This window comes from Nomascus leucogenys, chromosome 22a (assembly GCF_006542625.1).
Source record: "Nomascus leucogenys isolate Asia chromosome 22a, Asia_NLE_v1, whole genome shotgun sequence".
In the NCBI taxonomy this organism is placed as follows: domain Eukaryota; kingdom Metazoa; phylum Chordata; class Mammalia; order Primates; family Hylobatidae; genus Nomascus; species Nomascus leucogenys.
The window spans coordinates 50,898,383-50,969,770 of record NC_044402.1 but is presented as its reverse complement, the minus strand read 5'-3'; the positions used below and the strand labels follow the sequence as shown (position 1 = coordinate 50,969,770).

Below are 71,388 nucleotides of genomic sequence, written 5' to 3'. Positions count from 1 at the left end.
GAAAAGGAAGGGGAAGAAAAGGGGAGTGAGAAGGAGGGAGAGTGAGAGATTGAATGGAAATAGAGAAGAAAGGGAGGGAGGGAGAGAAGGAAGGAGAAAGGGAAGGAACAAAGGAGAGAAGAAACTAAAATAAAGAAAAGAATAGGTGTTGAGAAACTAGAAATCCTATGTATGGCTAATATTATGAAAATGGGAGAAATAAAACAGATGTAGTTAACCTCTATAGAATAATGGAAATGTAAGAGGGCTTCATTAGTTATCCAATGCTGTGTAACAAACTACCCCCAAATTTAGTCACTTAAAGCCACAAACGTTGACAAACTCAAAAGCATAATACAAATACCAGCAAAATGGTGCCAATGCAGATAGAAGTTCCCCACCACTGGCCCCACCAGCACCAGGGGGTCTGAGGGATGGTGGCTGCTTGCACCACAGCCTGGATCTGCTGCAGGGTCCTTTCCTGTGTGGGCCCCACATGAAGGTGGCCTCCTCCTATGTCACCTAGAGTGTTGGCCAAAGCAACATACCTAGATGTGGAATGTGGTGTCGTCAGAACTCTAAGAGGCTCATCAGGCAGTGTGCTTCCTGCCTTCAGGTGAGGATGCAGGATGAAACAGTTTGTCTTTTACCTTGGAGGGGACACACCTGCATTCCCCTAAACACTTGGCACTTGTTCACCCATAAAACTTCACTTCAGTGGCCACTCTTGAAACTCTGTAACGTTTACCTTCACCTTCTGGAGTGCATGTGTTTTGCCAAGGACTCCAGTTCACTTTCTACCTGCTGCTCATCGACCCCAGTCAACATGAAATTGTCAATGAAATGAGCTGATTTAATATCCTACAGGATATCCAGTATGTCTAGTGTAGTCTTTATACTATAGCAGGCAGGGGAGTTACAATAGCCCTGAGGCAAACGATAAATAAATATATTGTGTATCCCACATGAATGTGAATCACTCCATATCCCCTTTCTAATTGCAGAGAAAAGCAATGCACTCACCAAATCCACAGCTGCACGCTGTGTGCCCAAGCTTTTATTAATCTGCTCTACCAGTGATATCCAGACAACATAAAATCTGCAATTATTACTCCTATTTGGCCAGAACTGGAGTAATCCCATTCATTCTTTAGTCCTCATCAGGCTTCCTCAGGGACAGGTTGCTGGATTGTGTAGAGACAATAGACAGCCCCAACACCACCCCGCCTCCTTCAGCTCTCCAACGGTGGTGCGACTCCCACAATACTTTCAGTGTCTTCCACAAGACCCACCCTGGGACACACTATGATTTCTGATTTGGCCAGGATGTGGGCAGTTTCAGAGGTTTCCCTTTGGCTTTCAGCACAATGAGAGCCCTTACTCCACAGACTAGGGGTCCAGTGTGGGGGTGGCTCCACCTAACAGTGGATCAGTGTCAATTCCCAACTCAGGGAATTGGAAGATAACCAGGGCTGGGTCTATGGATCCAATGGTCCCATTGTGGGCCATAATATGTCCAGGTTTACTCCCTGGCCCCATAAGCCCCACTGTAATGGGAGACATGATAGTGCTGTGGGCATCTGGGCGTCACTGTCAGCTCACACCCAGTATCAATAATCCCCCCAGTTCTGCCAGTTTTCTTTCCCCAGTGTACAATCTCCTGAGTAAATGGCTATGGGTTCCTTTGCTGAAGGACTGAGGGAATTGTGCCAGCATATACTTCCACGGGGTTGCAGGGTCTTCCTTCTAGGGATATGGACTCCTCCTCTGTCACTGAAATCTGAATCTGAATCTTGGTTGAGGTCTAGGCATTGAGGATGGGATCATGACTTTGTATTGGGTCAAAAAACTTTACCCTCCTGCTCCTCAATTCTTGCTTTCTTATCATAAATATCAACCAGCACCCTTGTTGGTTGCATGTCCTAACCCTGGGACACCACCCTCTATTAACCTTACACACATTAGCTGCAGCTTGAGTCCTATTGGCTGCTCCTCTGAAGCTGCCATAGTAATGGTGCTCTGTGGCTTTTGCAGGTCACTGCCACCACTTGGTCTTTGTCTCTTCAGGGCCACACACTCCCCAGCGATATAAATAAATGCAACTCTGGGACCATCTTTATTACCATCACACCCAGCCTGCAGAGGGCAACACCCCAACACTTCTTAGTGATGAAGGTCCCTCTCACCATCACGTTCCAGGCTCTGGTGGAAGGTGTGCCGTCTCCGTCCTCTTGTGGAGCATGGTCTTGGTGGGCCTTCACCATGCCCAACTCGCTCAGCCTCATTATTCCATCCTCTACATGTTCTCCGGCAACTAAGACATGTATACCTTGTTGATATTTGGGAATCATTTTTTCTAGATTCACCCCAGCAGTGGGTTTATCCTCATTCATCAAAGTTCTGGGGTGTTTGATAAACCCATGCCCTGAGAAAGTGCCTCCAATCCAAAGGATTTTCATTCATCCAGCCTGACATTCTGACCCCTTGATCAAACACCCTCAAGTTTCAATCCCAGAAGTGCTCTCTGTGCTCCTGTTGGGACATGCTGGCTGGTTCCTGCAAAGCTCCTGAGTGGGATTCCTGCTGCATCATAGGGATGAGGCTTCTGCAGCATCTTCCAGCATAGAAATTGGGAACCACTACTAGAGAAGGGTGAGCCTCCTCTGCATGCCCAGAGGATCCTGGCAGCACCCATTGGATGATCTTTTTCCAGTTTTCAGAATCTCAGTTTTCCCCACAATGGCCCTGAGTTTCCTATAACAGGACTGCGATGGCTGAGTGTCAAACATCTCTGGAGCACTGTGGCCCTCATAATGATGTCTTCAGCTACCATTCCGTGGTATCTATCCTTTCGCTACAGGAGATAAAGTCTTCTCCATGAGACACTGCAGAGGCTCTCACATGTAGCCACTGACAGCTGTTAACAATCTGCAGATTCTCATTATCCTTTTATAGGGCATCAACACAGCTGGAAAGCAACCAGCCAATTCCACTGTCTTTGTAGGTTTCCCCCTAGTTCCGTCATTATTGTGCAGGGCATCCTATCACCCCACCTGCCATAGCTTCTTTTAACCAGGATATCTTCTCAGGTTTGCACTGGTGACACCCACAGCAGCTCAGCTGCACCTTGTGCCACGGACTATCTGTGTCCCCCACTAACCCAGATGGCATCCTCTTGGCCTGCTAGGCAGTGGGAAAGCTTATTTCAAATGCCCATTTTTGCCCATTTTCACCCTTGATACCACTTTGTGGTATCTATGGTCTCCTGAGGAGCAGACCCCAATACAGTATTAAATGTGCAAGGACTTATTAAGGGAAATGCTTGTGACAGAAATTCAGGAGAGAGACAGAAAACGCTGGGGAGGCCATCAGACCACACTGCAAATCTGAGCCCCAATGAAGGAGAGAGGGCAGGAAGGTCAGCTGGAAGCATCCTAGACCCTGTGCAGCCTAAGGAAAATTCAGCAAGTGTGGCAGGGAGCTCTGGAGCCTCAGTCAGCCTTCAGAGTAGAAATATTCCTGCCTTAGCTTCCCTGCTTTCCTTAATCAGGAAAAAGCCGAGGCAGGTGTGTTCTCAGAACAAACGTGACAATAGACTTCAGGCTGTGACAGCTGGGGCATCATCAATTATTCTTCCTCTACCTGATGGCCTGGTATGTGTATCCTCATGAGTGCCACAATGATCCACTGGAGTAAGAGGAAAAGGGATGATGATAGAGGGGAAAAAGGTATTAATTGATGAACTAACACCTTTAAGTAGAGGAGAAGGGATGATGTTCAGGGCGCCAGCAGGGGAACTGGCTCTGGCTGGGAGCAGGATGGTTAACACACAGCAATCCCCCACGTGGTAAAATGCCTGACATGTGGTGCAGCTGCAAATGCATGAGCAGACGGTGGTGGAATCTCTGAAAGCTGTCTTCTAATGTGTTCAGTTCTCTCAGTGAAGTGGGAAGCAAGGTCATCAGATGAAGTAAGAATGAGGAAGAAGGTTGGATGTGTGAGCACAGAGAGAAGGTGTGTAAGAGTCACCCAGGCCAGGAGGAGGCTGAGGGTGAGCCACGCAGGGAGAGGGTGATTGCTGGCCATGGTGGGGGCTCCCCATGAGGTTTGGGTCATGAAGGTAGAGACAGCAGTCTGTGTGCTGTGTGCTGCTCTCTGCAGCTCATGGGCGCAGGTGCCGTGTAGGCAGAGGTGGAATCCACCAGCTGTGTAGTTTTGCCAGACAAGTGTGAATGCAAGGGAGAGGCAAGGGAGGGATGGAAATTATTTACCACAGAATCCAAAATGGGTGAGGAGGTGAATCCAAGCACTGAGGGCGAGGGAGTATATGGCAGGGTCACTGGACTAGGAATCCCAAGGGGGTGAAGAGATTGTTGGAATTGATGTACCACAGAATGGACTCCATGCTGGAAAGCAGGCACATAAGCAATGAATGGTTCACTGATATTACATCACAGCATATGATAAAATAATAGTATTAGTGTCCTCAGAGCCTGTGGCTACCCTGCAAGGGGATGAGTGGAAAGATGGTCAGAGAGTGGGAAGTGTGAAATTGAAAGTATGGAAGGGCTGGGGTTCTTTGCCATGATGAGGCCTAGGGGATAAGAAGGGCATGAGATTCCGGCAGAGAGAGGAGATGGTAATGAAGGAAAGGAGTTCCAGGATCTGAGAGGCCAGGGAGCGAGGGCATCTTCTCTGCTGTACATGTGTCTATTGCTGCCATAAAAATTACCACAAACCAAGCAGATTTAAACAGCACCTAATTATCATGCCACAGTCTTGTGGGATGCAAGTCCACACAGTCTCATGGGGCTAAGATCAAGGTATGGGCAGGTCTATCTTCCTTCCTGGAGATTCTGGGGAAGAGTCCACATCCAAGCTCATTCAGGTTCTTGTTTGAATTCACCTCCTTGCAGATAGAACAGAGCTTCCCACTTTCTTGCTGGGAGCCACCGTAGCTCCTAGAGACTTCTCTCTGGTACTCATGTGTGGTGCCTAAAGCACATCCAATCCTCCTGCTTGGAACCTCTGATCTCCCCTTTGCTGTGTCTCCTTTGCCTTCCTCCTCTGCAGCATCTGACTCCATCCAAAGCAGATCCTCTACTTTTAATGGCTCATGTGATTTGATCGGGCCCACACAGAGAGTCCAGGATAATCTCCCTATTTTAAAGTCCTTTATCTTCATTACATGAGTAAGGTCCCTTTTGCCATGTAATGCAACCTGTTCACAGGTTCCAAGGGCTAAGACTGGATCTCTTTGGGGACTAGTACTCAGCCCACCACATCTGCATATGTCAAAGTCACAAAGAATCCAGGAGACAGCACTGCTGAAGAGGCTGACGGTGATCCAGGAGCTACAAGAGTCAGGATTGACAGGAACGGCCTGGGGCCCACAGGGAATGGCTACAATGAGGGCAATAGGGCCCTAGTCTGATGACACCCTAGGGGTTTTAGGGAAGAGGGAGGCAGAAATGTCTAAGAACCACAGTGAGGAGCAAGGACCCCACCTCACCTCTGATCCCAGGGGTACAAGTTCCTGGGAAACTCCCCCATGTGGCAGAACTTCAGAGGGGGTCACATTCTCAGGAAGAGCCAGATTCTTGCTAGAGCTTGGAGGTGAGGAAACATCCTGAGAGAGAATGAGATTTTGCTGATCATGGTCTGTGGATTCTAGGGGGTGCAGTGAGAAGATTTCTGGAGTTAGGTAGGGGACATGGTATGGGGACAGAATAAGAGTGTGCAGAGCCTTGTGGGGATGTGAGTGCAGGGTGTTTGGGGGATCCAGTGTGACTGACACAAACAGGGAAATGGCACGAGGAGCTCAGTCCTGGTGACCTCCTTGTGGACTGACTCTGTGGGAGATGAGGGAGGAGGAGCAGGGGTGGCTGTCACCTGGTCTCTGTCCATGGCAGTGAGGACAGTGAGGTGACTGGGTCTCAGTGCTGTGTGGGCCTTCTGATGACTTGTGGAGTGTCTGAGGGAGGAGGGGTCTGAGAGGATTCACTCGGGACCCTGAGGGAGGGTGTGAGTTTACTCCAGGTCTCAGGTCTTCCCTGACACCTTTCTTTGTGGCTTAGGGCTCCCTACTGTGAATTATTTAGGGTTAGTCCATTTTGGAGTTTATAACCTAAAGCCAAAACTAAGACGGTCAAAATGTCATTTTCATGAAGCTTTGTTATTAGCATATCATATAGACTGTCTTGCAAAAGTCTCATTTGTCGTTTTGTTTTTTTCTAAATGGCTGTCGATCTTGTTTTAAATTTACAAATGGAGTTAATTTATCTCCACTGTTAATTGGTTGTGGGTTGTTTAATTTTGTGCTGTGTAGTTTTACAAATCTATAACAACAGTAGTTTGGGCCTCTTATATTCTAATAATTAAGTCTTTAAGCTGTGTACACATTGCAATTCAAGTATGAGTCAGGCATAACCCTAGCACTACAAGACAATAGGGAAAGTTTCTCTCTCCTAAAATTTTGCAAAGATTCTGGGTTCTTTTTCCACTGAGTGGGAATAAGTCAGCTAGTGAGGAACATGAGGTGTTTGGCCTCATCGAAAGGTGATTCAGCTCCCAACTGTGAGAAGCACTGACCACTAGGAAGACCTCCCTGCCTGGTTCCTGGACCCCTACACCATGGCAGAGGCCATCTTCCCTCCTACTGCAGAGTGATGTCCCAGATAGCAAACGGTTAGCCGCTACCAGTTTTGTGGCAATGTTGCCTTCTAAGGCATGGGTTTTTATCTGAGAATCTTCCTATTCCCAGATGACCAAAACTGGGTTCATCCACTCTTTTCTGAGCCACCTCTGCCCAGAGACCTGTGGCTATGCCCTCCAGTCACAACAGAACACCCTTTTAGGACACCCTGCAGGAAGCTGACATCTCTACACAGACTCACACGAATGGTGTGTGCACAGAGCTTTGGTTCTAGTTCAGGAGGTGTAGAGGGAGGCTCACTAGTCCAACAGAGCTGGAGGCTAGTAGCAGTGTCATATGCCAGGAGCCAAGGTTACAAGGGATACAAAGTGTCCAGACCTACCAGAGAAAGCAAACCCGTACATCATGCAGGGCTAGACAGGGACAAGAGACAAGGTCATTCTGGGCCAGCAAGAAGGTGGAAAGGGAAATTACAGACATACCTCAGAGTTACTGTGGATTTGGTTTCAGACCATGCCAGCAAAACAAGTCACAGAATTTTTTTTTGTTTTGCAATGCATATAAAAGTTATATTTATACTGTATTATGGACTGTTAGTTGTACAATAACGTTATGTATAAACTAGGTATGTACCTGCCTTAATTTATAATTATGCTACTGCTAAAAATGCTAACAGTCATCTGAGGCTTCAGCTAATACTAATCTTTTTGCTGCGGGAGAGTCTTGCCTCTGTGTTGATGACTGCTGACTGATCACAAGCGGGGCTGCTGAAGGCTGCTGTGGCAACTTCTTAAGATAAGACAATAAAGTTTGTGGCGTGGATTGTAAAGTGGGAATCAGTACTTAGGTAAGCTCAATTTGAGTGTTCAGTCCAGTGAACCTGAACATGAACACTCCAGGCCTTTCCACCACCTAGCTGTAGAGCCGTGGCCACATCTGGCCCACAGTTGGCCCTGACAGACACTTTTACAGTGAGTGAGTGCTGAATGAACCCATATGAGTCAATTTCCTCATCTGCAAGCCAGTGATGTAATTCCTGCCTTGCTGATTCAGAAGAATAAGTGAGAAGAAACACAGTGCCAAGAAAAACAGACACAAGACCTGTGGAAGGCTGGGCACCAGTGCTCTAAAGCAAGCTCTGCCTAAACTGGCAGGAACATTTTTCACATCAGAAACAGGAGTTGGTCTGGATTCTGTCTGGGGCCAGGCTGAGAGGGAGGTGGGGGCAGTGGAGCAGGGCAGGGCTGGGGCCTCTGCAGTGCCAGGCACTGAAGCAAAGCCAAGGCCTGGAGAGAGCCGGCTCCTGGTGTCTTCTGGGCAACTCAGACTGCTCCCCGCCTCACCCACCATGGTTTTCCCTCTTCAAGGCTCTCTCGGTGCTATTGTGTTCACCTCCTCCTACCCTCCTGGTCCCTAGCACTCCAGGACTCACAAAGATGCTACTCTGAAGACCCCAATGCAAGCATGGAAGAGCAGAACAGCTCCAGGGGCAGTGGGAAGATGAGGGCACCCCCGCATGTTGACGGACACCAAGGGTGGGGGTGGAGGAGATGAAGGGGATCAGCACAGGAGTCTGGGGGAAAGCCTCTAAATCCCACCCTGCACTAACCTCACCCCTGCAGCTCCTTGCCTAGTTACAGCTCTCAGCTCCTTCCCAACCACACCCCAGTCCAGATCTCAGGGCTCCCTCTCCCCACCCCCTCCAGAGCAGTACAGTCCACAGAGCCCTTGAACAGGAATTGCCCCTCATCTAAAAGTTAATTATTTCTTAGTGGGGAGGGACAGCCGGTCCTCTCTTTCCAGTGACCCCATATCTTTGTTCAAGGCATCCAGTTATACTCCCTGAGCCAGGGATCTCTATCTGCCCCCCAGACACCTATGCCCAAGACAAGGAGCTCCTGGGCTTCGCAGTACAGGGGGCCTTAAGCTAATGGACTAGAAAAAGAGGTCGAATTCCTCATTTATAGCCAGACCCTGCAACACAGGTTCCAAGGGCCTCAGCCCCCTACCCTGGCTGATGCTCCCTCCACCACTGCCCCTCAACAGGGCCGTGAGCCCCCCACACAGCTGAGCTGGCCCAAGCTGAGGAGTTGCTGGAGCAGCAGGTGGAGCTGGATCAGGCACTGCTGGAAGGGCAGGAGGGGGTCAGGGGCCCAGGCCCTGGTGCTCAAGGTCTAGAAGCTGAAGAAACAGATGAGGAGGCACCAAGAGAACCTGGGAGGAGACACCCAAGCTTCCCATCAGTGCCCACAGCACCCTCTATCCATGGAAATACTGCGCACCATCCCCCAGTTGCCATGGGATCAGAAACATCCCAGTCTCTTTCAGGCCAGATAAAGCAGAAGAGACCCCCACAAAGGGCCGGCAATTGGCAGGTAGTGGGGGAGCCAGGGCTCTGCAGTCTTAGTCCCATCCCCCTTTGACCTCACAGCAGGGCACCCAGGCCTTACAGGAATTTACCCTGGACCATGCCCTAAAATAACCTCACCCCAAATACAATAAAGGGAGACAGCACCCACACATAATGCAGATGCACTTGTGTTTCATGTTTAGTTGTGTTAAAAATTCTGACAATCAGGAATCGGCGTTCAGGAGTGGTGCTGATGCAGAAGAGGGAAACCTTGGGGTGGGGTGGAGGCTGTCAGGGGTGGGCACAGCAGGGTCTCCTTCACCCCCACCCTGCTGTCCTCTGCTGAAGAGCAGATGGTCACATTCCAGAATGAGCGAGTCTCCTATCGCGTCTGTTCAACTGAGGAGGAAACATGGCACAGCGAGAATAAGGCATGAAAAGGACAAAGCAAGGCAGAAACACACGGCACACATGTGGATGCTGGTGTACTGCCTGGGTTCAGAGGATGGACTTGGGGGTGGGGGAAGAGATGTAATATGATGAAAGAAAACAGAGACCCCACATAGAGGCCGAGAAAATATCCCAACACAGTATTAAAGACTGGGGGCATGAACCAGTCAAGTATCCATTATGCATCAGGCGCCCATGACCTACATGATGGGATTGAAGACAAACACACTAAGGAACAGAGAGGACCTAAGGGTTTCTTGACATCAGCACTCACTGTGGAGGAGAGTCTGTCTCATCAGGCAGCTCACTAACATTGACCTCAAAGTGATGCTGCCCATCACTGTAGATCCTGGCATCATTCTCATCCAACACAAACTTGATGGCCAAGCCCTGTTCCAAACCAGTCTGCTCTAGTCACCTGGAAGGAGACAGATGGTAGAACTAGAAGACCCCAAAGTAGGAAGACACCCAGAGAGAGGGATGAGGATGTGAAGTGTGAAAAGATACAGAAAATAAGCAGGTAGGAGAGTGGGTGTTCCACTGCTTGTGGGGCTCACCTGATGCAGGTAGGTCTCAGAATCCTCAGGTATGTCATAGGTAAAGGCATAGGTAAAGGCAGGCATAGGTAAAGGTATGTCCAAGTCAGGACATAGCTGCTGCATGTCCATGACTTGGCCAAATAGGTTGGTAGCCAAAGAATTGGTCTTTAAAAATCTTTTGTGGTCCTTCTCAGACAAGTGCAGAACAACAAAAAATGCTAGTCACCTGAGGTGCATTCTCCTTCTCAGGTTCGGAAATGAACCATATGTAAGAGAAACCAAAGGCTGTAATTCTCATGGCACCCAGAAAACTGGACTAGGGACCTGGAGAGCCATGTGCCTATCATTGCTCCACCACTCACGTGCTGTGTGACCTCAGGAGAATCTCTCTACTCCTAGGGCCTCTTTGATTCACCTGTGAATCATGGACAAACACCTCCGTTCTAGCAACCTTACTGAAATGCAGGGAGAATGAAGTGATCAATGCGGAGGAAAAAAGCAAAATGATGACATTTACTACTAGACAAGACTCTTTAGGAAGATGTACCTTAAAAGGAGGAGAAAACGCAGTATACCTGCAATCCCCTGCCAAAACGCCTCTTTAGTTTAGTAATTATGATTGTTCATCATCTTTCTGTAAAATAAGGGCAAAACTATTTCACTCAATGTCTCAAATAAATTAAATACGGTTTGTGATTCTATGTCAGCTTATGTCCACAACTTTTGCTCTGTGTGAAACTGAAAAGAAATGGGGACACATCCATGTTTGTGTGGTGGCCAGGAGACCCACAAAAGCTTGGAGATGACCCTGTATCATCCATTTTCCATTGACTCACTCAGTGTTTTGGAATCCCAGGTAATTCTTATTCTTAAAAAAAATCACATGTTGATACATAGGACAGAGTAGAAAAGGTAATATTTCTGTTTTAATTTGCTAGGGCTGCCATAACAAAGTACCACAGGCTGGGTGAGTTAAATAATAAATACCTATTGTCTCACAGTTCTGGAGGCTACAGGTGCAGGTCAAGGTGCTGCAGGGTTGCTTTTTTCTGAGGCCTCTCCTTGGCTTGTAGATGGTCACTTCTGTCTTCTCCACATAGGGCTTCAACATATGCATTTTGGTTGGGGAGGGACACAATTCATCTCATAATAACATGGATCATCCTTGGTAGTGGATATTCTAAAAAATAAAAGAAAGTACATCCCCTTAGCTTGGTGCTTTATCTTGGTTTTCTGAAATTTTGGTCTTGCCATAAGAACAAAAGAGGACAAGAACCAAAGTTTAGTTTTTCCCAGAAGGTGAACCCTGCCTAAGTCTGGGTAATCCCAGACACCAAGAAGAGGTGCTGTGCAGTTCTCCAAAGTCTTACTTTCTCCAGGAATTCTGTTTCTGCCTTTCTAACTGGGAAGAAGATTCTCTCAGGACAGCCACCTCTTCTGATCCTGTGTGGGCTTCATTCTCCTTGGACTTACAAAAGATAAAAGTTGATCTTAATAAAAAGAAAATATTTGCCAAATTTTTATCATGCTCATAATTTTTGTACCATTTAAAATATCCCATGTTGTGTTGAGTTTATTTTTAAATAATACATAATATTTGCGCATGTTTATGGGGCACATGTGATCATTTGACACATGCACAGAATGTGGAATAATCAGGTCAGGGTGTTTAGGGAATCCATCACCTCAAGCATTTATCATTTCCTTGTGTTGGGAACATTTAAAATCCACTCTTCTAGCTATTTTGAAATATACATTTTTGTTAGATTTGGTTGGCCTACTGTGCTTTAGAACATTGGAACTTATTTTTTCTATATAACTGAATGTTTGTACCCATTAATCTACCTCTCTACATCTTCCCACCCCTACCTTCTTCTCAACCTCTGGTAACTGTCATTCTACTCTCTACCCCCATGAGATTAACATTTTTAGCTCGCACATATGAATAAAAACAGGTGATATTTGTCTCTCCTTGCATGGCTTATTTCACCCAGCATGAACTCTGGTTCTATTCATGTTGCTGCAACTGACAGGATTTCATTCTTTTTTTAATGGCTGAATTGCATTCCACTGTGTATATATACTACAGTTACTTTATTCATTCACCCATTGATAAATTCACCCACTGATTTCACATCTTTGCTATTGTGAATAGTCCTTCAATAAACATGGGCATGCAGGTACTCTTTTGATATATTGATTTCATTTCATTTGGATAAATACCCAGAATTAGAACTGTTGCATCGGATAGTAGTTCTATTAATAGTTTCAGTTTTTTGAGAAATCACTCTACTGTTTCCCATAATGGCTGCACTAATTTACATGACCACCAACAGTGAATAACAGTTCCCCTTTCTCCACATGCTCACCAGCATCTATTATTTTTTATTTTTTAATAAGAGCCATTCTAACTAGGGAAGATATATCTCATTGTAGTTTGATTTTCATTTTCCTGGTATTTAGTGATGTTGGGTGTTTTTCATACACCTGTTGGCCACTTGTATGCCTCCTCTTGGGAAATGTCTATCAGATCCTTTGTCCACTTTTTAATTGGATTATTTGTAATTTTTACTGCTAAGTTTTGAGTTCCTTGTATATTCTAGGTATTAGTCTAGAATATACTAATTGGATGAATATACTAGTAATTTTTGTATTTTTTGTAGAGAGGGGTTTTGCCATGTTTCCCAGTTTGGTCTGGAACTCCTGAGCTCAAGTGATCCACCCACCATTACCTCCCAAAGTGCTAGGATTACAAGTGTACACCACCTTGCCTGGCTTTGCTTTTAGACTTCTTATAAATTATTTCTTGCTAATTTTATCGTTCATTTGCTTGCTTTTTCAGTTAACGGGGTCTATGAGATGAATCCATGTTCATACAAACAGTTAATTTGCTTTCATTGCTGGATAGTATTCCATGGGAGGAATATACTACAATTTATCTCTTTCCCTTTTCATTGACCTTTAGGTTGTCTCTATTGTAGACCTCACTGCAATGAACATCATGGTGTAGCAGGAGGAGCCACAGACAAAACCTCTCAGACACCTAGTTGTAGAAGGAAGGGCTTTATTCAGCTGGGAGCATCGGGAAGCTACTTCCTTAAAATCTGAGCTCCCTGAATGCACAATTTCTGTCCCTTTTAAGGGCTCACAACACTAAAGATTTCACATGAAAGGGTTGTGATTGATTTGAGCAAGCAAAGGGTACATGACAGGGGCTGCATGCACCGGTGGTCAGAGAGAAACAGAACAGGGCAGGGAATTTCACAGTGTTCTTCTATTCAGTGTCTGGAATCTATGAGTAACATCGGTTTCTAAGCCATGAGTTGATTTTTAAGTATTAGGTTTAGGCCAGGCAGGCCCAGGTCCGGTTTTGGGCCTGGCACCGGGCTGCCTGTCTTTGATTTTACTTCCTTGTTGTTTTTTCCTAAAAGAGGTACTGAGTATAAAACAATGTAAAACAATATGAGAGGATCTCTCCCTTCTCTCAATGGGACATTGCCTCCTGCTCTCAGAGATATGTGAGTTCCCGTAGGATATGCATCTAGGAGTGGGGTCATTACAGCTTTTCCACATGATGCTACATGATGCAAAATTGTTCTTTGAAAGAAAAAATCCAAATGCCTATCAAGAGGGGGGCTGGTTAAAAAGCACCGCACTCAAAAGGAGCAATCTCTATTTTTGTTTAAAAATTGCATATGTATACAATGGAGTATCATGAAAATTTTAAACAAAGATGTAGCAAAGCTCTTGGTATTTCTTCATGTGATGGTCTTTGTGATACAATGTGAAGGGAAAAGGCAAGGTACAGGAAAGCAGATGTAGTTTGCTAAAATTTGTGTGAAATGGAGAAAGATTATATACATATACATTTAGATTGACTTGCATATGCATAAAATGCCTTTGAAAGAATAAGCAAGAAATTGATATAAACGGCTGCCTGTCAAGATGGGGTAGCGTAAAAATTCAAAATTTTTGAATTTTGAGCGAAGTCAAAACATAAAATAAAAGATAATTCTAAGGCAGACAAAACAAACAAAATCAAATCCTTTGAAATAAAAAAACTTAAACAAAGCCTGACAGAATTAATTCTCTTACCTTCTTTAATTAAAGAAAAACTGTCTAAAAATTATATCACTCCTTAAAGAGGGATGTTTCCTGCCACTTTAATTCAGTATGTTGTTTTCTTTTTCATTGCACTATCTTTCTTTATGTGAGTGTCTTTCTTTCATTCATTAAAAGGCAAAATGAGGTCATGGTTAATTAACAAATGCAATTGGTTTGGTGAAGAAAATTTTGACTAAATCCTGATGTAAATGGTGAAGCCCAATCTACAAGGAATTCTACGGGGTCCAATGCACCAGTTGTGGCTTCAGCGAGCTCAGAACTCCCTCTACTGTCCATGTGCGCTCAAGTATGTGATATTTAGAAAAGTGAACACTTTGGTCATTGTCCTGGAAAACACATGATTGCATCCATTTGCCGAATTTGGAAGGTCCTCATTATGAGCCCATTCTGAGTATTTGTCATATGAGGTCACCCTGTATTTGGATCAGAAGGTACAGTCAGCTCACATCCCAGGCCCAAACAGCCCAGCACAGCAGAGCAAGGCCCGTAGGTCAGTATCATAAGGGGTGGGAAGGACTGGGGGTGTGGGGGCCAGTTGTGAAGTAGCAGGAGCCCCAGATGCTGTGTGAAGCTCAGCCTCTGGATTGCCCCGTAACCCCACATCTGATTCCTTCCTGGGTGTCTGCCATTCCCGGGATCCCAAGGAAATCAAACGCTGCAGCCTTGGGTGGGGTGCTCTCCAGGATGGGCCAGGCATGGTCTAGTTTATCCGATACCTCTGCCTCTCAGCCCTCTTCTGATATTAGAAATCAATATGGATTGCCTTAGGGTGGTGATTCTCAAAGTGTGGTCCTGGGACAAGCAGCATTGGCATTACCTGAGAACTTGTTAGAAATGCAATTTTCAGGCCCTGCCTTGGACCTACTGAATCAGAAACTGCATTTTAACAGCCCCCAACAGAATTCTGCTTTTTCAAATCAGGCGTCTCTCTCTCTGTCTCAAGAATCAATATTGAGCAGCTGTGACTTCTGGGTAGTCGTATATGGGACACACTTCCTTGCCAGGAAGCAACTGGCTCCTGAGTCCTGGCCTGGCTTAGGGGAGAAAAATTCATGTCCTGGGTTCTGAGCAATGCTCTCCTGTCCTGGATGCCTGTCGGGCTCCTATTTATACCTCAAAACACAGCTCAAATGTTGTCTCTTATGAAACTTCTGTGACTTCTTGGTCAGAGCAAATGGTCTACATGTGCATCTGCAAAGCAAGTTGTATGCTCTGCCAACTATTTGTGTAAGAATTTCCTTACTGGTGGCAGAGTGAGACTCTGTCTCAAAAAAAAAAAAAAAAAGAAAAAAAAAGAATTTCCTTACTGATCTCTGCCTGAGCAAGACCAGCTCAACCTTGAAGGCAAGGGGGGTTTGGTTCCTCTTACCTCAGCCCCAGCTCCTTTAACACAATGCCTGGCACATGGTAGGTGTTTGATAAATGTTTATCCACTGAAGGGATTCCCTGCAATGACCTGGGAGTCAAGAAGGTGGAATAAAACTCACAAGCCAAAAGTGGCTGGGAGAAGGTTTTTCAAATCCCAGTGCTGTGTGAGCACAGGGCCCACTGACGTTCACTTTTAGAAGCTTCCCGTCTGTCTTGTTCTCTTCTCATCAGAGACATCTATGCTTCCCCGCCAAGGTCCACCTAATCACACATTACCTTTCAGGACCACCTTTCAGATTAGCTGGGTACAAACTCCACAACTTCCTGCCTTAGCTCCAAATACTCAGCTGCAGGCCTGGTGTGGTGGTTCATGCCAATCCTAGCACTTTGGGAGGCTGGGGCAGCAGATCGCTTGAGCCCAGGCCTTAGAGACCAGCCTGGACAATATGGCACAACCTCATCTCTACAAAAAACAGATGTGGTGAGCACCTGTAGTGCCAGCTATTCAGGAGTCTGAGGTGGGAGGATTGATGGAGCCGAGGAGTTCGAGGCTGCAGTAAGCCGTGATTATGCCACTGCATTCCAGCCTGGATGACAGAGTGAGACCCCATCTCAAACAAACAAAAACTACAACTCTGAGGCTAATTTGGTGGGAGTTAAGAGCTTATCCTACTGCGGTGTCACTATGAGTGATATTGCATGGCTTTAAGATTAGGGGGTGTTACGGGGGGAGGGGGGAGGGATAGCATTAGGAGATATACCTAACGCTAAATGACGAATTAATGGGTGCAGCACACCAACATGGCACATGTATACATATGTAACAAACCTGCACGTTGTGCACATGTACCCTAAAACTTAAAGTATAATAATAAAATTTAAAAAAAAGATTGGAGGTGTTTACATTTCTAAAAAGAAAATTGCTCCACAAAGAATGTAAAGTTTTGGCGTGTGCAGGGGTGGGGTCTTCAGGAGAAAAAAGACAATTGTTCCAGTCATACTCAGTAGCTGACTGTCCCGCCCACCTGCCACCTACAGCCTAGGAAAGGGCTGGACTCTCACCTCAGCCCCTCCTCAGCGTACCCTGGATGTGGATGGTCCCTCAGTGTGAACCCACCTGGGCTCTGACCCTGGCTGCTCTTCCCACTGTTATGGAGCCTTAGTGGGTGTGGCGCAAGCAGGGGGCCTGCTCAGGAGACCAAGTGCCCTTTAAGTCTCAAGGCCTACATTTTTGAAGCACCCATGTCAGATGTTCAGGATGGAAGGTACTCAGATGCTCAAATCATAATAAAAGAAAGAATCCATCCCACTCTCTCAGGTGTGGTGGAATTAAAATTAAATGACAATCAGTAATCAAAATGATCATGTTCTCAGTGTTGACTTTATCATTCAGCCGACGCCTATAAACCAGGGATGGATCAGGCATTGAGGAGGGAGAGTTTATTTCTTCTTTCCGAAGGCTCCATCAGCTGGAGATTTTGTCCTGTGACGTTGAGAGGAGACTTTGCTTCAAGCTAAGTTAGGACTGAGCATAGTGGCTCACCCATGTCATCCTAGAACATTGGGGAAGCTAAGACAGGAGGATCACTTGATCCCAGGAGTTCAAGAACAGCCTGGGAAACAGTGAGATGTATTCTGTTCATTTTTTTTTAATTAGATGGTCATTTTGGTGTTTTCCTGTAGTCTTGGCTACTCTGGAGACTGAGGCAGCAGAATCACTTGAGCCCAGGAGCTCAAGGCGGCAGTGAACTATGATCAACTCACTGCACGCCAGCCTGGGTGACAGAGCAAGTCTCTATCTCTAAAAAAAGAGAAAGTGACCTATGTTGGGACAGGACATTTGGACTTTTTCATTAAAATTGTATTTCAAATGTTGTAAAACCTCATAATCAGTATTTTATCCTTTTAGAAAGTAGAATCTGGTCAATTACAGAAAACATAACAAATGAAGAGAAGCAGAAAGATGGAAAACACCTGCATCCCCACTGGAAGGATTAGGATGAACCACTGCCTGGCAGAGCCTCAAAGACATCAGTGAAAAGGGACCCTGGAGCTGTGCTTTGCAGCTGCCCCCTGAGTTTTCACCCCTGGTTTCTGTGCACGAGGTGTCTGTGCAGGATGACTTAGTGTAGTCACACTCTATGAGTTATTTTGAATCTTGCTTCTCAAACTTTATTATTATCGATAAGCAACTTTATATGTTATCACAAACTCTTCTTAAACGGTACTTTTCCTGGCTGTATACTATTTCCAAAAAATGACCTAGCTACTCTTCTTTTGCAAGGTCTTCCTTATTGTAAAGAATATCTGATTAATATCCTTATACCCAAAGATTCTTCTGTATTTTGGATTTCATTGTAGAATTATAGATTTCTCAAATATGAATTATTTGGTCAAAGTGCATGAACATTTTTGTTTTGTTTTTGAGATGGAGTCTCACTTGGTGACTGAGGCTGGAGTGCAGTGGCACAGCCTCAGCTCACTGCAACCTCCACCTCCCAGGGTCAAGTCATTCTTGTGTCTCAGCCTCCGGAGTAGCTAGGATTACAGGTGTGTACAACCACACCTGGCTAATTTTTTTATTTTTAGAAAAGACGGGGTTTTGCCATGTTTGTCAGGCTCTTCTCAAACTCCTGACCTCAGGTGATCCACCTGCCTGAGACACACATATTATAAAATTGCTTCTCAAAAGCAGCATACCAATTATATTCACCAATTGTTCACCTCTTATTTGTCAAGCGCCTCCTCTGTACTGGGATGTTCTAGATGCTGGGGATACAAGTGGTGACTGGACAAGGTCCTGGCCTCAAAGAATATGTTTCAGTGGTACAGATGACAACTTTCAAATTTATTCTAATACCAGTGATAATTGTTATGGAGAAAATATACCTGGGTTAGAAGATTGGTGGTGGTGAGGATAGCAGGAGATATACTTTGTCGGGTAAGAGGTTCCTGAGAACTTGACTAAGGGACATTTGAGCAGAGAACTGAATGGCATAAGAAGTGAGCCATGTGGATCCCTGGGGAGCAGTTGCATGTGGGAGTCCCAGCAGGGTCCAGTGGCAGAGACAGGACAGAGCAGTGACAAGAGACTGGTGTGAGTGGAGATGAGTGAGCTGGATTGAGAGTGGTGGGATGAGGCCAGAATGGCCAGAGCGGCCCTGTGATGAGGGGCTGATAGGAAATGGTGAGAGGAAGGGAAGAGGCTGGAGTGTCTCTGGGATGTGGTGTTGAGGATGTGCTCTAATTCCCATTTGAAAGATTCACTCTGCCTGTTGTGTGGGTGATGGACAGCTGCATGAGAGGCAGCAGGCAGCCCAGCTGGAAGGCCCTTCTGGTTTATTATCCTACAGAGGATGGTTCTGGGGAGGAGGCAGTAGAGGAGTGAGAAGTGATTGGATTTGGGGTTAATACATTTTTCAGATGGTCTTAGCAGTTATTTAATAGAGAACCACACATTTATTTACCAAACTTCATTCCACAATTGATTCCACATGGCTTACTGCAACAAACCAAATAATAAATACACATGAATTATTTATAAACAAACAGCTAGGTAAATAATAGACTTAAAATATTAAGGCTGGGGTAAAGCTAGAACATTACTAGGCAAGAAGGAACATCTGAAACATTTGCTGAAATGGAGTTTACTGTTTCCCTAGCCATGGATTTGTTGGCTCACAATTTTATTGCCTCAGGGAGCCACAGAGGGGGGTGACAGTGCAGGTCACTTGTCCCTTGCTTCCTGTTTCAGAAACATTTTCCTGTTTTACACTTAAAGTCAAAGCAAATTATGTAGCTGTAATTTGTTCAAAAATGAAGTCAACACCTAAAAAGTCAGAAAGTAAATGTACAAACCCCAGGGGTCTAAGGACAGTCTACATTTCTCCCCCAAAATGTCCTCACCCTGCACTATTGAATGGAGATGGTCCTTTCCAGGGGCCCTAAGATGCAGGGGCGATTGGGCTGCAGCCCTAGCTAGAGGTATCCTTCTTTATACTGGCAGTTTGCTTTATACCTGACAGCCAACTTCAGTGACCTCACCTGACCTAGGAATTTGTTTTTTTGATATTGGTTCTATTTGAGCCGTGGTGCAGCCTTAAAACTGTGACATGGAAATTTTGCTATACTGGTTTTTCTTTGATGGCATTTGACACACATGGTGGCTCTGGCCTACCTGTCAGTCCCAGGAGGGAATGGAGTGTCCTGCACTTTTTTTTTTCAAGATCCCTCTGTGTAAGAGTGATTAGGGGACTTGGAGTCAGCGACCACTCCAATCTCACCCTCCTCTGTAATGCTTTCCAGTGTGGGGGCCTTGGCTCTCTGCACATCTGGTTAATATAATTGTCCCAGCTCCTGAAATAAAAGCACAGGTGCACATAACCCTGACTCCTGCATGCAGTGACAAGGTGGGGGTTTCCTGGATGCCAAGTTTAGCACTTTGACTCTCATTCACACACACACACACACACACACACTCTCTCTCTCTCTCTCTCTTTCTCTCTCTCTGTCTCACACACACAGGTACACACATGCTAACTCATACACACAGGCACACACATATTTAGACACACTCACACACAGATTCACACACAGAGGTACACACACACACACACACACAGCCTGAGCCAGCGTTGCCAGACAGGCTGACTTCAGGGACGGAGTAACAGGAGTCTCTCAGGTCCCTCTCAGTGGCCTTTGTCTCTTTTTCCTGGAGGTGGAGGAGTCTGTACTCCATGAGGGGAAGTCCTCTGAAGAAGGCGGGAGATTCTCAGGAGCAGGGTCCAGAGATGGACAGGGATGGGGAAGTGGAGACAAAGTGGAGCGGGTGGGGTAAGAGGGGAGCACGCGAGGAACAGGGAGGGGGAGGACCTTCTAGTGGTCAGAAATATCACACGCAGAATTTGGTTCTTGGTTTTTGTGTTTTATTAAGATGGATTTACTGAACCAGCCGGAGTGCAAGATACGGAGTCTACATTGTAAAGGACGCGTCTTAGTCTCCTCCTAGTTTGAACTCATCAGTAGTAGCTGGGAGAAGGGTGCCAGAAGCCTTGTGTGGGGCGCGCAACGCCCCTTTGCAGCGACCCCATTCTCTGCACCCCACGGACCTCGCCTCCAGGGACCATGTTGGTCCTCTCCAACCCAACTGGAAGGAAAGGAAGGAGAAGTCTGAAGGCTTTGGATCCTCCCTAGCGCGCCTTTTTCTCTGCCATTTTATTTCCAGAGTGTCCTTGCCTCCGCTCCGCTACCCCAACCCCACTATGACAAAGCACATCCTGCGTGCTCCGGCCAGAAATCCTCGTTTGGCCTCTGACTCATTGATGCCATTTCACTGTGTCCTGTCCTTCTGGCCATTGTCACTGGGTGAAGCCCCAGAGAGCTTGGAGACCGAGAGAGCTGGATTCTTAGAGCGTCGCTGTCCGCACAAACATTCTTGAGATTTCTTCAGATCCGATAGTCAGCCTGAGTTTTTAGACTTGCTTCGAAAGACTTTGGCCCTTGGAAAAAGGAAATCAATACTCCAGGAACAAGATTTTCCTCGACTTTGTCTCAACCCAAAGACACTATAGCAGCGCAGCTTTCAAACGTGCTTTGAAAATAAATGGGACAGTGTGTCCGCACTGGATTTTGCGTTTCCCTTTTTATTATAGCCCGCCCCTTTTGTAAAATTGTTACGTATCTCTACTGCACTAAAAACAGCTCTATCAAAGACACTTTGAGAAAGATTTAATGACATCAAAATATGAAGTCCCCTTAAAAGAGAGTTTCTGGAGTTGGGTTTTGATTAACACTTTGGTGGGTTTTTTTTTGTTGTTTTTTTTTTTGTTTTTTTTTGAGACGGAGTCTTGCTCTGTCTCCCAGGCTAGAGTGCAGTGGCGCAATCTCGGCTAACTGCAAGCTCCGACTCCCGGATTCACCCCATTCTCCTGCCTCAGCTTCCCGAGTAGCTGGGACTACAGCTGCACGCCACCATGCCCGGCTAATTTTTTATATTTTTAGTAGAGACGGGGTTTCACCGTGTTAGCCAGGATGGTCTCGATCTCCTGACCTGGTGATCCGCCCGCCTCGGCCTCCCAAAGTGCTGGGATTACAGACGTGAGCCGCCGCGCCTGGCCAACACTTTGGTTTTTAAAATCCTGTAACTATTTGGGTGTGCGGATTACCTTCATAATATTTTCAAACAAATATTTTTCTTAACCACCATACAAATCCAAATTTATTATTTTTATTTTTAAATTTTATTTATTTATTTCTGAGACAAGGTCTCTTTCTGTCACCCAGGCTGGAGTGTAGTGGTAAGATCATCGCTCACTGCAGCCTCAAACCCCTGGGCTCAAGCTATTCTTCTGCTTCCAGAGCTGGGATTACAGGCCTGAGCCACCATGCCTGGCCAAAATCCAAGCTGTAATATAAAATTCCAACATTTCAGAGAAAGTGAAAGTCACAACGTTATCCCAGTCCCTGGGGTCCCTATCAAAATTTTGGCGAGTAATCCTCCGGGTTTTCCCCTACTTAAATATATACTATGTAAGTGGTATTACTGGTATTATAATTCCACATATCGTTGTCCTTTTAAAAATGGGTAAAATAGGCTGGGCACAGATCTTCTCATAACAGTGCTTAACAATTCATCCTCCTCTTTTTAACGACTGCATGAATTTTATCGCATGGCTGTTCTTTAGGGGACTATGGAAAGGCTATTTCTTTATCTTCATTGTGGTAGCGGATATGTGGGTGTCTAAAACAGCCAAACAGTACAACTCAAGGAGCTGTACATCTCAAATAGATACATTTATTGTATGCAAAGTATGTCCCAATAATGATTTTTAAATATTATTCTATTTGAGATTGGTACTTTGATTCTGTGAAACAAAACCCTTGTTCTTGTACCCATGAGATGCACCCTGGCACATCTGGAGGTAGAAGCTTATGCTCTTTGCAGCTTGACCTCGCAGGCTCTGAAATAAGAATAATAAGCCGTATATTTACAGATTCATACACAGAGAAAAATATCTACGGTAAAAATGTTCATAAATAACAAAACTAGATAAAGGGCAAAAATAAAAGTTAGAAATAATGAAACTACATCTTTCAAATATTATGCTCACCTTCACCTTTTCTCTCCCCTTTTCTCCCTCTCCTTTCCTTTCTTCGAAATGTCCCCGCATCCTTCTCTCCTTTCTCCACTCTTTGCTTTTGATCCCCATGTATTCCAGCCTCGAGGCCAACACACGTCACCGCGTCTGCCTGGGGCAGGTCAGGGAAGGGACGCGAGGCGGCGCTGTCACCGGATTCTGTGAGCGGCAGCGCCCTGTGCCCCGCTGGTCTGGTATCATTTCAGGGACCTTCGCTCCAGTCTTTGACGGGGCCACATCGGGGTGTAAATTAGGATCCTCACTGAAAGGGCGGGACCCTGAGAGGCTTTTTCCTGACCCCTTAGTTGTGGGTTTTCCTTCGGGCGGCGGAGCCCGTTTCCATCAGAACCGCCCAGAGGCGGGCGCTGCCTTCCTGGGGTAGCGGAGCAGCTGGAAGGGTTTTCGGATCCTGGAATCCGTGGGCGGCCCGTGGGAGAGGCTGAGGCGCATTTCCCTGCTCACCCGGCTCCGAATCCACCGCGGTGCTGTTTCAAGCGAGTCAGATTCCAGATCGCGCTCCAGCCTGGACTCGGAATTCCTGCCCCGCGGGTCTGCATTTTCACAGCGGCAGGTGTGAGTGCCCCGCAGCTGGAGACCAGAAGCCTCAAGGCAGCTCCTCCCTCCCCAGCCCACAGCGCCGGTATCCCGTTTCTATATCAGTAAACACTTGTCATTTTCCGTAGACCAGGGCGGGGTGATGGGTGATCCCAGTCCTCGCAGTGAAAACGCAGACTTGAAAACGCGCTCGGGCGCCCAGCGCAGCCGCGTCCTGAGTTACACAGGCGACCGCGCTGGCCCGTTTCTCTTTCTTTTCCGGACCCAGCAGCGGCGCCTAAAGTCTGCGAGAAGAAAATCGCCTTTGTGCTGGTAAGTCCAGGAATCTAAGGCGAGTGCTGCGGGAGAAAACGTAGTTGATGGGTCAGAACAGAAGGGGCTAGAGGTGGGGTAGAGGGGGAGGGCTTTGGACAGAAAAGACCTGGGAGATTTGGTTGGGGAGGGGCAGCCAGGCCTAGACCCTGGGGAGAGACTTACCCAAAGTCCAAGATCATCACAGCCTCACCTATCCCAGAAAGGCAGGGATTGGCTTCATGTCTTGTCGCGATCACCTCTAAATGCGTTGGAACAAACTTTGCATATTATTATTATTATTGTCGTCATTGAAGTATTAAAAGTCTTCTTGGGGGTGAGCTGAATGAGACCCTTTGCTGGAACTGGCACAGGGAGAAAAGGTCCTCGAGAGAGGGTAGACACTGGAGGGAAGGGCTTGGGACCAGTGTCAGGAGAGCTGGGTCCATCTCCCTCTCTGCCCCTCACTACCCTTGTGACCTTTAGCAGTGTAAATAATCTCTCTAAGGTGGGGACAAAACCCCAGTCCCTGTTGTGTTCAAGAAATTATGATGCTCGAAATAAATAATCAATGAATGTGGATGGGAAAACTAAGTAATTGTTAAAACTCTGTGATGTATGACATTTTCATCCTCAGAAAAGTGTAGTCTAGGGGTCTTGGGGAATGGTTAGTAATCATAGGTAGAGTTCTATTGAAAAAAAAATGTTCGTAAAGCTAACGAAGATGGAATGGACACAGTTCCTGATCATGGATGGTTCATTGTCTAATGGGGTTGGTACCAGATGGTAAATGACAGCTGGGCGTGGTGGCACTCTCCTGTAGTCCCAACTACTCAGGAGGCTGAGGTGGCAGGATTGCTCTAGCCGTCGGCCAAGCGGGAGCGGCTCGGCGTTTCTGGGGGGTCCGAATGGGTCGCAGCGAGCGCGGTGCGGTCGCGGCGGGGCTCAGGTGACATGTCGGGGGTGCGGGAGCTGGACGCGGCCGGTTGCCGCCACTCCTCAGCCCTGCTTTCCAGTCTCTTTTCAGTGCTCCTCGGTACGCGCATCCCCCGCCCCCTGCACTTTCTGGTCTCTTCTTGCACTTGCTCCCCTGGTCTCTCCTCCGCCTCCTCTCACTTTTCGGACAAACCAGCCCTTCTGAAGTCCCCGGGTTCCCGGGCTGTTCCTGTGAATGGCAATCGAGGGCCCTTCCAGCTCTGCCGCTGAGGCAGCCACATCCCCCGGTGCTCGGAGCGGCTCTCGGGTCCCTGAAGCCCTGTCCTCTCCCTGGAGTCCGCGTGTTCTCAGCTCCCAGGCCGCAGTCCCTGGAGTTGGGGCCCTCCTCTTTTCGGGACCAGGAGCTAGTGCTTCCTATTGCTGTGGGGACTATGGGGCTCCTGACTCTCAAGCTGAGGGGTTGGATCTGCAGGCTCCAGGCAGAGGATTCTTCCTGCGACTTCTCCCATCCCCAGCTCATTCTCCCCTCGCCTCCTGTTCCCAGGGTTCTTTCCTCTCTGGCAACCCTCCCAGCTACTGTGGACTCCAATGATCTAAGGACACCAGGTTCCCTCCTACTTCCTCTGCTTCCCTTTTCAGGGCCCCCTGGGTCCTGTTGCCCTCCCTGCTCCCTGCTACCCTTTTCTATCTGCAGTTCTCTGATCCAATTGTAGGGTGTCCTCTGCCCTCATCCCCTGCTCCCACCACCGCAGGTCCCTCCTGCCTCCCTTATGGGCCTTTCCTACAAGCAGCCTTCACCCAGTACTGCCAGTATGCCTCCCCATTCCCAACTGTCCCCGACCCTAACTCTCTGGTGCTGTCTTTTGTCCAGTGGTCTTCCCTCCATCCCACTCCCCTCCAGGCCACTTAAGGGGAGCCCTGGTGCTAATGGAAGTTGGGCCTTAGGCAGGGCTCAGGGCAGTGCAAATGCCCCCTCCCCTCCAGTGCAAGTGCCTGCTCTGGGCCCTGCCTCAGGTGGCCCCTTCCCAACTCCTTCATCCTCAGCCTCACCCTCTTGAGGACCCCACCCTGAAGCCCACAGGTGCTGGACCATCCCTCCCTGGTCCTTCTGCCCCTCTCCGCCTTGGGACCTTGTGCTGTTCCCACCTCTTGCCCAGCTGCCTTGGGCCCTCAGCAAGTTCTCACCTTCCCCAAACCCCACCCTCCCCCAGAGAATCCCTCCCTTCCTGTTCTCACTTTACCCCAAGTTCTCCCAGGGTCATCTCCACTCCATGCTCATGCCACCCTTTAGTCCTTGCCCTGCCCGTCTCCTCACCCCCACCCAGACCCAACGCAGGCTGTAGTCCAGCGGCTCCTTGACCCTCATCCTCTTTTGTTTCCTTGATCCCAGTGGCCTGTCAGTTCCTAGACTTCATATCCAAAATCTTCACTTACCACATAGTGGGCTGTGGTCGTCCCCTCCTCTGGCCCTTCTCCCAGCACCACCTTCCTCCTTCGAGGGTTTTCTAACCTGAGCCCTCTTTTGGAGTGTGACTTCTCCCCCTCCAGCACCACTCCCCTCTGAATGCCCTACCTCAGGCGTGAATCTCACCTCTGCCTTGGTTTTCTCTCTCTGGCCAGCACCCAAACCCCTTTCTAATCCTATATTATTGTTTGGTACACTGTGACGATTCCTTTTTTGTTGTTTAGTTGTGGTAAAATATACATAATATGAAATTTACTGTTTTTTGTGCATCCTGAAACTCTGTGCCCATGAAACAGTAACTCCCCATTCCTCCCTCCTTCTGGCCCTGGAACCACTGTTCTACTTTCTGTCAATATGAATTTGATAACTCTAGATACCTCATATAAATAGAATCATATATTTGTCTTTTTGTTTCTGGTTTATTTCACTTATAATGTTTTCAGGGTTTATTGATGTAGTATGGTTCAGAATTTCATTCATTTTAAAGCTGAATAATATTCATCACATGTATAAACCACATTTTGATTATCCATTCAACAGTCTGTGGACACTTGAGTTACTTCCACCTTTTGGCTTTTGGGAATTATACTGCTACAAACATAGGTATTCAAATATCTGTTCATGTTCCTGCTTTCATTTCTTTTGGGTAAATGTCCAGAACTAGACTTGCTAGATGACATAGTAATTCTTTTTTTATTATTATTTTGAGTTGGAGTCTTGCTCTGTCACCAGGCTGGAGTGCAGTGGCGTGATCTCGGCTCACTGAAATCTCTGCCTCCCGGGTTCAAGTGATTTCCCCGCCTCAGCCTCCCAAGTAGCTGCGATTACAAGTGCCTGCCACCACACCGGGCTAATTTTTTGTATTTTAGTAGAGACTGGGTTTCACCATGCTGACCGGGATGGTCTCAATCTCCTGACCTCATGATCTACCTGCCTCAGCCTCCCAAAGTGCTGGGATTATAGGTGTGAGCCACCACACCTGGCTGGTAATTCATTTTTTAATTTTTGGAGGAATCAATGCACTATTTTCCATAGCAGGTGCCCTATTTGGTATTTCCAAATGTACTACACAAAGGTTCCAGTTTCACAACCTCTTTGCCAAACTTGATATTTCTGTGTGTGTGTGTGTGTGTGTGTGTTTGATAATAGCCAAACTAATTGGTGTAAAGTAATAGTTCATTGTGGTTTTGATCTGCATTTCCCTAATGACTGCTGATGCTGAGCATCTTTTCATGTGTCTGTTGGCCATTTGTACATCTTTTTTGGGGAATTGGCTATGCAAGTCCTTTGCCTGTTTTTGTATTAGTTGAATGTCTCCTGTTTGAGTTGTAGGACTTCTTTATGTATTCTGGATATTAATCTCTTATCAGATATATATGATTTGCAAATATTTTCTTTCATTCTGGGGTTTTTTTTTTTTTTTTTTTTTTTTTTTTTTTTTTTTTTTTTTTTTTTTTTTTTTTTGAAGTCTTGCTTTCGGTGGGTGTAGTGTGCATTCTCCTGCAGCTGTGGTTGCATTTCTGCTCAGCTTTATTGCACCATGGTTTTTTTTTTTTTGTTTTCATCTGTTGTCTTATTGTCGCCTTCTAAGTGCACTTTTTTATTTTGAGGAGTCCAATTTATCAATTTTTTCTTTGTTGTTGTATCTTTGGTGTTATATCCAAGACAGTGCTATCAAATCTTATGGCATGAAGATTATTCCCTATGTTTTATCGTAAAGAGTTTTTCAGTTTTAGTTCTTGAGTTTAGGTCTTTGATGTTTTTCTTAGTTAATTTTTATATGTGGTGTAAGTTAGGGATCCAACTTTTTTTTTTTTTTTTTTTTTTGCATGTGAACATCTAGTTTTCCTAGCACCATTTGTTGAAAAGATGCACTGACTCTTTGAGACCCCTGCCACCTGCCCACCCCAGGGGACACCAACTGGTCCATCCACCTCCCTACCTGGGGCCTTGCCATGCCACTCTGAAGCCCACACTATTGCTTCTCCCTGGGATACAGACTTCGTAGAAAACGTCTCTGGCACCACAGCCTACCTGCTGCTCCTGCCTCACAGCCAAGTCTCCCTTGCCCCCACCTTGTCCACGTTGAGCCTTCCTCAAAGGCAGTGGCCCTTGCCTCCATCTCATCCTCACCTGTGCACCACAGCCACGGTGGTCAAGGGTCCCTCTGAGCCTGAGTCCCTTACAGTTTCTGCTCTCCTCTCTGGCAAGACCTTCCTTCCACCACTGCCTTCATTCTCCTCCCTTGAACCTGCAGGGCAGCCCCTTCCATTGGCCTCCTCCCTATACCCTGAGGGGACATGTGGCTGCCCTGCCCTGGCACCTGGCCTACAAGTTTGCCATCCCCATTCCCCCTTCTTCTGTTCCTCAGTCCCCTCCTCTATCCTCCCACCTTCCCAGTTTTCCTTGCATCTGAAATCCTCTTTCTTGTCCCTTTGCCCGTGTGCATTTCTTGCCTCCTCAGGAAGGCCCAGACAGCAGACCTGTGTGTTAAACATTGATGTGAAGTTATTTCCAGGAAGAAGTTTCATCTGTGATTTCCTCTTCCCCAGAGCCCCACAGTCTTCGTTACAACCTCACAGTGCTGTCCCAGGATGGATCTGTGCAGTCAGGGTTTCTCGCTGAGGGACATCTGGATGGTCAGCTCTTCCTGCTCTGTGACAGGCAGAAAGGCAGGGCAGGGCCCCGGGGACAGTGGGCAGAAGCAGTCCTGGGAGCTGAGACCTGGGACACAGAGACTGAAGACTTGACAGAGAATGGGCAGGAGCTCAGGAGGACCCTGGCTCATATCAAGGGCCAGAAAGGAGGTGAGAGTGGGCAGTGGGCAAGAGTGATGGGAGACGCCTTTTCCAGGAGAGTTGGGGGCAGAGAGCAGGACCTGTCTCTTCCCACTGGATTTGGCTGTGAGTAGGGATGAGGAATGGTGCTCAGCGGGGCTCAGCCCACGCAGGGAGGGATGGAGGAGGGCCAGGGAGTGGTCCTTCCTGGTTCGAGTTCCTCACTTGGGCTGGAATGGAGAAGTCACTGCTGGGTAGGGGCAGGCAGCCTTGCATTCCCTCCAGGAGATTAGGGTTTGTGAGAACAGGAAGCCAGCAGCACCAGGGGCTTTAGGCATTTCTACACATATGGGAAGCTCTTCCTCTCTCCCAACCTGGAGACTCAGTAATGGACAGCGCTCCGGTCCTCCAGAGCTCAGACCTTGGCTATGAACGTCACAAATTTCTGGGAGGAAGATGCCATGCAGACACACTATTGCCCTGTGCAGGCAGACTACATGTAAAAACTATGGTGATATCTGAAATCCTGGGGGGCATCAGAAAAACAGGTACTGTGAAAGCAGTGGGTCCTCCAATAGAAGCCTGAACCTGGGGTGGGTACTAGGCAGGAAAGGAAAGCCTCAAGGCCAGGACTGCCTCATCTGCCTCCCAGCCTGCCCATCCTGGAGAGCTACCTCCTAGCCCCACGACCCAGGAGCTCACCTCTGACAACCCTCTCCTCAGCATCAAATCAGGGGTCCCAGAGTGTGAGGCCACAGTCCTGAGGCCCATCTTCCTGCAAGCCTAGGGGAATTGGACCCCAGGTGAAGACAGATTTGCAGAAGGTCTGGGGTCAGTGAGGGTTTCAGCGAGAGTCAGAACAATAGAGAGGACCAGTCCTGTTCCCTGCATCTCCCTTAGAGGGGAGCAAGGCTTGGCCACATGCCTCACTGGCTCTGCCTTTTTGTCTCCAATGACCCCCACAGTGAATGAGATCCACAGTGGGGCCTTAGAAGGCAATGTCACCATGATGTGCTGGGCTCCAGCTTCTATCCCCGGAATATCTCTCTGACCTGGCATCGGGATGAGGCATCTTTGAGTCAGGATGCCCAGCAGTCTAGGGGTGTCCTGCCCAATGGGAATGGGACCTACCAGACCTGCATGGCCACCAGGATTCCCCGAGGAGAGGAGCAGAGGTTCACCTGCTACATGGGACACAGAGGGAATCACAGCACTCACCCTGTGCCCTCTGGTGAGCCTGGGGCAACTCTCGAGGGTTTCGACCTAGGGAGGTCAGGCCAGGGTGGGGATAGCAGGGACGGCTGTGGCTCTGCGTGCTCAGTGTGTCACAAGGCCCTTGTTTTAGAGAAGGCCCTGGTGCTTCAGAGTCAATGGCAACCATTCTGTATGCTGCTGTTGCTGCTGTCATTATTATTAGTATTATTATTAGTAGTAGCATTCTCTGTGTCCTTTGGTGCAAAAAGACAATATCAGCTGCAGAGAGTCCAGGTGAGATACATATTTTATGAACCAATTTTTGTGAAATCTTCAGAAGAGACCAATCTATAGAGAAAGAAAGCAGACTTGTGGCGACAGGGTCTGGTGGCAGGAGGAAATGGAGGGTGACTGCTTAATGGTGCAGAGTTTCCCCTGAGGTGATGAAACACTCTGAAACTAGAGAGTGATGATGGCTACATAACATTATGAACCTACTAATTGTCACTGCATTGTACACCCATTGTACAATGGGTACAGTGGTAAATTTTGTGTTCATGTGTATTTTATCAGAATAAAAAAGAGGCTGAAGAATAGATTCCAAAATCTTTTATATGGTAAACTGAGTTTGCTTGAGCATCTGCCCATCTGTCTTTTCCCCTCAGGACGTCATCTCCTACTCAGAGCTCACCCTTGTTCTTCTGTAAGTAGAAAGCCTTTCTTCACAACAGTCCCAGATCAGCCAGACCCAACCCCCAAAATGACTTTCTGTCTTGGATCCAAATGCTCAGGTGCAACTCTGGGCAATTTCAGTGGGAGTGAAGAGATTATCCAACTAGGATGATTCATTTGGAGGGAAATGTTTGACCTTATGTTAGGAAAGTCTTTGCTTTCCTAAAAAGGATCCTGCTTACCTAAAAAGGATCCTGCTTACCTAAAAAGGATCCTGTATACCAGTGAGTATACAATTTTTGTATGTGCGGGGTGGAGTTCACAGCAGAGGATCTAACAATAGTTCTAAGAACACCACACACCTCATGCGTAGCTGACTCACCCATCTGCCTCCCCCAGCTGAAGGAAGGAGCTGGATTATTATCTTGGCCCATCCTTCAACTGCATTTCACTGGATGTGCACCCTCTACAAGTGTGAACTTTCCAGGGTTCTCAGTTGCTCTTCCCGCTGTCATGCAGCCTCCACTGGTGTGGCTCATGCCCAGGTGGCCTGCAGGAGGCTGAGTGTCTCCTAATTCTCAAGGCCAACATTTTCAGTGAGCCCAGACCAAGATTTTATGTTCTCAGGGACTCATATTTTCATCTGTGGAAGGGAAAAATCCATCTCGCTGTCTTAGGTGTGATGGTAATTTTACATAAATATATATATTATTATAATATTTTTATGTCTGTAAGTGAGATAATCAGTATTCTATAAATTGATGGTATTCTTAGCATTGACTTCATTGCTCAGCTAAACACTGTAGCCAAAGGATGAGTCATGGAGTGGAGGAAGAATATTTTTCTACTCTCTGGAAGTGCCATAATCAGCATTTCTGCCCTATGGATTTCAAATGGGAAATTTGCTTTAGGCTGAGGTTGGAAGGAGATCTGAACTTTTTTGTATTACTCTTGTTTTAGATTTGTTCTCGCTATGTTGTCCAAGCTGGATAGAAGTGACTATTCACAGGTGTGATAATAGCACACGACAGCCTCAAAATCCTGGGCTCAAGCGATTCTCCCACCTCAGCCTCCTGAGTAGCTGGGACTACAGGTGTGCACTCAACCACTTTTCATTGTTATTTTACTTCAAATGCTTTATTTTGAATATTAGAAATGCAAAAATCTATTTGATCACAGAAGACTTTAAAATACACAGATCAATGCCTGCTTGAATTAAAAAAAATAAAATGCACAGAAGAAATACCACCTAGGTCTCCCTTCAAAAATATCACTGCTGTTGTATTGTTGAACCTTCCTGGACTCAGTGTGAACGTTGGTCCCTGGAGCTGTGCTTTGCAGTGGTGCTGATTTCCATTTTGTGGTGGTGGTTTGTTTTTGTTTTTGTTTCTGAAATACAATTTCACTCTGTCACCCAGGCTGGAGTGCAGTGGTGCGACCTCAGCTCACTGCAACCTCCGCCTCTCAAGTTCAAGCAATTTCCATGACTCAGCCTCCTGAGTAGCTGAGATTACATGTGTGCACCACCAGGCCCAGCAAATTTTTTGTATTTTTAGTAGAGACAGGGTTTTGCCATGTTGGCCAGTCTGGTCTCGAACTCCCGACCTCAAGTGATCCACCCGCCTCAGCTTCTCAAAGTGATGGGATTACAGGAATGAGCCAGGGCGGCTGGCCCATTTTGTTGTTCTCTATGTATATATTTTTATAAGTATCTTTATTGTACAAAGTTGCATTCATATGTTATGGGTTATCTTGAATGTTGCTTTTTGAATGTATTATTATACAAGTAGTTTTCCATGTTGTAAACTCTGTATAAAGTTTACATGCTTTTTTGGCTGGTGTGGTGGCTCACGCCTGTAATCCCAGCACTTTGGGAGGCTGAGGTGGGTGGATCATTTGAGGTCAGGAATTCGAGACCAGCCTGGCCAACATGGTGAAACCCCACCTGTACTAAAAAATAAGAAAAATTATCCAGGAGTTGTGGCACATGCCTGTAGTCCCAGCTACTCAGGATGCTGAGCCAGGAGAATTCATTGAACCCAGAAGGCAGATGTTGCAGTGAGCCGAGATCACTGCCACTGTACTCCAGCCTGGGTGACAGAGTGAGACTCCATCTAAAAAATTTTAAAAATTTAAAAAGTTGACACACTTTTACAAGCTGCATCCTATCTCAAATAAGGAGATGATGTAACCAGAGTTCTTTTAGTTCCATCTGTTTTCATCTTATCTTTTTGTAGGTAATATTTTGACAAGCATGTTTGTCCATAAAGATTCTCCTATGGTTGGGATTTTAAAAATTCATAGACTACTCAGACCAGGTGTGATGCCTCAAGCCTGTAATCTCAACACTTTGGGAGGCCAAGGAGGGTGGATTATCTGAGCCCAGAAGTTCAAGATCAGCCTGGGCAACATGGCAAAATCCTGTCTCTGCAAAAAATACAAAAAAAATTAGCTGGGCATGATGGAATGAGCCTGTAGTCCTAGGTACCCCAGTGTTTGAGGTGGGAAGATTGTTTGAGCCTGGAAGGTTGAGGCTGAAGTGAGCTGTGATCATGCAACTGCTCTCCAGACCAGGCTACAGAATGAGAACTTGTCTCCAAAAATAAATAAATTCATAGACTACTCAAGTGATAAATATTAAACCAGAGACTGCTTTAAACATTTTAAAGCCTGATTATACTGTTATACTGTGATTGTACTCACATATTTATTCATTTAACAAATACTTACTGAGAGCTATTTACTGATTATGATGGTGAGAAACAATGGTAAGGAAACAGATCAGATCCCTTTATCAAAGAACATACATTTCAGTGATACTGACTGTAATGGTTAATTTTAGGTGTCACATTGACTGGGTTAAGGGATGCCTAGATAGCTGGTATAACATTATTTCTGGGTGTGCCTGTGACGGTGTTTCTGGAAGGGATTGGCATGTGAGTGACTGAGTGGGGAAAATCCTCTCTCACTGTGGGCAGCCACAATCTAATCACCTAGGGGCCCAGATAGAACAAAAAGGCAGAAAGGAGTCAAATTTTCTCTCTCTCTCTCTCAAGCCGGGACACTTTTCTTTTCCTGCCCTTGGACATCAGAACTCCAGGTTGTATGGTCTTTGGACTCTTGAGTGTTACACCAGTCAACCCTTTACCCTCCCACCTCCTCCTCTGGCCCCTCAGGCCTTTGGCCTTGGACTGAGCCAGGCTACTGGCTTCCTTGGTTCTCCAGCTTGCAGGTGGCCTCTCATGGATCTTATCAGCCTCCATAACTACGTCAGCCATTTCCACTAATAAATCCCCTCTTATCTATCTATCTATCTATCTATCTATCTATCTATCTATCTACTCTATTGGGTCTTTCTGTCTTGGTAACCCTGATACACCAACAGACAAAAAACAAATAGAATCTGTCATAGTATCAGTGATAATTGCCATGGATAAAAAATACACCTGGGCTAGAATATTGGTGGGAGTGGTGGGAATGACAGGGAATACATTTCAGAAAAGGTAACTGGGTATGACATTTCTGAGAACTTGACCACGGAACATTTGAAGAGAGACTTGAATGGTGTGAGGGGTGAGCCGCGTGGACCCCCGGGGAGCAGGTGCATGTGGGAGTCACAGCAGGGGCAGGTGGCAGAGACAGGTCAGAGCAGTGACAAGAGGCTGGTGTGAGTGGAGACGAGTGAGCTGGGCTGAGAGTGGCGGGATGAGGCCACAGGGGTCCTATGATGAGGGGCTTGTAGGAAACGGTGAGAGACTGAGGTTTCATTGTGCCTAAGAAAGAAAAGGGCTGAGGTGTTCATAGGATATGTCCTAATTCCCATTTGAGAGGCTCACTCTGCCTCTGTGTGAGTAATGGACAGTGGGCATGAGAGGCAGCAGGCAACCTAGCTGGAAAGCCCTTCTGGTTTACAATTCTTGAGCGGGTGGCTCTGGGGTGGTGCCAGGAGAGGAGTGAAAAGTGATTGGATTTAGTGTTGATATACTTGTTAATATTGTGGCAAAACATACATACCATGTAATTTACCTTCTAACCACTTTTTTCAGTGTACAATTCAGTGGCCTAAAGCACATTTACAATGTTGTGTGACCACCACCAATATGCATTTCCAGAACATTTTCATCATCCCAACAGAAACTGGATCCATTAAACCAAAGCTGTCCATTCTCCCTACCCTCAAACTCTGGTAAATTCTATTTTACTCTCTGTTTCTATGAATTTGCCTATTTTAGCTGCATCACATAAGTGAAATATTATATTTGTCTTTTTGTTTCTGGCTCATTTCACTTATAGTGTTCTCAAGGTTCATCCAACCTGAATTTCATTCACTTTTAGGGCTGAATAATATTCCATGCATATGTGCACCATGGGTCATTTGGCCAATCATCCTCTAATGGACACTCGGTTGCTTCCACCTTTTGGCCATTGGGAATAGTGCTGCTATGAGCACAAATGTACAATTATCTGTGTGAGTTCCTGCTTTCAATTCTTTTGGGTATATGCCCAAAAGTGGAACTGTTGGCTCATATGGAAATTCTGTTTTTACTTTCTTGAGGAAGCATCATACTATTTTTCATGGTTGCTGTACCTTGTACACTGTCACCAGCAGTGTACAAGTGTTATGACTTCTCCACATCTTCGCCAACACTTGGACTAGTGAAGCTGAGCATATTTTCATGTGCTTATTGGCCATTTGTATATCTTCTTTGGAGAATTGTCTATTCATGTCGTTCACTCATTTTTGAATGAGATTGTTTGGTTTTCTGTTGTTGAGTCATAGTTCTTTATGTATTCTGGATATTAATTCTTTATCAGGTATATAATTGGCAAATATTTCCTCCCATTCTGTGCGTTTTCTTTTAACTCTCTTAATAGTGTCCTTTGATATATAAAAAAGATTTTTAAATTTTGATAGTCTAATTTATTGTTTTTCTTTTATTGGTTGTACTTTTGCTCACCAGCCAAGAAGCCATTGCCACATCCAATTTTCCTAAGATTTTCTTCAATGTTTTCTTCTAAAAAATTTATAGGATTGGCTCCTAAGTTGAGCTCCTTGAACCATTCTGAGTTAATTGAGTTAATTTTTGAATATGGTGTAAGGTGATGCTATGAATTTTGTCCAACATCATTATTTTGTATGTGGATGTTAAGGTTTCCTGGTACTATCAGCTAAAGTGGGACTGATACACTTGTAAGATGCAGTGAGCAATAATACATGGGAACACCATGCATTTGTTTACTTGTGTTTACTCCATAGTTGATTGGAGGAGGCTTTTGGTGACAAACCCAAAAGAAATGAATACATATGAATTCTTGTGAAATCAAAATCAAATAAAATTATAAATTTTTTTTTTTTTAGTTTTGTTATTTATTTTTTTATTTTCCATGATCTAAAAACACGCTAATAGCATGTGCTATATTCACTGTTACAAGGGTGTCACTTTAACCCACAATAATTTGTTCTTATCATAATCAGTTAATAGGTTCATTGTATTTCCACAGATGTATGACAGTGTACTGAGCATCATATCATGATATACTCATCCTGTCTCATTCTGCCACCTTTTATTTAATCTTAATTTTATATTTTTTAATTTTTTTTATTTTTTATTTTTTATTTTTTTTATTATACTTTAGGTTTTAGGGTACATGTGCACAATGTGCAGGTTTGTTACATATGTATCCATGTGCCATGTTGATTTCCTGCACCCATTAACTCGTCATTTAGCATTAGGTGTATCTCCTAATGCTGTCCCTCCCCCCTCCCCCCACCCCACAGCAGTCCCCAGAGTGTGATGTTCCCCTTCCTGTGTCCATGAGTTCTCATTGTTCAATTCCCTCCTATGAGAGAGAACATGCGGTGTTTGGTTTTTTGTCCTTGCGATAGTTTACTGAGAATGATGTTTTCCAGTTTCATCCATGTCCCTACAAAGGACACGAACTCATCATTTTTTATGGCTGCATAGTATTCCATGGTGTATATGTGCCACATTTTCTTAATCCAGTCTATCGTTGTTGGACATTTGGGTTGGTTCCAACTCTTTGCTATTGTGAATAGTGCCGCAATAAACATATGTGTGCATGTGTCTTTATAGCAGCATGATTTATAGTCCTTTGGGTATATACCCAGTAATGGGATGGCTGGGTCAAATGGTATTTCTAGTTCGAGATCCCTGAGGAATCGCCACACTGACTTCCACAATGGTTGAACTAGTTTACAGTCCCACCAACAGTGTAAAAGTGTTCCTATTTCTCCACATCCTCTCCAGCACCTGTTGTTTCCTGATTTTTTAATGATGGCCATTCTAACTGGTGTGAGATGGTATCTCACTGTGGTTTTGATTTGCATTTCTCTGATGGCCAGTGATGATGAGCATTTCTTCATGTGTTTTCTGGCTGCATAAATGTCTTCTTTTGAGAAGTGTCTGTTCATGTCCTCTGCCCACTTTTTGATGGGGTTGTTTGTTTTTTTCTTGTAAATTTGTTTGAGTTCATTGTAGATTCTGGATATTAGCCCTTTGTCAGATGAGTAGGTTGCAAAAATTTTCTCCCATTCTGTAGGTTGCCTGTTCATTCTGATGATAGTTTCTTTTGCTGTGCAGAAGCTCTTTAGTTTAATGAGATCCCATTTGTCGATTTTGGCTTTTGTTGCCATTGCTTTTGGTGTTTTAGACATGAAGTCCTTGCCCACGCCTATGTCCTGAATGGTATTGCCTAGGTTTTCTTGTAGGATTTTAATGGTTTTAGGTCTAACATATAAGTCTTTAATCCATCTTGAATTAATTTTTGTATAAGGTGTAAGGAAGGGATCCAGTTGCAGCTTTCTACATATGGCTAGCCAGTTTTCCCAGCACCATTTATTAAATAGGGAATCCTTTCCCCATTTCTTGTTTTTGTCAGGTTTGTCAAAGATCAGATAGTTGTAGCTATGCGGCATCATTTCTGAGGGCTCTGTTCTGTTCCATTGATCTATGTTTCTGTTGTGGTACCAGTACCATGCTGTTTTGGTTACTGTAGCCTTGTAGTATAGTTTAAAGTCAGGTAGCGTGATGCCTCCAGCTTTGTTCTTTTGGCTTAGGATTGACTTGGCGATGCGGGCTCTTTTTTGGTTCCATATGAACTTTAAAGTAGTTTTTTCCAATTCTGTGAAGAAAGTCATTGGTAGCTTGATGGGGATGGCATTGAATCTATAAATTACCTTGGGCAGTATGGCCATTTTCACAACATTGACTCTTCCAACCCATGAGCATGGAATGTTCTTCCATTTGTTTGTATCCTCTTTTATTTCATTGAGCAGTGGTTTGTAGTTCTCCTTGAAGAGGTCCTTCACATCCCTTGTAAGTTGGATTCCTAGGTATTTTATTCTCTTTGAAGCAATTGTGAATGGGAGTTCACTCATGATTTGGCTCTCTGTTTGTCTGTTATTGGTGTACAAGAATGCTTGTGATTTTTGTACATTAATTTTGTATCCTGAGACTTCGTTGAAGTTGCTAATCAGCTTAAGGAGATTTTGGGCTGAGACAATGGGGTTTTCTAGATATACAATCATGTCATCTGCAAACAGGGACAATTTGACTTCCTCTTTTCCTAATTGAATACCTTTTATTTCCTTCTCCTGCCTGATTGCTCTGGCCAGAACTTCCAGCACTATGTTGAATAGGAGCGGTGAGAGAGGGCATCCCTGTCTTGTGCCAGTTTTCAGAGGGAATGCTTCCAGTTTTTGCCCATTCAGTATGATATTGGCTGTGGGTTTGTCGTAGATAGCTCTTATTATTTTGAGATACGTCCCATCAATACCTAATTTATTGAGAGTTTTTAGCATGAAGGGTTGTTGAATTTTGTCAAAGGCCTTTTCTGCATCTATTGAGATAATCATGTGGTTTTTGTCTTTGGTTCTGTTTATATGCTGGATTACATTTATTGATTTGCGTATGTTGAACCAGCCTTGCATCCCAGGGATGAAGCCCACTTGATCATGGTGGATAAGCTTTTTGATGTGCTGCTGGATTCGGTTTGCCAGTATTTTATTGAGGATTTTTGCATCAATGTTCATCAAGGATATTGGTCTGAAATTCTCTTTTTTGGTTATGTCTCTGCCAGGTTTTGGTATCAGGACGATGCTGGCTTCATAAAATGTGTTAGGGAGGATTCCCTCTTTTTCTATCAATTGGAATAGTTTCAGAAGGAATGGTACCAGTTCCTCCTTGTACCTCTGGTAGAATTCAGCTGTGAATCCATCAGGTCCTGGACTCTTTTTGGTTGGTAAGCTATTGATTATTGCCACAATTTCAGAACCTGTTATTGGTCTATTCAGAGATTCAACTTCTTCCTGGTTTAGTCTTGGGAGGGTGTATTTGTCGAGGAATTTATCCATTTCTTCTAGATTTTCTAGTTTATTTGCATAGAGGTGTTTGTAGTATTCTCTGATGGTAGATTGTATTTCTGTGGGATCGGTGGTGATATCCCCTTTTTCGTTTTTTATTGCATCTATTTGATTCTTCTCTCTTTTCTTCTTTATTAGTCTTGCTAGCGGTCCATCAATTTTGTTGATCTTTTCAAAAAACCAGCTCCTGGATTCAATAATTTTTTGAAGGGTTTTTTGTGTCTCTATTTCCTTCAGTTCTGCTCTGATTTTAGTTATTTCTAGCCTTTTGCTAGCTTTTGAATGTGTTTGCTCTTGCTTTTCTAGTTCTTTTAATTGTGATGTTAGGGAGTCAATTTTGGATCTTTCCTGCTTTCTCTTGTGGGCATTTAGTGCTATAAATTTCCCTCTACACACTGCTTTGAATGTGTCCCAGAGATTCTGGTATGTTGTGTCTTTGTTCTCGTTGGTTTCAAAGAACATCTTTATTTCTGCCTTCATTTCATTATGTACCCAATAGTCATTCAGGAGCAGGTTGTTCAGTTTCCATGTAGTAGAGCGGTTTTGAGTGAGTTTCTTAATCCTGAGTTCTAGTTTGATTGCACTGTGGTCTGAGAGACAGTTTGTTATAATTTCTGTTCTTTTACATTTGCTGAGGAGAGCTTTACTTCCAACTATGTGGTCAATTTTGGAATAGGTGTGGTGTGGTGCTGAAAAAAATGTATATTCTGTTGACTTGGGGTGGAGAGTTCTGTAGATGTCTATTAGGTCCACTTTATGTAGAGCTGAGTTCAATTCCTGGATATCCTTGTTAACTTTCTGTCTCGTTGATCTGTCTAATGCTGACAGTGGGGTGTTAAAATCTCCCATTATTATTGTGTGGGAGTTTAAGTCCCTTTGTAGGTCACTCAGGACTTGCTTTATGAATCTGGGTGCTCCTGTGTTGGGTGCATATATATTTAGGATAGTTAGCTCTTCTTGATGAATTGATCCCTTTACCATTATGTAATGGCCTTCTTTGTCTCTTTTGATCTTTGTTGGTTTAAAGTCTATTTTATCAGAGACTAGGATTGCAACCCCTGCCTTTTTTTGTTTTCCAGTTGCTTGATAGATCTTCCTCCATCCCTTTATTTTGAGTCTATGTGTGTCTCTGCACGTGAGATGGGTTTCCTGAATACAGCACACTGATGGGTCCTGACTCCTTATCCAGTTTGCCAGTCTGTGTCTTTTGATTGGAGCATTTAGCCCATTTACATTTAACGTTAATATTGTTATGTGTGAATCTGATCCTGTCATTATGATGTTAGTTGGTTATTTTGCTCGTTAGTTGCTATAGTTTCTTCCTAGTCTCGATGGTCTTTACAATTTGGCATGTTTTTGCAGTGGCTGCTACCGGTTGTTCCTTTCCATGTTTAGTGCTTCCTTCAGGAGCTCTTTTAGGGCAGGCCTGGTGGTGACAAAATCACTCAGCGTTTGCTTGTCTGTAAAGTGTTTTATTTCTCCTTCACTTATGAAGCTTAGTTTGGCGGGATAGGAGATTCTGGGTTGAAAATTCTTTTCTTTAAGAATGTTGAATATCGGCCCCCACTCTCTTCTGGCTTGTAGAGTTTCTGCTGAGAGATCAGCTGTTAGTCTGATGGGCTTCCCTTTGTGGGTAATCCGACCTTTCTCTCTGGCTGCCCTTAACATTTTTTCTTTCATTTCAACTTTGGTGAATCTGACAATAATGTGTCTTGGAGTTGCCCTTCTCGAGGAGTATCTTTGTGGCGTTCTCTGTATTTCCTGAATCTGAATGCTGGCCTGCCTTGCTAGATTGGGGAAGTTCTCCTGGATAATATCTTGCAGAGTGTTTTCCAACTTGGTTCCATTCTCCCCATCATTTTCAGGTACACCAATCAGACGTAGGTTTGGTCTTTTCACATAGTCCCAAATTTCTTGGAGGCTTTGTTCATTTCTTTTTATCCTTTTTTCTCTAAACTTCCCTTCTCTCTTCATTTCATTCATTTCATCTTCCATCAGTGATACCCTTTCTTCCAGTTGATCGCATCTGCTACTGAGGCTTCTGCAATCTTCGCGTAGTTCTCGAAACTTGGCTTTCAGCTCCATCAGCTCCTTGAAGCCCTTCTCTCCATTGGTTATTCTAGTTATCCATTCTTCTAATTTTTTTTCAAAGTTTTTAACTTCTTTGCTGTTGTTTTGAATTTCCTCTCGTAGCTCAGAGTAGTTTGATCGTCTGAAGCCTTCTTCTCTCAACTCATCAAAGTCATCCTCCATCCAGCTTTGTTCCGTTGCTGGTGAGGAACTGCGTTCCTTTGGAGGAGGAGAGGTGCTCTGTTTTTTAGAGTTTCCAGTTTTTTTGGTCTGTTTTTTCCCCATCTTTGTGGTTTTATCTACTTTTTGTCTTTGATGATGGTGATGTACAGATGGGTTTTTGGTGTGGATGTCCTTTCTGTTTGTTAGTTTTCCTTCTACCAGACAGGACCCTCAGCTGCAGGTCTGTTGGAGTTTACTAGAGGTGCACTCCAGACCCTGTTTGGCTGGGTGTCAGCAGCGGTGGCTGCAGAACAGCGGATTTTCGTGAGACCACAAATTCAGCTGTCTGATAGTTCCTCTGAAAGTTTTGTCTCAGAGAAGTACCGGGTTGAATGAGGTGTCAGTCTGTCCCTACTGGGGGGGTGCCTCCCAGTTAGGCTGCTCAAGGGTGAGGGACCCATTTTAGGAGGCAGTCTGACCGTTCTCAGATCTCCAGCTGCGTGCTGGGAGAACCACTACTCTCTTCAAAGCTGTCAGTCAGACAGGGACATTTAAGTCTGTGGAAGTTCTTGCAGAGTTTTTGTTTGTCTGTGCCCTGCCCCCAGAGGTGGAGCCTACAGAGGCAGGCAGGCCTCCTTGAGCTGTGGTGGGCTCCACCCAGTTCGAGCTTCCTGGCTGCTTTGTTTACCTAAGCAAGCCTGGGCAATGGCGGGTGCCCCTCCCCCAGCCTCGCTGCCGCCTCGCAGCTTGATCTCAGACTGCTGTGCTAGCAATTAGCGAGACTCCGTGGGCATAGGACCCTCCGAGCCAGGTGCAGGACACAATCTCCTAGTGTGCCGTTTTCCAGGCCCGTTGGAAAAGCGCAGTATTAGGATGGGACTGACCCGATATTCCAGGTGCCGTCTGCTTCCCCTTTCTTTGACTAGGAAAGGGAACTCCCTGACCCCTTGCGCTTCCCGAGTGAGGCAATGCCTCGCCCTGCTTCGGCTCGCGCACAGTGCGCTTCACCGACTGTCCTGCACCCACTGTTAGGCACTCCCTAGTGAGATGAAACCGGTACCTCAAGCAGAAATGCAGAAATCACCCGTCTTCTGTGTCGCTGGGGCTGGGAGCTGGAGACCGGAGCTGTTCCTATTTGGCCATCTTGGCTCCACCCTCCTAAATTTTAAAATGTCAAGAGTGAGGCAAGACTAGAACATCTCTAGACAAGCTGAAACATGCTGAAATGGAGGGTTTACTGCTTTCCTTGCTTTAAATTTTGCTGGCTCACAATGGCTTATGTTTATTGCATAAGGGAGCCACAGGGAGGGGTGCTTGCTCACATAACGAGTCCCTAGTTTTCTTCAGATACAAGTTCAAATTCTTCACTTAGAGCCAAAAAAAATTAATTGCAAGATGTTCAAACTGAAGTTTGCTTCTATAAAGTCAAAGAATAAGCAGTAAGTGTAAAATAAACCTCAGGAATCCAAGGAGATTCTACCTTTTTACCTAGAAATGGCCTCACAATGCATCGCTGAAGGGAGAGGGTCCCTTCCAGGAACCCCACAATGTAGGGGTTGCACTTCTTTTTGGCACTTCACTAGCAGTGGTAGAAGGTTTGAAGTTAGGGCCTCCCTCAATCTTTACCCTCTCTCTAATGCAGAGGATTGGGGTCTGTTGGCAGGAGAGTGGTGTCTTGGGCCCCAGCAGACCTGATGAATATCAATATCCAATGCCCTGTAATGAGGTCATGTGTGCCATATCATCACTTCTGCATGCAGTCTCATGGGAAGGTGGATTCCTGGACCCCAGGTTAAAAGCCTAAGCACTACAGGCATAAAGATAGAGCTCCAGGGAAGGGAGAGATGACTGGGATGGGACCACACTTTTCCTTCAGGGTGTCCCTCAGTTCAAGGAAGTTTGTACTCAAGGGAGAGAAAGTCCTGGCAGGCCTGCTCACCCTTGGCATTCTTGGTATTGGGGCTGGATAATTATCTGTTACATGAGTGATTGCGCTGACTTGTGCATTGCAGGATGTTCACCATCCCTGGTCATTCCCCACAAGATGCTGGTAGCACCTCTTCCTCACTCCAGTCATGGCAACAAAACATTTTTCCAGACATAGCTCATGTCCTCTGGTGGGAAAATTGCTCCTGGATGGGAATACTCGTTTGAGAGGTAGAGACACTCAGGAGCTGGGCCTGTAGAGGGAAAGTGATCAGGAAGTAGATACAAAGCAGAGTTGGGCTGGGGAACAGAGGAAGGGAGTCTAGGCCTGGAGGGGCCTGGTCTGATGGTTGCAGGTCTGGAGCTCAGAACCTCAGGATATGAGGAACTAAAGCTCGTGAGGAATGAGGAGAGTGGCAGAACCTCCTATTGCCAGAATATCACACTCATACCCACTAAACACCCAGCCCATAGTTCTGCATCTCTGGGAAGTCAGGATAAATTTGGCTATTATCGGGTCAGAAAGAGTCCTGGTAACCCTAGACTTTGTGTGCCTCCTGACATGATGAATGTGTGGTCACAGCTCCTCCTGTAAACATTGCTTCGAAATGTTTAACCCAGATCTACATAGGTCCTTAGGAGGCACAGCAGACAGAGGAAAAAAGTAAAAGGCACCAGGGGAAATAATATGATAAATTCAGTGTGGAGAAGATTCCACAGGTGTTTGGCCTCATCTCCGAAACAGGTAATGCCATTCTAAAAGAAAAAAGATGGGTTGATTGTTATAGATTATAGGCAATTAAAGAAACATAACCAAAGGCAACGAGTGGACATTTTAAGAAAGCAAGTTATAGAAAATAGGTACAAAAATGTACTGAAAAGAGTGGAGATATTTGAACATAAAAGGACTTTAAATAATATTATGGAATTATTATTTATTTTCTTTGGTGTGATAATGTTGGTTCTTATTCTTAGGAGGTGCGCGATGAAGTATTTAGTGGTCTAGAATCATGGGTCTTGCAAGTTACTTTAGAATGACTCAGCAAAAATCTTAATCTGGACCCTTTTCATAAGGTGGTGCCAAAAATGAAGAAGGAAGTTCCTGCCCTTCCTAAAGCCAAAGCCAAAGTGAAGGCTTTGCAAGGCCAAGAAGGCAGTGTTGAAAGATGTCCACAGCCACAGTAAAACAGAAGATCCACACATCACCCACCTTCCAGCGGCCCAAGATGATGTGACTCCGGAGGCAGCCCAAATATCCTTGGAAGAGCCCCGCAGGAGAAATAAGCTTGACCACCGTGCTATCATCAAGTTCCCGCTGACCACTGAGTCCACCCTGAAGAAGATAGAAGACAACAAAACACTTATATTCATGGTGGATGTTAAAGCCAACAAGCACCAGATCAAACAGGCTGTGAAGAAGCTCTGTGACATTGATGTGGCCGAGGTCAACACCCTGATTCAGTCTGATGGAGAGAAGAAGGCATATGTTTGACTGGCTCCTGACTATGATGCTTTGGTTGTTGCCAACAAAATTGGGATCATCTAAACTGAGTCCAGCTGGCTAATTCTAAATATATGTATATCTTTTTACCATAAAAAAAATTACTCTCTTTACTCACTCTGTCTCTACACACACACACACTTACATACATGCTATACAAACATATCTACCTGTATCTATAAAAAGATACATTTTTATTTTTTATTTTTTTAATTTGTGTATGTTCATGAGGCACAAGTGCAATTCGGCCACATTGATATATTGTGTTGCAGTAAATTCAGAGCCTTCGGTGCATCCATCACTGGGGCAATGTACTGGGCACATTGTACCCACCAAGCAACCCCTCCCCTCATACACTCCCTACCAACCACCCCTACCCTTCCGAGACTCCATTGTCCACCATTCCACACCCTACTTCCATGTATATAGAGATATTAAGCAAATATGCACAATGATAACTGTCAAATTTTATTGCACTATTCTTTCAGCTTTTCTGTACATCTGAAAATTTATATAAGTTGGAACAATAAGGGAGAGAGAGAGAGAGAGAGCTGAATCTGAATAGCTTAGGGGTTGTGCCCCACTAGAAAACATAATTGGCCTTTGTGATTCTCAAAGTGTGGTCCCCTGAGCTGCCTTCAGAGAGTCTAGGAGGGAAACTTGTTTTCACAGTAATACCAAGATGCCACCTGCCTGTTTCATTATGTTGACTTTTTCATTAATGCTGCAAATGCCAAGGTTGGTAACACACCCAGCACTTTAGCTGAACCAAGGCAGTGGCTCCAGACTGCATTCTCACTTAAGGATATATTTGATGGAGCAGGAAAAGTTCTACTTCCACTAAAGTTTGATCCTTGATTACTTACCTTTTTAATATTCCTTGTGAGAAACTGGGAAGTATGCATAAAACACTTATTGCACAATGGTAATCTTGAGGAAGGACACTTGTGTGGCTGAGTTATGAGTTCGACCAGCAGATCTTCTCATTCACCCACTGAAAGACATTTGCATTATTTCTAGTTTGGAACTATAATGAATAAATCTGCTATGAATATTTGTGTACAGGTTTTGCTGTGAACATAAAGTTTTCCCTTGTTTGGGATAAGCACCCAAAAGGGCAATTGCTGGTCATATGATAATTTCATGTTCATTTCCAGAGTGGCTGTACCATTTCACATTCCTACCAGAAATATTTGAGTGGTCCAGTTCCTTTGCAACCTTGCCAGCATCTTATGTTAACTTTATTTTGTATTTCAGCCATTCTTACAGGTGTATAGTGATATCTCATTGTGATTTTAATCTGTATTTCCTTAATGACTAATGATGTTGAGCATCTTTTCATGGGCTTCTTAGCCTTGTGTTTATCCTCTTCAGAGAAACGTCTGTTCATGTCTTGCTCATTGCCTATTTTGTATTTGGAGTTCATTTTTATTGTTGAGTTTTTAAATTTCTTTGTATATTCAGAATGCAAGCCTTTACAGAATTCGTTGTTTGCAAATATCTTCTCTCATTCTGTAGCTTGTCTTTTTATGCTCTTCATAGGTCTCTCACAGAGCAACAGTTTTGAATTCGATAAGAGCCTATTTATTAACTTTTTCTTTTATGGATCATACTTTTGGTGTTACGTCTAAGAACTGTTTGTCCAGTTTTAGTTCTGATGATTTTTTCTTAAGAGGTTTATAATTTTAAAATTTTAATTAATTAATTATTTATTTTAGAAAAAACATCTTGCCCAGGCTGGCCTTGAACTCCTGGGCTCAAGGGATCCTCCCACCTCAGCCTCAGAAGTAGCTGAGAGTATAGGCCTGTGACACCATGTCTAGCTCAATGTTTGTCATTTTAAATATATGTTTTACATTGAAGCCTGTGTTATTTTGAGTTATTCTTTGTATAAGGTGTGAGGTTTGGGCCAGGTTGTTTTTTAATTTTTCCACTGTGGTTGTCCAGTTGCTCCAGCACCATTTGTTGGTAACGCTCTCCTTCCTTCATTGAATTGCTTTTGTGCTTTTGTAAAAGTCGGTTGAGCATATTTGTGTGTTTTGCTCATTTTTAGTTGAGATGTTCACCTTTTATATCAAGTTTAAGAACTTGTCACATATTCTAGATACAAGTTCTTCATCAAAAATGTGATTTGTGATGAATTGTGAAATATTTTCTCCCACTCTATGGCTCGTGTTCTCATTTTCTTAATGGTGTCTTTTGGAGCACTAAAGTTTCAAATTTTAACTAAGCCCAATTTATCTTTTCTTTTTTCATTTGTAGATCATGCTTGTGGTATGTTACTTAAGAATCTTTTGCCTAATCAGCCAAAGTAAGAACAATTTTCTCCTATATTTTCTTATAGAAATTTTATACTTTAAACTCATATATTTTAGCTTTTTAATTTGAGTTGACATTTTATATGGTATGAGATGTCTAAATCCACCTCTTTTTGTTTCTTTTATCATTTTTCCCACCTGATCAGAGCTAACTACAGCTTCAACTCTTGGGCTCAAGTGATTTTCTTGCCTCAGTCTCCTAAAGCACTGGGATTATAGGTACAAACCACTGAACACTGCCTTCTCTTTTTACATTTAGTTGTCCAGTTGTGTCTAAACCATTTGTTTAAAAGACTATTATTTCCGCCATTGAATTACCTAGGCAACTTTGCTGGATGTCAATTGAAAAAAATGTAAGAATGTCTTTCTAGATTCTCACTTCTGTTCATTTATCTCTATGTCTGTGAGTTCTACACTATCTGGATTATTATAGTTTTATATTATATTCCAATTTTTTTCAAATTTATGTTGGCTCTTCTGCACCTTTTCCATTTTCATAAGCATTTTAGAATTATTTTGTCAATTTCTATAAAATGCCTGCTGGGATTTCGACAGAGATTGTGTTGAATTCAGAGATCGATTTGTGGAGAATTGCCACTTTAACAATATTATTGAGCTTTCCAACCCTCATCTCTCCATTTATTTAGACCATTCATTTCTCTCAGTAATGTTTTGTACTTTTCAGTGTACAAACACTGCCCTCTTCCTAAATTTATAATTTATTCCTATTTCATGAGTTTTGTAACTACTGTGAAAAGAAATTCTAGATTTTCATTGCTGGTATAGAGAAATAGAATTGACTTTTGTATATTGCTTTTATATCCTATGGGCTCTTCTGAACTCTTTTCTTAGTGCTACAGGCTTTTATCTGCATATGAATTCTACAGGCAGGATCATGTGAATAGAATTTTTGTTTTCTTTTTTGATGTGAATGACTTTAATTTTTTATTTTTCGTTTTTTGCCATATTGTATTGGCTAGAATCTCTAGTACAATGTTAAATAGAAGTGATGAGAGTGGACATCTTCACTTTGATCCCCATCTTAGGAGGAAAGCATTCAGTCTTTCATCATTATGCATGATTTTAGCTGTGAGTTTTTCACAGATGTCCTTTATCGAGTGAGGAAGGTCCCTCCATTCCTATTTTGTTGAAAGTTGTGAACATGAATGGTGTTAAGATTTTTGTCAACTGTTTCTTCTGCATCTATTCAGATAATTATATTGCTCTGGTCCTTTGTTCTATTAATATGGTGCATTACATTAATTGATTTCCAAATGTTAAGCCAACCTTGTATTCCTGGGATGAATTCCATTGGTCATGAATTGTAATCCTTTTTATATGGTATTGTATTCAGTTTACCAATGTTTGTTAAGGATGTTTGCATTTATGTTCATTGGTGATACTGGTCTGTAGTATTCTTTTCTTGTGAGTCTTTGTCTGACTTTGATATTAGGGTAAAGCTAGTTCCACAAATGATTTGGGGCCCCCACTCTAGAAGGATCTGGTGGGAGATGGTGTCTGTGGCAGTGGTGATCTCAGGGTGCAAAGGGTGGGCAGAGGCAGCCTCAGGCTGAAGGGTCTCAAGAAAACCCCTACTCCACATGGAGAATAAGATCCACTGTCCACTGCCAGGGCAGTGGCCTGGGTGGAATCCCTGCTAGAAATGGGGTAGGAAGGCCTTGTGGTCTCACCACACAGTGGCCCTGGGGTGGAGCTGAGTTTCCAGGGGTTAATGGACCAGGCAGGAGCAGAGTGGCCCAAGTGCAGGTCATGGGCCTGGGTGAGTTCAGGGGGTCAGGGGACACCAGGCCTCCTCCAGCATGGGGCTCCCTAGGGTCAGGTCAGGTGCAGACCTGTGGCAGCCACATGTTTTGATGCTGGGCCTGCGAGCCCCAGGGCTTCCTGATGGGCTCTCCAGTTAGGAGCTGCCTGCTCAGGGCTGGGAGGGGAAGAACGCTGAGCTGCAGGTGGAGGGAGTAAATGTTTTTGTTTTGTTTCTTGGAGGGAGTTGCTGATGTTGATGGAGTCACAGGAGGAGATTGGTGAGGACTGGGAAAAGCGGGATGGGAGGGAGAATCAATGTGGACATTATTTTTTTTTCTGAGCGAAGTCATAGCTTAAAGTCTGGTGAGCCTGAGGAAGGAGTTTCCCTGAGAGGATACAAAGATTTCTTCCCCAAACCTAATTTTTCTTCACCGCCCCCGCATCCCGCAAGCCTCACAAAGCCATAGGCCCAGTACCAACACCAGATGGTGCCAACAGGCCATGCAGGCACCGTGCAGTTGGGCTTGTTTCTGGCCATCTGGGTCCCTGACTTAACTGGGGTAGCATGGACCCTGCAGCCAGATGACCTGGGTTCAACCTGCAGCTCTGGTCTCACTGGCACTTTCCCTCCTGGTGCCTCAGTTTCTTCAACTGTAAAATGGATAGTTACTGTGCCTACCTCTAGGGTGGGTTTCTCGACAGCAGCCCTATTAACAATTTGGGACAGAGAATCCTTTGTGGAGTGGCCTGTCCTGTGCGTTGTGGAAGGTTTGCCAACAGCACCCCACTCACCCCCTCCCACCAATCCCCACGTGACAACCGAAAATGTCCCAGGATTTTTGGGTCTCCCTTGGGTCTGGAAGCTGCATTTAGGCATTTTCCCACCTGACACTTGAGCTCATTTCTGCTTTGGTCCAAATAAGCCCTCTCTTTTTTAAAAAAAAGTTTTTTCTTCAAACATTATATCCATCTTTTAAATAAATCAATTTTCTTCCTTTATCTCTGCATTCAGCTAATCCTTCCACACCCTTTCTTTAGTATATTTTGAAATGTATCCATTCTAATTCTAGCAATTAGCATATCTGACTTGCATGGTACCTGCTATTACCGCATTAGAGCTCTGATTTCTTGAGTACAGGGAATGGAGTGCGTGTTCCTGATTCTGCTCTGGATGACTTAATTCAGTTTATTTTACTTTACTTGTCAGGGATGTTGGTCTTCATCTGTAAAATATAATTGTGGACGTGGCTTGAATTACTGGGTGGTTTTATTTCTTCATTCAGCTAGTATTTGTTGTGTACCTACTGCACGTCAAATATATGGCATGATATTGTTTCATGGATCAAACCACAGCAAATAAGAAACTATATTAAGGATGTTATAGCCAGGTGTAGTGCCATGTGCCTGCAGTCCCAGCTACTTGGGATACTGAGGCAGTAGAATTGCTTGAGCCCAGGAGTTTGAGGTTACAGTCAGCTCAGCTGTGATCACCATTGCTTTTCAGCCTGGGCAACTAAGCAAGACCCTGTCTCTGAAAAAAAGAAAACAGATATTGTGAGCTGTCTACATGTACTCTATGTCTCAGGAGATTCATTTCCTGTAGCTCTAAATGGCATCTCCATGTGGTTTTTCATGAATGTTTGGTATTTCTTTTCTATCCTTTTACTTTCAACTTTTCTGTATCTTCTACTGATAGTATGTCTTTTATAAATAGCCTATGGTTATTTATTTGTTTATTTATTTATTTTTTACCCCGTTCATTATTTATCTTGTAATTGGGGTGTTTGAGTCCATTATCTTCCTTTTTTTTTTTTTTGAGAAAGAGTTTCGCTCTTGTTGCCCAGGCTGGAGTGCAATGGAGAGATCCCAGCTCACTACAACCTCCGCCTCCCAGGTTCAAGCAATTCTCCTGCCTCAGCCTCCTGAGTAGCTCGGATTACAGGCATGAGCCACCACGCCCGGCTAATTTTGTATTTTTAGTAGAGATGGGGTTTCTCCATGTTGGTCAGGCTGGTCTTGAACTCCCAGCCTCAGGTGATCCACCCACCTCGGCCTCCCAAAGTGCTGGGATTACAGGTGTGAGCCACTGCGCCCGGCCCTGAGTCCATTATCTTTAATGTCATTGTTGCCCTGGTTGGGTTTAAGTCTACCTTGTCATTTGCTGTTTTCTAACATTACGTCTCTTTTTGCCCCATTATTTTTCTTTTCTTGCCTTTTTTAGATTAATCAAATATTTTCATTATTATAGTCTTCTTAGTAAGTGTTTTAGTCACCCATTGCCATATTATTCTCTTAATTATCCAAGAAAGAACAACATTAATCTGTGACTTATTATAACCAACTGGAAACCATAACTTCCCTTTCACATACCTGTGCGGATAGCCCAGGAAACGATTGGTGCTCTGCATATACACCATGGAATACTATGCAGCCATAAAAAGGATGAGTTCATCTCCTTTGCAGGGACATGGATGAAGCTGGAAACCATCATTCTTAGCAAAATATCACAAGGACAGAAAACCAAACACCATATGTCCTCAATCATAAGTGGGAGTTGAACAATGAGAGCACATGGACACAGGGAGGGTAATATCCCACACCAGGGCCTGTTGGAGGATGGGGATCTGGGGGAGGGATAGCATTAGGAGAAATACCTAATGAAATGACCAGTTGATGGGTGCAGCAAACCAACATGGCACATGTATACCTATGTAACCAACCTGCATGTTGTGTACATGTACCCTAGAACTTAAAGTATTAAAAAAAAAAAGAATTGGTGCTCTGGCTCTGAGATACATGCGGCCAGGGGTATGGAAGCAGGAGAGTAACTGGATGATGAAGTTGTAGCTGCAGAGCCATCTGGGCTCCTCACCTGCATTCCTTGTAGACATCTCTTCTAATGAATGCCTGCAATGCCCTCTCCTCAGTATGCTCCTGCCAGAGTCTCCCCATCTCCACCTTCTACTCTCATAGTCTAAAACCATGGCTGTCCTTGATTCTTCTTTCTCAGAACACAGATACAATCCATTAGCAAATGCTATGATGCATCTAGAATCCCATCACTTCTCATTATTTTCACTGGTCACACCCAGGTCCGGGTAACCGATATCTCTATCTTGAAATGTTACATGTCTTTCCCACTGTTTTCTCTACTGCCTCGCTTGTTCCCGACCTCTCAATTCCGTTCTCAGTAGGGCAGCCAGAGAGAAGCTTTTGAAGAATGAGTCCTACCATGTCCCACTTTTCAAAACTGTACTCTAACTCCCCATCTCACTCAGAGCAAAAGTGAAAACCCTGCCCACACCCTCCAGGCCTACCTGCTCTGGCCACACCTCTGACCTCATCTCAGTTAATCTGTCCAGCCCTTCTGGACTCTTCTCACTTCCCAAAACACAGATACCTTCCTGCCCTAGTGCATTTTAACGGGGGGTTCCCTGCCTGGAAAGAACTTTCCTAGACATCCTCGTAGATATCTCCTCATGTCCTTCAAGTTGTTCTTCGAGACCTAGAAGAAGCTTCTCTGCTCCTTCTTGAATCTCTGTCTGGCTCAGTCCACTTGCCCCCACCATGTCCATTAGGGTGACACAGAAGTCCTACAAGGTATTCCACTCTGACCCCCAGGCCTTCAGCAGCTGCTCCTACACAAGCAGGCCTGGTGCCCACATCAGCTCCTTGAGCTTCTCCTAAGTGGGCAGCAGTGGCAGCAGCTTTTGGGGTAGCTTGGGTACGGCAAGGGTCTGGGTGGAGGCTGTGGTGGGGCTCGTGATATGGGGGACATCACAGCCGTCATGGTCAACCAGAGCCTACTGAGGCCCCTTAAGCTGGAGGTGGACCCCAACATTCAGGCCATGTGCACCCAGGAGAAGGACCAGTTCAAGACCCTCAACAACAAATTTGCCTCCTTCATCAACAAGTTACAGTTCCTGGTGCAATAGAACAAAATACTGGAGACCAAGTAGAGCCTCCTAAAGCAGCAGAAGATGGCTCAGAGGAAGATGGACTGCATGATCAAGAGCTATATTAACCTTCAGCAGCAGCTGGACACTATGGGCCAGGAGAAGCTGAAGCTGGAGGCGAAGTTTGGCAACACACAGGGACTGGTGGAAGACTTCAAGAACTAGTATGAGGATGAGATCAATATTGATACAGAAGAGAATGAATTTGTCCTCATCAAGAAGGATGTGGCTGAAGCTTACATGAATGAGGTAAAGCAGGAGTCTTGCCTGGAAGGGCTGAATGATGAGATCAACTTCCTCAGGCGGCTGTATGAAGAGGAGATCACGGAGCTGCAGTCTCAGATCTCGGACACATCTGTGGTGCTGTCCGTGGACAACAGCCACTCCCTGGACATGGGCAGCATCATCGCTGAGGTTAAGGTCCAGCAAGAGGAGATCACCAACTGAAGCTGGGCTGGGGCTGAGAGCCTGCACCAGGTCAAGTGTGAAGATCTGCAGGCACTGGCTGGGAAGCACTGGACGACTTGCGTCACACAAAGATGGAGATCTCAGAGCTGACCTGGAACCTCAGCTGGCTCCAGGCTGAGATTGACAGCCTCAAAAACCAGTGGGCCTCCCTGCAGGCTGCCATCACGGATGCAGAGCAGCGTTGGGAGCTGGCCATTAAGGAAGCCAAGCTGTCTGTGTGCTGGAGGTCACCCAGCAGTGGGCAAAGCAGGTCATGGCGCGGCAGCTGTGCGAGTACCAGGAGCTGATGAATATCAAGCAGGCCTGGACATCGAGATCGCCACCTACAGGAAGCTGCTGTAGGGCAAGGAGAGCTGGCTGGAATCTGGGATACAGAACATGAGTATCCACACGAAGACCACCAGTGGCTACTCAGGTAGGCTGAGCTTGGCCTACGGGGCCCTCACAAGCCCTGGCCTCAGCTACAGCCTGGGCTCCAGATTTGGCTCTGGCAGGGGCTCCAGCTCCTTCAGCCACACCAGCTCCTCCAGGGCCGTGGTTATGAGGAAAACTGAGACCCGTGATAGAAAGCTGGTGTCCAAGACCTCGAATGTCCTTCCCAAGTGAATGGCCACAGCAGCCACTCCCAGCCTGCCCCCTCCTGTGACTGCCCCAGGGCCTGTAGGGGAGGCCGCTGTGCAGGGGAGCATAGGGAACAGGAGACCCACCTGAGGCTCAGCCCTCGCCCTCAGCCCACCCATGGCAGGAGTTTACTGCCTGGGGTACCCCCACTTGCACATGTCTTCAGCTACAAAGTAAATGTTTTTTTTCTTTTTTCTTTCTTTCTTTTTTTTTCCAAATTAAAGCCACAGTTAGCTCTGCCAACTGAAAAAAAAAAAAAAATCTTGCCTTGAAGGTCACATTTGCAACAAGGCCCACGCTGACTACATATCACAACAGCCACCTTCCCTGTCTCCACAGCCCACACTCTGGATCACTCACCCCACAGCACTTGCCATCTTCTAACACAAGCTTTTGCCTTCCTTACTCTGCTTATAGTGTATCTTCATCTGCCTCTTCTCTCTAGAACATATGCTCCACAAGGCCAGAAATTTTTCTGTTTTTAATTTAAAGATGTTTTCCAAATGCAAAAACAGTCATATACCTACATATACCTAGCAGACAACAAATGTCAGTTCAATGAGTGATCACCGTAGAGCACCTCCCTATCCGAAAGGCAATATCTTTATTAATGTAGCCTCAGGCCAAATGCTGTTTTGTGGCTGCTACAGCTGTTTATGGCAGCTACAGCACAACATCCTCTCACACTGACATCAGTGCCACCAGTGCTTTTGTCACCAATGCTGCTTGTGTGCCCTCCCTCCCCTCATTCCTCCTCCCACACCAACCCTCCTGCACACTGCAGCACACAATCATATATCTCTCTTCAGGAAAGATAATCTTAGGCTTATAAGTCCAATTTTCCAACTACATATGAATCTAAATTAGACTCTGCTTTACAAATCCATGAGTTTGGATTGGAGCTAGCACTATGATTACTACAACTCAGGGCAGAAGGAAGAGTAGGAGGGCAGAAGAGAAGTTCCAATAGAAAGTTAAGTATGATGAGAAACTATGGGACCCCTCCTCTCTGCAAATGTCACAGTCTGGTTCCTATAAGAAGGCTGGTGAAAAGAGGGAAAATACAATCTAGGAAAGAGCCCTGGAAGGAGGGCAAGTGCTGGACAGGTCTGAAAAATCAGTCTCTTGATACCACAAGGACTTCTGTGTGCAGGGACTGCCCTAAATGACATTTGAGTCCCTGTGATCACAGGTCCTGCTGGGACAAGGTTCTGCTGAAGGACCAAGGCCACTGGAGCAGCAAAGATGACCCGGCTGAGCAGTGACCACATAAAGCCCACAGTGGCCTGAGCACCCACTGGGCACAGCCCCATCTACTCTCCTCCCCTGCAACAGGTCAGCACAAGAAACAGACTCTGGAAGGTTCTCAGGTCTTCCATTTATTTTGTCTCTCAAATTTTAGTAATCTCCTCCTCTAATTAACTAATTAACTTCTCATGGCAAGAATTTGAAGAAGTAAATTTATACTCAGATTCTAATTTTAATAGGGAAGCAGGAAGTTGCAGCTCAGTACACCACGAAGTTGAGACAGAGATAAAGACATCTGAGCCCCATGTCTCTGGAACAGGAAAGGTAATTGGGTAGAAACGCGGGGTAGTGCAGGGAAGGGGGTCATGGTGTACATGGGGGTAGGCTGGTCTCCCACCTCCTCACATTATGCTAACAGGGAGGAAGACACATTTGGGCACCTTTTCAGAGAGAATTCAGGCTTCTTGAAGTTACGAAAGGGAGGCATGAGCAAATCTTGCTTCTCAGTCCCACACAAGGAAGCTGTCTCACATTACAGAGAAAATATTCATGAACAAATTCCTATCAGTCACAGTGAGAGGTAACACTCTAAATAGCCCATTTCATGCTCAAGACATCCAAGTCAAAGAAACCCCATAGCACAGCTGAGTCCCCTCTGTTCCCCCCAACACCCCACTCACATCAGGGCCCCTGCCCTGGAGTGTCACCTTTATTAGCTGTGAGAGACACACCAGAGCCCTGGGCACTGCCAATGATTGGAGTAGAACCAAAACAGGACCTGGTCAGAGCCCACAGATGTGGCTAGAGGCACTGTGGGGTGGGTGAGCTCCATCATAGGCTCCTGAACACAATAGCCCAACAATCTCAGGGATCAGCCTCCTTCATCTTGCTTGCAGCCTGAGAGTAGCTCCCTCTGTTTCTATCTGTGGGAAGAAAATGTCCTGTGAGAGGCCAGAAAGGAGGCAGGGCCATAAGGTCCTAGAGTAACCCTCTAGTCTTTGATCCCAGAGAAGTTTCCAGAAAAGTGTAACTGCAGATCCAGGGCAAGATCAGGAAATATAAGAAAGCAGATGTGGGTCCTGGACCAAATGCCCTCCTGAAGTCTATCATCAGCAGGGACCTTTTCCTGTGATTTGTGACTGCTGAGATCAGGTCCCATCACCACCATAATCATCGAAGTGAAGAATCTGTCCTTCATTTTCACAAGTGCTTTATAAATGAGTAGGTGCTGGCACACAGGGCCCAGGCTGGGTAGGCCCATGAGTGTGGATGGTGCTTCCCAGTAATGAGGCAGGACACACTTCTACTTGGGGCTTGCAACCCCCAGTGGGACAAGAAAACTCAGACTCCACTCCTCATCCCTTTCCTACCTGAGCTCTTCTTCCTCCACATTACAGCAGCGACCACAGCTCCAGTGACTACAGCTCCAAGGACAACAAGGCCAGCAACGATGCCCGCGATGGGGATGGTGGGCTGGGGAGACTGCTCTGGGAAAGGAAGGGAAGGTGAGGGGCCCTGATCTCCAGGCCTCAGCCCTGACCCTGCTGAAGGGCTCCAGAAGGGCTCCTGCTTTCCCTGAGAAAAGACATGACCCCTCATCCCCCTCTTTACCCCATCTCACTCCTTACCCCATCTCACTCCTTACCCCATCTCAGGGTGAGGGGCTCGGGCAGCCCCTCGTGCTGCACATGGCATGTGTATCTCTGTTCCTCTCCAGAAGGCACCACCACAGCGGCCCACTTCTGGAAGGTTCCATCCCCTGCAGGCCTGGTCTCCACAAGCTCTGTGTCCTGGGTCTGTTCCTCCCCATCCCGCTGCCAGGTCAATGTGATCTCCGCAGGGTAGAAGCCCAGGGCCCAGCACCTCAGGGTGGCCTCATGGTCGGAGATGGGGTGGTGGGCAACGTGTGCTTTTGGAGGATCTGAGAAGAGTCAGAAAATTCAGGCACTTTGCACTCCTCATGGGAAACCCCAGCAGCACCCATGTGACCAACCTGAGAATGGACAGGACACCTAGGGTTCGGAAGGGAGCACAGAACCCAGACACCAGCCTGGACACAGACACCTGGGAAAATCTCTTATTCCTTGGAAAGTTCGAGTCTCTGAGGGGGGAGCAGGGACTTCTGGCCCTGACCTAAGTGGAGGCCGAGGGACTCAGAAGAGCTGGAATCAGAGCCCCAAACACATTGAGTGTGAGGCAGAGAACAAAACTTGAGAGGAAAAGTCACGGGGCCCCAGGCTGTTGGAGGGCTCAAAAGGAACCGCGGATCGGTATTCCAGGGACTGTCTTCCCTCCATTCCCTCAGAGATTTCATCCCTTAATTGTCCCAGAGAGCAGGGCGGACTCTCACAGTCACTCTCTGGTACAGGATCTGGAAAGCCAGGAAGATTCTTCCTACTCAGGACCAGAGGGAGGGCGATATTCTAGCATTGGGCCCACTTTCCTCCCCACCTTGTGCGAGGCCATCCCAAGAGATCTACAGGAGATGGGGGAGGCGCCCGTGGCCCCTGGTACCTGCGCGCTGTAGCGTCTCCTTCCCGTTCTCCAGGTATCTGCGGAGCAACTCCAGGCACTCGCCCTCCAGGTAGGTCCTGAACTCCTCTGCATATTCCTCTGCCTCATAGAAGCGCTGGGTGATCTGAGCCACGGTGTCCGCCGCGGTCCAGGAGCGCAGGTCCTCGTTCAGGGAGATGTAATCCCTGCCGTCGTACGCGTGCTGGTGATACCCGCGGAGGAGGCGTCCGTCGGGCCCCATGTCGCAGCCATTCATTCCCTGGAGGGTGTGAGACCCTAGCCAAGTCCCCGCAGTCAGCCCCGCCCAGCGAGCCCCGCCCCTTCCCCTCCCAACCCGCGGGGATTTTGGCCTAAACTGAAAATGAACCTGGGTAAAGGCGCCTGGGACTTTCCCTGGTGGAGGGTCTGGGCAGGTCCCGCTGCCTCGGGGTGGATTTCGAATCCGGAGACTCTGAGGGACCCGGGAGGTCCGTGGCGGATGGGGGGTGGTCGTGATCTGCGCCCCCGGCCGGGGTCACTCACCCGCCTCGCTCTGGTTGTAGCGGCGGAGCAGGTTCCTCAGGGCCACTCGGTCAGTCTGTGCGTTGGCCTTGGCGTACCCTGTGGTCCGCTCCCAGTACTGCGGCCCCTCTTGCTCCACCCACTGCGCCCGCGGCTCCATCCTCGGAATCGCGGCATCGCTGTCGAACCGCAGGAACTGCGTGTCGTCCACGTACTCCACGGCGATGTACCGGGGCTCCCCGCGGCCGGGACGCGACACAGCGGTGCTGAAATACCTCAAGGAGTGGGAGCCTGGGGGCAAGGAGGGGCTGAGACCAGCCCGACCCTCCTCCGGGCGCGGCTCCCTGAGTCCTGCGCCCCCACTGGGCGGGCCCTTCACTTCTCCCCAAAGAGGCCGTTTCTCTCTCGACCCCGCACTCACCCGCCCAGGTCTCGGTCACGGCCAGGGCCCCTGAGAGCAGCAGGAGGAGGGTTCGGGGCGCCATGACCCCAACCTCCGCGTCTGGGAAGAATCTGAGTCCCGGGCGGTGCGTGGGACTTTAGAACCGGGAACTGCGGCGACACTGATTGTCTTCTCTAGAAACGCGACACCCAATGGGAGTGAGAAATGGGGCCGTGTTATGAGTATCCAGGAAGAAGGACCTGACACGGGTTGGGAGAGAAAGAGAAACTCTGGGGAGATGGGGAATTCTCAATACTGGGCCCCCCCACCCCAGACACCGCCTCGAGGCCTGAGCCCTTGAGAGCCACTCCTGGGGCCCTGGGACTTTGCCCTCCCCCTCCCCCTCCTGTGCAGGGTGTGTCTCAATGTCTCCCTGACTCTTTGCCCGGGGGCTGAGAAACCAGGGAGGAACCATCGGCATGGACCCAGTCCATCTCCCTTCAGTTTTCATTCCGAAATCCCCGTCCCTTGACTGAACTTTCTCCCTCCCACTCCATACCTGGACTCCCCGGACTCTTTTGGAAGAAAATTAACCCAAGGAGCTTGGTGCCAGACAATGAACTTGTCCTGAGAATGAAGGTGTAGAGACAGTTTCTTCTTCTTCTCCTTCTTCTTACTCCTCTTCTTCCTCTTCTCCTTCTCCTTCTCCTCCTCTTTCTCCTCCTCCTTCTCCTCCTTCTTCTCCTTCTTCCCTCCTCTTCCTCCTCCCCCTCCTCCTCCTCCTTCTCTTTCTTCTCTGGAAAAGTTGTACCTGAGCATATGAAATAGGACAGAGAACAGTTTCTTTTTTATTGGCTGCAGTGAGTAGTAGAATCTTGGTAACCCCTGAATTATCAGGAATCTTTTTTTTTTTTTTTTTTTTGAGACGGAGTCTCGCTGTCGCCCAGGCTAGAGTGCAGTGGCGCGATCTCGGCTCACTGCAAGCTTCGCCTCCTGGGTTCACGCCATTCTCCTGCCTCAGCCTCCCAAGTAGCTGGGACTACAGGTGCCCGCCACCACGCCCAGCTAAGTTTTTTGTATTTTTAGTAGAGACGGGGTTTTACTGTGTTAGCCAAGATGGTCTCGATTTCCTGACCTCTTGATCCTCCCGCTTCGGCCTCCCAAAGTGCTGGGATTACAGGCATGAGCCACCGCACCTGATCAATCAGGAATCTTAAGTGTAAAAAATGTTACTTTGGCCCCTCGATATATAAATCTGTCTAAATGCATTACAACTGACAACTTGCAGAGCTCCTAAGTTTTGCTTTCCCAGACTATGTATCTGTGACTCTTGTTGTATTCTAAAATTACCTTCATTCCATAGCCCTGAGTTTCTGTGTGAGTCCAGGATATCTCCTGACAATACAAAGTAGCACAATGTGTTATCGTATATTGCAACCAGGAGCCAGTACATTCATTCACCTCAAAGTTGCAAGTGTTCAACGCAGTCACAATGCCCCTCACCACTGCTCATGCACTTCCTGTTTTTAGAAAGTATCCGCATCTAAGTGCTGTGCATATTTTATTGGAACACTTAGTATTTTTTCAAACCTGAAAAAAAGCAGAAAAAGCAATTAATTTTTAGGCAGTCCCACATACGGTGTTAAAGGCCAAATGCAAGGAACACCCTGCTAGGCTCTGTAGATGGATGTATTAAAAATTTATAAAACAAAGTGTTTAAAGCTAAGAATTCTGCTGCTTTCAAATTCTGTCCCTCTGCTCCTTCTCCTCACCTCCCGCTTCTCCAGCCCTTCCCTCCGTCCCTCTCATCCCTCAGGCCCTCCTCTTCCCTTAGTCCCCACCACCCTGTCACTCCTGAATAGTGGCTCTAGCACTGTTCCATTACCTGCCACCTGAGTGTTCTCTCCACAGTGGTCCTGCTACTGTGAGTCAGAGTGTGTCATTTCTTCACCTAAAACACTCCAGTGGCTCCACTTCAGTCTTGTGAAGCTTCTAGAATGTCAGGCACTTGAGCATATGAGGGCATACCTGGTTCAGCGTAGGCACTAAATTAATTTTTGTTGACTAGTTGAATGAAATATGATTGTATAAAAATTTAATCGCATCATGGAATATTATAAAATGAAAAATACTGGAAAAAGGAAATATTTTATTTTACACATGTAGTGTGCTTATCAATTTATAAATTCATTCCATGTGTCTGTTGAGTCTGTGTATGACTTTTATATGACTGCATAACAAATTACCACAAACATGGGCTTTAAACAACACCCATTTATTATATTTATTTATTTATTTTTAGAGACATGGTCTCCCTCTCTTATCCAGGGTGAAGTGCAGTTGCATGATCATGGTTCCCTGCAACCTCAAACTCTTGGCCTCTAGAGGTCTCCCTGCCCCAGTGTCTGGAGTAGCTAGGACTACAGGCAAGTACCACCATGCTCAGGTAAATTTAAAAAAAAAAAAAAATTCCTTTTTGTAGAGAGGAAGATCTCCGCAAATTGCCCAGGCTAGTCTCACTCCTGGCTGCAAGTAATCCTCCTGCATCATTCTCACAAACCTTAGGATTACAGGCATGAGCTACCACGCTTGACCAAACAACACATTTATTTATTTACAGTTCCTTAGTCAGAAATCTGAGCATGATTGGAGGGTTCTCTGTTTAAGGCTTCCCAAAACTGTGTTTTCATTTTGAGGGCCTCCTTCAGGCTTATACAGAGGTGACAGAATTCAGTTTCTGCCAGTTGTAGGACTAAGGTTCCTGTTCCTTGCCTGCTGTCAAGGTAGAGAGAGGCTGCCGTCAATTCCTGGTGCCCACTGGTATTCTTTGCCGCACAGCCCCTTCATTTTTAAAACCCACAGTGGAGGAACCCCCCTCACACTGAATCCCTCTCACACTGTGAATCTCTCTGATCAGGAAGAACCCAGTCCTTTCAGGGGCTCGCCAGATGAGGACAGCCTGACCAAGGATAATCCCTGTCTTAAAGTCAATTGATTTAGGACCTTAATTATATGTGCAAAAATCCCTTCAAGGCAGGACTTACATTACTGTTGGATGAATAACTGGGGTCAGGTGAATGACCAGGGTTACACGTCTATCATGGGGGGTGATGATAGAATCAGCCTAGCATGGCTTGGGTCTTTCTTTTGAGTTTAATTGGGACACAGTTGGAAATTGAAGTTCAAATAAAGTAATAATTGTGAATGATAATAAAATGCATCCTATTTAGCCACGGAAATTCTTCTTACCTCTTAAAACCAAATGACATGTTTAATATTTTATAATTAATTTAGGTTGGGTGTGGTGGCTCATGCCTGTAATCCCAGCAATTTCGGAGGCAGAGTCAGGCAGAGAGCTTGATTTCACCAGTTCGAGATCAGCCTAGGCAGCATGGCAAAACCCTTGTCTCTACCAAAAATATAAAAATTTTAGCCAGGCATGGTGGTGCATGTCTGTACTCCCAGCTACTCAGACAGCTGAGGTGGGAAGATCACATGATCCTATGAGGTCGAGGCTGCAGTGAGCTGTCCTCCTGCCACAGCACTCCAGCCTGAGTGACACGGCAAGACCCTGTCTCAATAATAATGATGATAACAATAATACTAATACATTTAGAGCAAATGAAAATTAAAGTGCAATTATTCATCCTCTCTTGTGAAGCTGTATTGATTTTTTTACTGTTACATTACAAATTACTGAAAATGTAACAGCTCAAAGCAACAAATATTTATCATCTCCCACAGTTTCCAATGCTCAGGAATCCAGGAGAGGTTTCCCTGAGTGTTTCTGGCTCAGGGCCTCTCACAAGGTTGCAGTCCAGTTGTCAGCCAGGGCTGCATCATCTGAGGGTTCAACTTGGCTGGGGATTTGCATGAGAAATGGCTCACTCACATGGCAATTGGAAAAGGCCTCAGTTCCTTGCTGTCTGGTCCCAGGAGGCCTCGGTCCTAGCCACATGGACCTTTGCACAGGTCTGCTTATGACACAGCAGCCGGCTTCCCTCAGAGTTCATGATCCCAGAGACAGAGAGCGAGCAAAGGTAGAAGCTGCGGTAAGTTTTTTGTTCTACACCAAGAGTCACAAACTGTTATGTCAACATTACTCCATCAGATAGAAGTGAATCATTAAGTCCAGGCCACACTCACAGGGAGGGAATGAAGCTGCACCTCTGGAAAGTGGAGAGTGTCAAAGAGTTTGCATATATGTTAAAAGCAAAATTAAAATTATTGTTTCAGAATTTTATAAATCCAAAGATTCTTTCATCTGATTATAATTCTTTAATGCTTTAAACTTCTCTTTTTAAAGTAATGATTAAAATTTGAGACATCACAGAGCCTTGGGTATTGAGGGGAAAAAAGTTTGAGACAGAGAAAGGAGATACTATAGTATCTCTGAGTTTTTCTTACAAATACCTTTAATAACAATATTCTCTTTAATGAGTTGCAACACAGTTGAGAACTTACAGTAACTAGATCAAATAGTTCCAAGACTTCAGTGCCATAATGATAGTGCCTTAAAAATAAGTATTTGTTTTGCCTAAGATGTCTCAAATTTAGTTTAAGAATGTCCCAAGTGCCAATTTTCTCACTCAAATATCATCTTTAAGAATATTTGCCAAATCAGATTGCTTTTAAGGTAGAAAAAATGTGAATCTCATACCTCAGCCAACACATCTAGCTTAGCATGATGTCAGTAACTTTGGTTGGATACCGTAGCCCAAAATGGTTAGCTCCAATCTAGGAACAAGATTTTCCAAAAGCTGGCTATTGGGTGGGCATTCCATAATAAACTTGACATCTTTTGCTCTGGTTTTCAATGAAATGTGGTAGACATGATTTGGACATCGCTGTGATTCTAAATAGCGCTGCTATTCTATACTTCTACAGTATTTTTTAAGCAATCCTATTGTGTTTTCCATTCCTATTTGCTATTCGATCACTGGTTATTCCTATGTAATTTTTTCCTGTTTAATTTATTTTGATCAGTAATGTGCATTTCCAATTCTGTAAAAGTTTAATTCAGGTGTGTGTGTGGTAAAATGTAACATCAAATCCTTTGCAAGATGGAATTGCCTTGCACATCAGACCGAACATTGTACACCGAAAATCTATGGAGACGCCAATGATCCAAGGATCAAATGACCTATTTCTGGTTAAGGCCACTTTCATAGCATTTCTGGTTCTCTCCATCACATGGATCATTACAATTGGCTTTGGTCCAATGTGAATAGTTCTTGGTAAGAATTCTTGTAATGGCAAAAACTGCAATTATTTTTGCATCAGCCTGTAAGAGTTCAAAGTCACTGTCTTGGCTGCAGAATTACACCAGGTGCTTTTTACTCAGACTCTATTAATAACTTTCTGTTCTTTACTTGTATCCCATACACTGTGGCATTAAACTTTTAACATACAGATTCAGAAAATGCTTCCTTATATCATAACCACATAGGGTTATTTTATATGTTAGGAATATTTCATGAGAAGAAGGAAAAAATGGTGGGACAGAAAAGAAAAATCAATAAGAGAATAGGTGGAAAGAAACGGGAAACATTATGTATGGATAATATTATAAAAATAACAGGAAATAAATCAGATGTAGATAACCACTACGGAATAATGGAAACATAACAGAGGCTTATTAGTTATCTATTGCTGTGTAACAAACTACCCAAGAGTTAGTGACTTAAAACAATGAACATCAATTGACTTAAAGAAAACAATACAAATACCAGCAAAACTGGAGCAGGTGGAAGAAGTTGGATAAACAAAAGGATTTTACAAATTGGAATAAGTAAGAGGTCAACGGTGTGTAAGTGGAAATGATTTTGTTGGTCCATGTTCTCCAAGAAGCAGATGACATGAGATTAAAGTTGCAGTGTTTTATTAGAGGACGCACCTGCCAGACAATATGGGAAAAGATCCAGGAAACCCTAGGAGAGGCAGCAGACTGAGATGCAAGCATGACCCCCAAGTGAGGGACAGAAGGAGAGGAGGTTTTGTTGGACACATCCTAGACCACAGGCAATCTAAGGAGAGTTGACCAAGGCCATGGAGGAGTCCTCTAGCCACAGTTGGCCCTTGTCTTCCAGACATGGGCCTCCCTTTGTGTCCCTCTTGTCACCCATCACTGGTTGGGAACAGCCCATGGGAAGCAGGGCGTCTGCACCAATGCTGCTGAGGATATCAGAGCACAGGAGCAGGGCCTTGGGAGATTATCTGGGAGCATGGCTCAAACCTTCCTTCCTGAGTTTCTGGGCTCTTGGAAATCAAATTCTCTCAGGCTTGGTTGCTGGACAATTCCACTAACACTTACAATGGAACAAGGGGAACCAGGAGACACCCCAAGTGGATCACTGGTTCCACACACATTCCTCTTACCCTCATTGTGTGACAGCAGCCCAACCTCGTCCTGGAGATTAGGATCTATTACCTGTGCCTGGAGAGGAGGGGACTCCTCACTTGCTGGTCTCTGGGCACATACTGTCCAGATCTCTCTGGGGACAATAGTAATGTGTTGTTCAGTGGGCTCTCATTTGTCCTGATTTAAAAGTACCTTCCTTTAGAATCCAGGACCTTCTACCCTGCAGAGCACATGTTTGGGAGATGAGAAGTGCAAAATCTCACAGCAGGTGAATCTAAGGAATGAGACATGGAGCCATACCCACTTCCACTCCTTAGTTTCTGGACCCACATGTTCTTCCTACTGAGAACACAGCACTGCAGAGATATCTCTGATTTAATAAATGCACCATGTCCTGAAAGACAGCACCCACCCCTCAGAGTGCTTCCTCCACGCTGGCACTGAGTTGTGCCTGCGGAAGACCTGTCCAGCACTCTTAGTGGCTGGCAGACCCTAGGTGGTGCAGATAGTGATAGAACCAGTGGATCCCACGGCCATGAAAATGCTGCACCTGCTTCCCTGTCAAGTGGGTTCCCCCAGGAAGACAGTGTGCTGAGAACCATGCCAAGCCTGTGAATCAGGAATGTCAACAGTCCCTGGAGAGTGGTGCTGACTGAGGGTCTGAGAGCAGGACAGGAAAACCCACTCATGGAATGGTGCCTAACCCTGTGAAGATGAACCTCTGGCCCTTCCAGGATGGAAGTGGCTCAACTCATCACTTAGCAGCGAGTGCTGCTTTAGCCACCTAAAGAAATATAGCCCCACTGAGGCACATCATTGGCCTCAAACGCTAATGAGTTGGACATTCAGAGGTGGCAGCAGCTGGATCTGTCTTGGTAGGTGGTAGTCAGTGCTTCTGGACCCATATTTAGCCTCATCCCTGCCACTGTGCTTGCTCCATTCATGAACCCATCCTGCCAGGCCTGGGCTGCCCCATGGTGAGGGCTGGCTAACTTCAATTTGTCTGCTCGGTTGTTTAGTGCCACTTCAGGTTTGGATGTTTTCTGGGGGTGTCAACATAGGATTCATGCTCAATCCAGATGGACCATTTCCATCTCATGATGGATGCTTTGGGGTCTGTCTGATCTATGACTTCCTGAGTTACAGAAGCTAATTCGTACGGGCATTTGAAATCACATGGTTGTTTGATGTCCCATGGCAAGGATTCTATCTTATCAGGGCCAGTAACATACCAAAAGTTGCTTCTAACAGGGGCATATGTCTCTGCTGTGGATGACATGGCCTTACTCCAGAATCCCAGGCCCTCCGTGTGACTCCCTCACTGGTGCTTGTTTCAGCCCCATCCTGCATCCTTCCCCCATGACTGACACCTCCAGGTGAGTCTAAGGGATGGCGCTGCCTCATGGCCTGAATCTGCCTGTGTCCTTTCCTTGGTAGGCCCAACTGAAGCAAGTCCCCTCCTATTTCTCCTAGAGTGTAGGCCAAAGCAATAGATGTGGGATGTGGTGTCATCAGAACTCAAAGAGGCTCACCAGGCAGTGTGCTTCCTTCCTTGTAGTGAGGATGCAAGATGCAGCACTTTGTCTTTTACTGTGGAGGAGAAACTCCTGGATGTCCTCAACCACTGGACGAATAAAACTTCACCACAGTGGCCACTCCTGAATCTCTGTGTGGTTTATCTTCCATCTTCTGGAGAGCACATGTTTTGCCAAGGCCTTCAGCTTACTTTCCACCTCTTACTCATCCATCCTAGTCAACATGATGTTGTTGATGAAATAAGCTGATTTACTATTCTACAGGATGCCGGGTTCTTCAGATCTCTTAAGACTATACTATAGAGGGCAGGTCAGTTACACTAACCCTGAGGCCAATTATAAATAAACGCGTTGTGGATCCCACATGAATCACTTCATGTATAGTTTTTCTAATTGGAATGGAAAGGAATGCACTCACCAAATCCACAGCTGCACACTCTGTGCCTGAGGCCTAATCAATCTGCTCTACCAGTGATATCCAGCCAGCATGGCAGCTGCAATTATGACTCCTACTTTTTCAAGTCTGAAGTAATCTCATTCATTCTTTAGGCCCCATCAGGCTTCTCTGGGGACAGATTGCTGGATGACATGAAGATAATAGGCAACTCCAACAGCACCCCTCATCCTTCAGCTCTCTAATGGCGGTGCTACACCTACAATCCCTACAGTACCTTTCATAAGATTCACCCCGAGACTCAATATCATTTTTTATTTGGCCAGGATGAAGTCAGTTGCAGAGGTTTCCCTTTGGCTTTCAGACAATGAAAGCCCTTATTCCAGAGACTTGGGACCCAGTGTGGGGGTTACTCCGGCTGCCAGTGCATCAATGCCAATTACACACTTGGGGAATGGGGAGATAAACAGGGCTGGGTCTGTGGACCCAGTAGTCCCCTTGTGATGTGTCCAGGTTTATTCCTGGTTTCTGTAAGCCCCACTGTGATGGGGACATGATGGTGCTGTAGGCCTATAGGCATCAAAATCATCTCACACCCAATGTCAACACTCCCCCAAATTCTGCCTGTTTCCCTTTCCTAGTGTACAGTCCCCTGAGTCAATGACTGTAGGCTCCTTTGCAGAAAGACAGAGGGAATTGTTCCAGCATATACTTGCCATGAGGTTCCAGGGTCCTTCCTCCTGGGATAGGGACTCCTTCTCTGTAACTGGAATCTGAATCTGAAACTTGGTTGAAGTTTAGGAATTGAGAATGGGATCATGACTTTGTATTCAGTTAAACACCCTCAGCCTCCTGCTCATCAATTCTTGCTTTCTTATCATGGATATCAAGCAGTGCCCTTGTTGGCTGCCTGTCTGTTCTGACACCACCCTCTATTAACCTTCCCCACAATTCCCTGCAGATGAAGCTGCCTCAGCTGCTCCTCTGAGATTGTCATGGTAACCTTGCCCTCTGGCTTTTGCAGGTCACTGTCACCATTTGGTTCTCTACCTTTTCAAGGCCACACTTTCCCCAGGAATATCAATGAGCCCAACTATAGGACCTCCTTCCTGCCATCACACCCAGCCTGCAGAGGACACCACCCCAATTCTTCTTAGCAATGCAGGTACCTCTCACCGGCACGTTCCTGAGGCTCTGGTGGAAGGTGTGCCCTATGGGTCCTCTGTGGAGCATGGCCCTAATGGGCATTCTGGTCTCACATGATGTCTCCATCCCATACTCCCACTTCCCTCAGCCTCATTATCCATCCTCTACATGTTCCAGGACAACTAAGTTATGTCTGACTTACTGAGAGTTGGACATCATTTTTTCCAGTCTACATGGGTCCACCCCAGCAGTGGGTTTGCCCCATGCCCTGAGGTCCTTGATAAACCCATACCCTGAGAAAGTGCTCCCAAGCCAAAGGTGTTTTTTTATTTATCCAGCTTGATTCTGGGCCTTTGATCAAACACCCTCAAATTCCAATCCTAGAACTGCTCCTCAGGCTCCTATGGGGACATAACGGCTAGTTCCTGCAAAGCTCCTGAGTGGAATTCCCACTGCGTCATAGGGGTGAGGCTTCTGCAGCATCTTCCAGTGCAGGAAGTGGGAACCATTACTAGAGAAGGGCGAGCCTCCTCTGCATGCCCAGAGGGTTCTAAAGGGCACCCATAGGATAACCCTGTTCCAGTTTGCAGAATCTTAGGTTTCTCCACCAAGGCCTTGACTTTCCCACAGCAGGCCTGCCTCTGATGAGTGTCCAAACATCTCTGTAGTACTGTGACTTTCACAATGATGTCATCAGCTATCATTCCACTCTGCAAGGGGAGAGAGGCAGGTGCCCCTCCTCATGTCTGTCTCCACCAGGCCCTGTGAGGGTGGGTGGAGGCTCTCTCCAGGCCCTCGTCTGGCACCACCCCAGCATGTTTCCAGGTTCCTCTCAGCCCTGGTTCCTTTTGGTCCTGCAGTCACAATGGGCAACACTGTGACACACCCTGTCCTGTGTCACAGTGTTGCCCACTCAGGCTCACATTGCCCCTAGGCCACTTGCTAGCCAAGGGACGTGGCCACATTTTGTGCCTTCTGCACCTCAGCCTTGCTTTCAAGTGCAGGTGATGATGGCACCCATGCAGAAAAAATGTTGTCTGCTATCTTCATCGAGTTTAGTCATCCAATTTTCCAACCCTCAATGGGCAAGGAAGAGTGTGGTTTCCACCAGAAGGCAGGATGTCAGCAGTCACAGGGGCAACCAACAGGCAAAGCCACCAGAAAATAGACCCCGCAGGAAGCACAGGTGTCCAGTGGAGATGGGAACCCTGCAGATTTGACTATCTTTAAGCACATTAGAGAGATTACCATTACTAACAACTTAGCCACAAAAGTTTATTAGCTATTTTCAAAAAGCATAAGATTATGTAATATAATTTTTTTTAAATTTCCATCAATACAAAACTAATCTGGGCACTGCAACTTCCGGCAGGCAACTGGGACAGGCAGCATCATCAGGAAGGCGGGCCCTGCCGTGCCCCATGTGCCAGTGCCCCAGATGGCTGCAGCCTCCCCAGAAGCACCTTGTATCTCACCTGCACAGGGCCAGGGTCCCAGCTCCCCATACACCTTCTCCTGATTTTTCTTTTCTGTCCTTTCCTTTTTTGATAAACCACCTGCAAAAAGGAGAAACTGCTCTGAGGACAAGAAACATCTCAATGAGAAATACACAGCTGCCAGAGGGTAAAAGGCCCTGTTCATTCTCATTGAAAAGCTCAGGTATTTCTGTTAAAGTCTCTCCTTTTACTTTAGGATTCTGACTCCTGCGTCCATCTCAACTTGGGCATCGAGCCACCACCTTCAAGAAGAGAAAAACTAAGTAGTGCCTTGCAAAGGGGCAGCAGCATTTCTCATCTCTGACCATGTCAGGCACACGGCCATGCAGATGAGCAGGTGGGGACACAGGTGAGTCCCCAGACCTGCTCTCCTCCCACAGTACATTCTTGAGTCTTTGTAAACAGTTGTGAAAATGCCACAGATGCAAGCACCTGTGGGCCACTTCCATGGGGACCATCGCACAAGGCAGTGCCACTCATTCTCAGAACCTCCTACCATGGGCTATGCTTAGTGACCCAAGGCCAAGCCAAGGACGATGCCAGCCACAGCGTGCCATCCTCAGGGGCATGCTGCCAGCAGGGGCAAAGTTATCCCTAGCAAAAAGATACAGAAAGATAGAAAAAAGGAAGGAAGTGTAGTGGATGGGCTGGTTCGGGTTCTTGACTTTGCCACACAAAAGAATTTGAGAGCAAGTCCAAAGTAAAAGTCAGCAAGAGAATTTACTGCAAAGTGAAAGTACACTCTGACAGCTGATCAGAGCAGCTGTTCAAAAGTGAGACAGTACCCTCCCCTCACTGGAGTCTTACATGATTATTCATGAATAGGTGGGAAGGGGTATTGTTTTAAGCATATTCTGTGGTCTCTTGGACGTGCATGCACTGTGGTTGTACATACCAGCACACACATCTTATGTTTCATTAGCATCTTAACTTCCCACTCAGAGGTGTGTTTGCTACTATTATAATGAGCATAGGTCAGCCCAAGGACGCTAATCATGGGTTTCTGTGCTTCCTCAGATTTGGGGATGCTTCCCTTGGCTCTTCTTCCTCTTTGCTGCAGGATGTTCTAACCACAAGCCCAGGATATGGTTTGTGCACTGTCGAACAGCTTGTTCTCTCCATCAACCTGACAAGTCTCTGGTTTCCTTTCAAGGGAGACTGTGAACAACCTATCTCACCTACCTCAGAAGGGCAGTACAGCAGTAGCCACCATGACCGAGAAAGATGATTCCAGAAGTGCAGGACAACTCCCCACCCAGATGCTGTGGCTGTGCAGTTACACACCAAGAGGGGAGTCCAGCTGGCTCCCAAGGTGCTCGCTACCCTCATCTAGGGGCCTGGAGGACATCAAGTCCTGAGAATGCCACATTTTAGTGAGTAGAATGAACTGACAGATACACAGCAAAGCTCCACATACTTTTCTTTTCTTAGTGCCTGCAGTGTTCTTCATCAGTGTCCTCTCGCTTTTCAGCTACTACTGTTGGCTGGCTGGAAAAAATAGAACAATAGTAAAAATTGGAGACAAGTCTTTGGTGATGAAGAGAAATATTGGCTACTTCCAGTATTTTCTAGCTTTGATTATGGCTGCAGTTTTCCAGCTCACCTTGTGGGGATGAATTCAGAAAAAAATTATGTTACAAATTAAAATGAACATGCCAGAAGTATTGGCTCAAATCAACCTTGTCCTATTAAGCCACTTAGTGAATCAAAAGACCACTTGTTGGACTGTTAATCTCGGTGGACAGAGAAAAGAGCTGAAGAAGGTGTTGTCGGATCAGGAACAAATAATTACAGTGGCAATAGAAAATGGAAGGCCGCTTGTTCATAACCATTTAAATAAGGGCAAGGTGTAGGAAACACATTATGAACTGATATTTTCAGTTTTGTTTGCAAGAAAATGATTAATGGGGTGAAATAATTGAAGTATCACAGAAGATATATTTTTTTAAAAAAAAGCCTTTGTACAGTTTGCCGGAGCCACAGAAGCCCTACTCCAGAGCAGAACGATGCCTGAATCTTCAGGGCCCATTTGTGCCGCATTCACTAGCAACCACCAATGTGACTTAATTGTACTTTGGAAATAATGCTTACCTATTGTGAGATGCTGTAATATGAACCATCATTATATGTTAACATGGCACATGGAATGT

General features: G+C 45.7%; 1 protein-coding gene, 1 long non-coding RNA gene and 2 pseudogenes across 3 annotated transcripts; 3 read left to right on the top strand and 1 right to left on the bottom strand.

Moving 5' to 3' along the window:
• The first annotated feature begins 23,299 nt into the window (after positions 1 to 23,299).
• Positions 23,300 to 30,527, top strand: LOC105739021 (annotated as a pseudogene).
• A 12,852-nt stretch (positions 30,528 to 43,379) lies between these two features.
• LOC115830417 lies at positions 43,380 to 45,079 on the top strand (annotated as a pseudogene).
• Positions 45,080 to 47,889: 2,810 nt separating this feature from the next.
• LOC115832408 lies at positions 47,890 to 62,843 on the top strand. Its single transcript, XR_004027904.1, has 3 exons — positions 47,890 to 48,193; positions 59,377 to 59,382; positions 62,832 to 62,843. It is a non-coding gene; the product is annotated as an uncharacterized LOC115832408 (long non-coding RNA).
• On the bottom strand, positions 54,470 to 58,593 carry LOC115830427 (patr class I histocompatibility antigen, CH28 alpha chain). 2 transcript variants are annotated; one of them, XM_030803266.1, is made up of 6 exons: positions 58,346 to 58,593; positions 57,946 to 58,215; positions 57,424 to 57,699; positions 56,555 to 56,830; positions 56,280 to 56,391; positions 54,470 to 55,832 (listed from the first exon to the last, which is right to left on the bottom strand). In XM_030803266.1, the coding sequence occupies exons 1-6, from the start codon at positions 58,407 to 58,409 to the stop codon at positions 55,829 to 55,831; spliced, it is 1,002 nt and encodes a 333-aa protein (XP_030659126.1). In that variant the 5' UTR covers positions 58,410 to 58,593; the 3' UTR covers positions 54,470 to 55,828. The 2 variants fall into 2 exon arrangements, with proteins under 2 accessions (XP_030659126.1, XP_030659125.1); XM_030803265.1 differs by having other exon boundaries at positions 54,481 to 55,832; positions 56,280 to 56,396.
• Positions 62,844 to 71,388: the final 8,545 nt, after the last annotated feature.

Bases quoted from the DNA above. Each gene is read 5' to 3' on its own strand.
- LOC115830427 (XM_030803265.1), bottom strand. From the start codon at position 58,409: ATGGCGCCCCGAACCCTCCTCCTGCTGCTCTCAGGGGCCCTGGCCGTG. The intron at 56,831-57,423 runs GTACCAGGGGCC...GACTCTTCTCAG, and splicing joins GGAGACGCTACAGCGCGCAG to ATCCTCCAAAAGCACACGTT. The intron at 55,833-56,279 runs GTAGGAAAGGGA...TTCTTCCCACAG, and splicing joins GTGGAGGAAGAAGAGCTCAG to ATAGAAACAGAGGGAGCTAC.